At 42.4% G+C, this 72,089-nt stretch overlaps 1 protein-coding gene across 2 annotated transcripts; it reads left to right on the top strand.

Moving 5' to 3' along the window:
• The first annotated feature begins 32,936 nt into the window (after positions 1-32,936).
• E2F7 (E2F transcription factor 7) lies at positions 32,937-66,961 on the top strand. 2 transcript variants are annotated; one of them, XM_045588276.1, is made up of 13 exons: positions 32,937-33,077; positions 33,815-33,907; positions 41,315-41,590; positions 45,378-45,546; positions 49,586-49,876; positions 51,448-51,603; positions 53,006-53,140; positions 57,341-57,526; positions 58,019-58,088; positions 60,948-61,461; positions 62,536-62,791; positions 64,630-65,057; positions 66,370-66,961. In XM_045588276.1, the coding sequence occupies exons 2-13, from the start codon at positions 33,815-33,817 to the stop codon at positions 66,538-66,540; spliced, it is 2,745 nt and encodes a 914-aa protein (XP_045444232.1). In that variant the 5' UTR covers positions 32,937-33,077; the 3' UTR covers positions 66,541-66,961. The 2 variants fall into 2 exon arrangements, with proteins under 2 accessions (XP_045444232.1, XP_036314127.1); XM_036458234.2 differs by having other exon boundaries at positions 32,937-33,118.
• The last annotated feature ends 5,128 nt before the right edge of the window (positions 66,962-72,089 follow it).

The raw sequence follows: 72,089 nt of genomic DNA, 5'->3' as shown, positions 1-72,089 counted from the left end.
CTTTCATGTTGTGCAGCTAACAAAAATACCTATTCATAGCTATAGTCACTTTGATGTTATACTAATTCTGAGATGACATTTTTAAGTGAGACAGAAATCCATTAATGTTTCACATGGGATTCAAACTCTTGGGCAATTGGGGCAAGAGGAGAAATCCAAGTGATAAAATATTTCTGTAAAAGTCATTTTGTATTGCATGTTATCACACTTACACCTTATGGAGTTTTAATTTGGCACTTTGAATATTGCACAATCTGGATAGCAGCCAGATTGACACAATAGATCTTAATGCCTCTAAATTACCAAATCAGTAGTTATTTGACAACTAAATTTTCTATTGATTATGTCAATTTTTGCCAAAAAACAAACAAACTAGAATTCTACATTTTTGCAGCTCTTTTCCTCATAATGAATAGTGGGTGTTCAAAATAATAGCAAGCTCTGCCCTTTTTGCTTTAATTTTTTACATTTTTATAATTTTCTAAGTGTGTAATTTTCTGAAAAGCTCATAAATGGACTGTTGCAATGGTTACTTCCATCAGATTCAATGTGCATTATAAAAACAATTAAGGTACTTAAAACTCTGCTGTCTTCCCACCGAAACCGGTTTGGCTCAGTGGATAGAGCGTCAGCCTGCGGACTGAAAGGTCCCAGGTTCAATTCCGGTCAAGGGCATGTACCTTGGTTGCGGGCACATCCCCAGTGGGGGGGTGTGTGCAAGAGGCAGCTGATCAATGATTCTCTCTCATCGATGTTTCTAACTCTCTATCCCTCTCTCTTCCTCTCTGTAAAAAATCAATAAAATATATTAAAAAAAAAAAAAACTCTGCTGTCTTCCCTTCATCAAGACAACCCACTTCCAATTTAGACTCTGGAATAAGCAAACTGCTCTAAGATTGCTTTATTATACATTTTATTTATAATTGTGATGTTTTCCCACAATCATCTAATTTTTAAAACTGTAAGTATCTATTAAATACATAGCTCAAAGTAGAAACAATCATTTAAAATGGATTTGCTTAAAGTAAAAACTCCTGAAAATTAAAAAGTAAAATCTATTATGTTCATTGACATTTTTTGCTACCAAAGTGCAGCACTTCAAAACTAAAATCTGAACCATGTATGTATCATCCTATATAATAAAATCCTAGGTGGTGTGGCGCAAGGTCATCACAAGATGGCTGCCCCCTTGTTGTCACAAGATGGCTGCCACAGATGGCCACCACAAGATGGTCTACAGGGGAGGGTAGTTGAGGGCGATTAGGCCAGGTAGTTGTGGATGATCAAGCCTGTAGGGGAGGGCAGTTTGGTGCAACCAGCCAGCAGGGGAGGGCAGTTGGGTGCAACCAGGCCTACAGGGAAGGGCAGTTGGGGGCCATCAGGCCAGCAGAGGAGGACAGTTGGGGCCGGCAGACAAGTGAGTGGTTAGGAGCCAGCAGTCCTGGATTGTGAGAGGGATGTCTGACTGCTGGATGTATGACTGCAGTTGGACATCCCCCAAAGGGTCCCAGATTGGAGAGGATGCAGGCCTGGCTGAGGGCTATCCCTCCATAGACGAATTTCGTGCACTGGGCCCTTAGTCTATAATAATAATAAAAGGGTAGTATGCTAATTAGACTGGACGTCATTCCAGATGTCCTTCCTGACAAAGCTGGGGCTGCAGGTGCCTGCCAGCAGCCAGAGGAGGGAAGCAGCCCAGGTCCTGGGTTCCAGAGGGAAGCCAGAGCTGGCAGCCAGCTCTTGTATGAATTTTCATGCATCGGGCCTCTAGTGGTTTATAAAGAAATTAGACATAAAAGTTTTTATTGTATTTAAATAAACATTTTCTGATCCACCATCTCTTGCCTGCCCAACCACTCTCTGATACCACAACCACCCCACCCATCACCTTATCTCAACTTCTTTTTTTATTAGCAGTAAAATCTGACAATGTTTTATTTTATGTCTTATTGCATTGGTATCATGCTATAGATAAGAGTAAACATTAGAAGACCATATACATTCCAAAAATACTTTTAAAATTCTTTTTCATTTTTCTAATACTTTTATGGGAATTTTACATTAAATTTTTTGAATCTATACCATTTAATTTATAATAAATGTGAGCTAGAGTTCTAGTTTCCTTCCTTCCTTCTTTTTCCCCCCAAATGTCAATTACTCCAACATCATGTATTAAATTACACATTCTTTCCCCATTAACTTTTTAAATATATTTCCACTGATTAAAGAGAGAAAGGGAGAGGGAGAGAGAGTGGGTTATGGCCTAGTATCTGTATTTTTTTAAATATGTTTTCATTGATTTTAGAAAAAGAGGAAGAGAGAAGAATAAAGAGATAGAAACATCAATGAGAGAAGAATATCAGTTGGTTGCCCCCTGCATGCCCCCCACTGGGGATCTAGTCCGCATCCCGGGCATGTACTCTGATGGGTAATCAAACCTTGACTTCCTGGCTCATAGGTCAGCTCAACCATTGAGCCACGCTGGCCAGGTTCCTCATTTATTTTAATGGCACCTTTATTATATATTTAATTCTGTCACTAATAATAGTTTACACTTCCATAGCACTTACAATAGGCAAGACATTGTTCTAAGTACTTTACACATGCTGACCTTATAACAACTCTATGCAGTGTAGACCACTTTATCACCATTTTATACTAGTAGATGAGAAATCTAAAATGAATAAGAATTTTCCCAAGGTGACTGCTCCCATCTGCCACATATATCTTGTCCTGAACTCTGTTCTGTCCCATTAGCAGTCCCTCAGCTGATATCACACTTTCAATCACTGTAGTATACAGTACATTTGTCATCTAGGTAACATGCCCTCATTGTTCTTTTTCTGTTTCTTGCTGTTCTATAAACCATAACATAAATTTCACCATTAACCTAACATGTTAAAATACATTTTAAAATATATTTTAATGGAATTGTATAAAATTTACAAATCTGGGGGAATTTACAACACTGAGTTTCTCATCCAGCAACATGCCAAGATTATTCATTTTATTGGATCTTATTTTTGTGTCCTTCAATGAAATGTTATGGTTTTCTTCATATAAACTTAACATATTTCTTGCTAAATTTATCTGTAGGCATTATCTAGTTTTTTTTTTTTCATTATAATTCCCATTTCTCACAGATTAAAACATCAATCAGAAAGTTCATGATTTTTATATATTTCTCTCACATCTCACTGAATTCTCTAATTTGTTTCTAATACATTTTCAGTTGATTCATTGTATTTTGAAGCATCTAATTATATCTTCTGGAAAGGAAAATAATTGTGTTTATTTCTTTCCAATATTTTTAGTTCCTTGTTTTGCTTTTTATTAAAACCTGGAGACAATATTAAATAAGGTGGTAAGGCAGGAAGTATTGGTTGTCCTTCAGTATATTTTCTTCATCCATAGGAAACCCTAGGTTTTAGATGAGCAACACAGCTACTCAGAATAAAGGCTAGTTTCTAACACTCAATGCAATACAGTGTGGCCACATGACCAATTACTGGCCAATCCCTTTAAAAACAGAAGATACCACACTGGCCTTTTTTTTCTTTACTCATTGTCCTCTGCTCTATCTATCTGCCTTAAATGCAGATATGGTATCTCAAACTTGAGTTGTCATCTTAAAATCTGAGAATGAAGACCACACCCTAAGTGATAGAATGAATCTAGGTACCTACAGAAGAGCCCCTAGATTCAACTCACTTTACCATTCTTAACTGCCTTTGTATAGTTTTCTTGAACAAGAGAAGAGAGAGAACTAAAATCAAACCAAATCCTAAAATATACAATTGTGATAGTGAGTGTCAACCTTTTTCCTGGACATAATGGAAATACTACTTGTGTCTCACTGCTTAATGTGATATTTGCCATTAGCTTCTTATTATACTACTTCTGAACTTAATAAGGTTTCCTCCTAACTCTAATTTAAAAAAAAAAAAAAAAAAAAAATACCACTTTAAAAAAATGACTATTAAGCATTTATTTGTCCAATAGAACTTTCTACAATGATGGAAATTTTTATTTATATTGGTGATAATACCATAGCCACCAGCCATACATGGCTATTGAGTACTTGAAATGTGGCTAGTGGGAATAAAGAAGAAATATTTTAATAATTTAATTTCAATTGGAAGAGCTCGTGTGGCTAGTGTTTGCCATGTTGGACAGAGCAGATCCGGATGATCATACGGGAATTCTCTTTTAATCTAGTAATATAAGATATTGAAATAATAGATATAGTAACACTAAACCATCTTTCATTTCTGGAGCAAAATCTATTTGATAATGCTGTATTTAAATTGCTAATATTATTAATGTAATAAGATGAAGAAAATTGCATTCACTGGGATTCTTAGATAAAGCATTATATTTGTTCAGAAGAAATGCTTCATAAGTTTCTTAGGATGGTACATAAGACCTTGAGGAAATGTGCAAACAACAAGATAATGAAATTTGCTCTCCATAATAAAGAAGCACGGAATTTTAAGTTCCAAACAGAAAAACTGAGAGTGACAGAGGGGAGCCAGTGAGCCTGAGGACTGCAGAAGGAAAGAAGGAGAGAAAAATATAAAACAGTGACACCACTGAAAAGGAACTAGGAAAGAATTTCAGGTGAGGGTTTTTCTGTAAGATTCTATATACCATGTACTATAATTCCTTTTTTAGTCCCCACAAATTTCCAGTAAAGTTCATAAAAATCATTAAAATATTACAGTGTGTGGAGGAAGAAGGGGCATTTATTGATATGTTCTCAGATAGTCTATTTCTCTGTCTTTCCATACAGATGGCAGGATTTAATATCCTCAGTCTCTTAAAATTATGACTTGCAATGACAACTAAATATAAGTGAAAGTAACATGGATTATTTCTAGACAGAAGCTTTCAGTGGCCATGCATAGTTTTCTACTTTTCCTTTTCCCTGTCACAACCACTGGCCATGTTCCAGTGATATCTCTGAAAGCCTATGTCCCTGAATGAGGACTACATCCAGCAGACCCACAGTCAACCTGTGATGAACATAATGTGAGCAGAAAATAAATCTTTGTTGTCATAGACCATTAATATGTTTAGATTGTTACTGAAGCATAACCTGGTCTATCCTAACTGATATAGAAATTGATAGTTTGTAGTATGATGCTGCTATATTAAACTTTTTGGCATTGGATTAAGGAATGGGAAGTAGGTGGTAAAGAAAACATTGCTGAAGCTTGAAAAGATTAAAACTTGCTATAGAGTGAGAAATCATGTGGTATAAGGCAAACAAAGAGCAAATATGAGAATTATGTCCAGAAAAGAATTGTGGTTATATCTACATATTGGCACACTGAGCTGACTGAAATCAAATAAGGAAGAAACCATTGATGTTTTTGAGAGATTTGAATGGCAAAAGTTCCACCTACCTGGGTCAACGTGATTATGACTGTTCTATACTTAAGACAGAGATGGGCCCCAATCTTCTATTGAACAGGATATGAACCAATAAAGCTGCTTGCTCCAATGAAGGGCATGGTTCCAGATGCTCCCTTCAGATATGAACAAAGAGAATAATAGAAAAGAAAGAATCTCCTTAGGGGTAGAAACTAGGAACAATGAAGAATAATGAATGATCAAGAAAGCCAAATCAGGGCTTAATCAGGAATAATCTCAGAAACAGGATATTTTCCTATTACCCAATCCCTGTGTGTATTGATTATGTGAGGGACAGGTGACATTTTAGTTCAAAAGTTTCCAGATCTAAAGAAGCCACAATCAGGCCTAACAGAAACTACTAGTCATTACTTTCTTCTTAATGAAGCACCCATATACACCACCCAGAGATCCTGGACCTTGTGTCTGGTGTTATTACACCATGGGAATTTTGAGTAGCTTCCCTTGGAAAGAGACACCATCATATTTTTAATGTAGAAAACAGTGAACCAAATAATTAGGGTGTAGAAAGGAGTTTTCTGGTAATCATTAGGATTGTTTACAAATATTCCAGTCCTTCCTATTTCCAGGATTAAGATAGAATGACTTTTACTCAATCTTTAAAAGTTTGATGCAGACATGTGACTTGCCTTAGACAAAGAAACCTAAAGAAATTATGTATATCATCTCTGTGAAAATGCATGAGAAGCCAGAATATGATCCCCCATGTTTCTTCCTATAGTAGCCGTCGCTACATAATCTTCCAAATGCTTGACACTCGGAAAGCCTGTATCCCTGATTGAACAAATCTCCAGCTGGCCCTTAGTAGTGAGAAAGAAATAAGCTTTCATTGTTTTAAACTACTAAAAATTTGGGTTATTTGTTACCGTACAAAAACTTGTCTATTCTGACATATATAATGTGATTGAGTTTTCTGAGTAAGCAGAGAAAGGGGTGAGTTCTGCAATGAATGGTTCAGGGACAAAGGGAGTCATTCTGTGAGGACAAGGACAAAGATATATTCTGGGCTACATTCAAGATATATGCATCCATACTCAAATATATTGTTTTCTTTTTGTGCTATGCTTTTTCAGTTTTTAGGTCAGAGTTATGCTAGCCTTATAAAATAGATAGACAAAATGGTTATTTTTTCTGTGCCTTGGAATAGTAAAAGGAACAAAAGAATTATCTGTCTTTTAATTATTTTTTAAGTTCACCTATAAAATCATTTTGGTCAGAAATATTTCACTTGCAAGTGAAAGATAATTAAATGAAACTACCTTTAGCAAAGTTTCAAAATTAATAGTTTATTCCTGTGGCCAGGAATCAGTGTATTATGATTTCTTGCTACCATCTACTTAATAAGAGTAACATGCTAATTGACTATACCTTCGTGATGCCCACCAACCAATCAGGAGTAAGTATGCAAATTAACCCTATAAAGGCATTGGGTTAATTTGCATATGCTGGCACTGAGTACCTAGAGGCGGAGTGGGACACAGGCATTCGCACCACCCCAGCTGTTCCAGGCCTCTGGGCAGCGTGGGAAGGAAGAAAGGCGGCTATGGCCAGAGCGAAGGCGGTGCTGGCAGCCAGGGGGAGGAAGGCCCATTCTCGTATGAATCTTTGTGCATGGGGCCTCTAGTACTATATAATAAAAGGCTAATATGCAAATTGACTGAATGGTGAAATGACCAGTCGCTATGATGCACACTGATCACCAGGGGGCAGACACTCAATGCAGGAGTTGTCCCCTGGTGGTCAGTGTGCTCCCACAGAGGGAGCACCACTCAGCCAGAAGCTGGGCTCATGGCTGGCAAGCACAGTGGCGGTGGCAGGAGCCTTTCCCACCTCTACCGCAGTCGGACATCCCGCAAGGGCTCCCAAACTGCGAGACCCTTCTCCCCCCAAGTGCATAAATTTCATGCACCAGGCCTCTAGTAGTATCATATAATTGGGGTAGAGGGAACATCCATCCAAAGGAAAGAGTGATATAACGAGTATAAGAAAAAATGGAGAAAGATATAGCAAGAAACATAATTGCTAGGCCAATAAACAGTAGATATCTACCAAAAAAAAGGGGGGGAGGGGACCTTAGCTGTGGAGACCTTAGCTCTTTGGCAACCTTTTCAATTGCCTCCACAGTCATTGGTCTAGTCTGGTTTCCCACTCAAGTCAGTTTTGATAATTTATGTTTTTAGAAAATGACCTGACATATATTCATCTAGATTTTCAAATTTATGGGCAAAATGTTGAACAAGCTATTCCTCATAATGTCCATCAAAATGAAAGCCAATGGCATAATGCCAAGGGCAACTCTTTAAAAGCAATTCTCTGGGGAACTAAAACAAAAGTATTTCAGGCTGCAGTTCTTTCTTATTTTAGCTTAATCCAAGAATAAAATTAAGTGTGTCTAGAGAATGGATGGGCTGCATATCTTTCAGGCAATTCTCCAAATATATTACTTGTTACAATTGAGTTTTTGATAGGTACTAGGCAGCAGAGACTTCTAGGTTATAACCCCTGACAAGAACTTGGAGTACAAATTATTTTACAATGCTCAATTTCATATAACTCCTTAATCGATCAAAATATAGAAAGTTGACATTTTCATATGGAAGTTGAGACATCTAAATGAGACATTTGTCTTAAAAGAAGAGACCTCAGGGCCACACAAAAGTAGATTCACAGAACAAGTACTCACAGACATGGCCACGCTGTTCTCAGGACCATTGAACAGCTGAACAAATCATAAGACAGATGATAAACAGGATTTTGTGAAAGCTAGAAGGAGCTGACATACCACCATCAGAGGGTATGGATTTGGCAGGTGAAAAGAAAAATGTCATAAACATTTTTTTTGAGAAATTGGTAGTAGATAAAGGCTTTGTAAGAGGAAAGGGAATTCAATAGGCAGAAGGTAAGCAGGGGCAAGAAAATGCCATGAACATGTCTTGTATAACGTATTTCTTTAGTGTAGGGAATGCAGAGAGGAATAAAACAAAGGTTGGATGAAAAGATGAACCCGACTATTGTCCAGTTACTGTGATGTATGAAAGTCCAAACTGAACACGAATAAGTGCCCTGAGAGACAAAAGCCCCCCCCACCACGTGTCCCAACTCCAGCTGAACTCCCAGTTGAATTCAGCCACATTAATGATCCCAGATATCGTCACTGAGGGGAAGTGCATCTGACCCCTGCCTGAATTGAAATTAACATAGAGAAATAATAAACTGTTGTGATTTTAAGCTACTAGATTTGATATGGCTAGTTCTCTTAGGTCAGGGGTAGGAAATGTCTGACCTGCAGGCCATATAAGGCCTGCAAAATCATTTGGTCTGGCCCTGCCAAGGTGTTAGGAGTGAGTTCATTAAATGTTTGACTAAATATAGCACACTCATTTTTGAAATAATAATTTGTATGGCCCTCAGATGATGTTATAAAAATCTGAATAGCCTTGGCAGAAAAAAAGGTTTTCTACTCCTGTTTTAGATATATGTTCAGGTCTGCAACTGCTTGCCCAGGCTTGGGCCACCCTTATAACTAACTAGAGGCCCGATGCACAAAATTTGTGCAAGAGTAGGCCTTCCTGCCCCCAACTGCTGGCACCCACTTCCCTCTGCCACCTGGGACCCAGGCTTCCCTTGCAGCCCCAGCTTCATCTGGAAGGATGTCCAGTCTAGTTAGCATATTATTCTTTTATTATTATAGATGTGAAGAATGTTATGCCAACAGATTGGACAATCTGGAAGAAAAGGATACATTCCTAGAAACATACAACCTTCAGAACTAAAGCAAGAAGAATCAGATAATCTGAATAGACCGCTTACAACTAGAGAAACTGAAGCAGTAATAATCTAAAAATAATAATAACACCTCCAAAAATAAAACAAAAGTCCTGGACCAGATGATTTCACAAGGGAATTTTATCAACATTCAAAGAACTAACATTTATGTTTCTCAAACAATCCCAAAAATTTCAAAAAGAGGAAAAACTCCCAAGTTCATTTTACCAGATCAGCATTACCTAATTCCAAAACCAGATAATGACACTATAAAGAAAGAAATTATAGGCCAGTATCACTGATGAACATAGATGGCAAAATTCTCAACAAAATATTAGCAAGTCAAATCCAGTACTGCATTAAAAAAAAAATCATGCATTTCTCTGGCCAGTACGGCTCAGTTGTTTGGTGATGATATGGGGAAAAGGCATTGCAAATTGGTGCAGCCACTGTGAAAGGCAGTATGCGGTTACCTCAAAAATTTCAAAATGAAAGTGCCTTATGACCCAGCAATTCCACTTCTTAGAATTTATCCAAAGAAACCTGAAACACTAATTTTAAGGAATATATGCACCCCTATGTTCATTTCTGTGTTATTTATATTAGCCAAGATTTGAAAGCAGCCCAAGTGCCCATCCGTAGATAAGTGAATAAGAAAAGCTTTGGTATACACAATAGAATACTACTTCGCTGTTAAAAGCAAGAAAGTTTTACCTTTTGCGACAGCATGGATGGATCTTGAAAGAATTATTAAATGAAATAAACCAGTCAGAGAAAGACAAGTACCTTATGATTTTATGCATATGTAGAATCTAATGAACAAAATGAACTAACAAGCAAAATAGAGAGACTCATAGATAGAGAGCAGGCTTGATAGCTATTGGGGGCGGGGTGAGGAGGATAGAGGGACTGAGCAAAAAAAAAAAAAAAAAGAGAGAGAGATAAAGAACTCACAGTGTGGTGGATAAAGAACTAGAGGTGGATAGGGAGAAGGTGGAGGAGGATATAGGGAGGATAAATGGTGAGGGAAGGAGACTTGACTTGGAATGATGAACGCACAATACAGTGTACAGATGACGTGTTGTAGAATTATGCACCAATGGCACTCTTGATTATACTATCCTATTTATAGTCACTTTGTGTGTACTTTCTTTTGTTTTCCCACATTTAAAATGTTTCCCTTTACTGTGATTTCAATAATGCTTTCAATTACTGTCTAAATGTTCAAAACCTAACAATCTACATTTTTCCCCACTATGATACACAAGATGACTGACATTTACAGGAGTGACACTCTCACATGGGCTCATCTCTGGGGCTCTGGCAGCACACTCCACTAGCTAGCATACTCCACTAGCTATATATAATCCTCTCACTCTCATTCTTTGGTGCAGCCCACTTTGGAGGTACTGATTCATGAATATTTGTGAAAATCTAGAATACAACTTGAAATTATCATGGAAAGTTTGTTGGAATAACCTGTTCCTTGATTCAACACTCCCAGGCAATGGGAGCAAAAGTAGCCTGATTCGGCCATTCCCTTATGTAAACTGCCTTCCCTTCCCTTTCACCTGGAGGTACCTCCACCTTTGATTCCCACTTTGTCTTCCTAATGCTCTCTCCAAAAGCAGAACCAAGTGTTCTTTCATCTGGTTCTCACTGTCTTTTAAATGTACTTCCATGATGTGGGACTGCATTTTCTTAAGTTACTTCTCTGCATATCTCTCTTGCCATGAGAACATATCTAGTTATCACCCTGGCACTTCCAACTCCAGTATCAATACAGAGCACATAGCAGGCACTTGGTAATTCTCAGTAGAATTAAAATTAAAGATGAAAACTAAAAATGTCACCTGTTTTAACAATAATGAAAGAAAATATTCTCACGATTAATTTTAGCAAAGCCTTTTTTACAAAGAAATCATTTGTGAACATTATACTAATTGTAAATGCATTATAAAAGCAATGGTGAAGAATAAAAGAAAGTACAAACAAAAATGTAATACTTGGTTAATTCTAGATACTCATTAATAATGCAGTGATAAATATATTGCTTTTTTTTTTCTAGTTTTCTAATATCCAGTATTCTTCCCAGAACGTGAAATCTGGTTTATAATTTGACACTAGAAAAAATGACTATATTCAAAATCAATATATTATTTAAGATTATATGTAATCCTTCTTTATCATTAATCTCAAGTCAACATCTTGAATAGCAGGAGAAAAGGGCAAAGAACCCTGACCAGTTAGGGCCTAACTGTTAGGGCTTTACTCCTTTTACTTATCCTTACAGCCACAGAGGAAATCTTCAGATAATTTAGGAACTATTACATTCACTGAAACAATAACAGGTGGCCATAAAAAGAGCAATCAGAGAAATTTCTGGAAGGGAGTAGCTTTACCAATCATTTCAAAGCCTCCCTGGTCGCAGCACCCAAATTAGCAGCCTTCGTCCCAGGAATGCAGGCTCCATTGAGTAGAGCAGAACAGCAGTGCTCAACTAAGCTGAGGAGATCCGACGTTGATCTTTTTGCCATCCATCTTTTTAAGCAACTTTATATACAAGAAACTACACTTGTTTTAAGATAACCAGAGAAAGTTTTGACAAAGAATAGCTACCACAATTTACAACCACCACCACCACAACCCAGATATAGAACATTGCCTCACCAAAAACGTTCACTGTGGTTCTTTCACTCCTGGCCCTAGGAAATCATTTTTCTGCTTTCTGTCCCAGTAGGTTGGTTTTCACTTTTTAGAATTCCAAATAAATGGATTCACAGAGTATGTACTCTTTCTTGATTGGCTTCCTTGACACAAATAATTTTTTGGAGATTCTTCCATGTTGTGTGTTCCTTCTTCTATGAGCAAAATTCCAATGTATGGCTTTCACTCACTTGTTGATGGACCTTTGAGTTGTTTCCAATTTGGTGCTTTTATGAATAAAGTTGCTATAAATTTCATGAACAAGACTGTGTTGAAGTATATTTTTATTTATCTTAGGGCAATACCTATGCATGTAATTGCTAGGTAATGATAACTGCTTGTTAAACTTAAACTGCAAAACTGTTTTCAGTGGGTGTACCATTTTACACTCCCTCCAGCAATATATGAGTTACAAATGCTCCTTATTTTTACCAGCACTTGATATCGTTAATCTTTTTTATAATTTTAGATCTTCTGCATTTCCATATAAACTTTATCATAATTGTGCCAATATCTGCCAAAAAGAAGGGTAATAGAATTTTTTATTGAGATGTTAAATCAATAGAATGTGGAGAATTTTGAAACTTTAATAGTTCTGATTCCTGCAGATGAACATGATATATAATCTCATTTGTTTAGATCTTCTTTAATTTTCTTAAGCAATATATGTTAATATTCTAAGTGAAGATATTAAATATATTTTGTTAAATTTAGTGTTTGATATTTTAAATAATACTTGTTTATTTTCATTTGATTTTCCAAATGTTCATTGCTAGTATTAAAAATACAGTAGTTTTGCATATTGAACTGGTATCATGCTATCTGGATAAATTCACTTATTAGTCTTAGTAGCTTTTTTGCATATTTATTAGGAATTTTTACATATACTATTGTATCTTTTGAAAATACTAGAAAGTTTTACTTTTTTCTTTGTAATATATATATTCCAGTTATTCTTTTATCTTGCCTGCCAGCCTGCCACAACTGCTAGGATCACCAGAAAATGTTGAGAAGAGTAGTGAAAGTATATATCCTTACCTGTTCCCAGTCTTAGAGGAAAGACAGCCAGTTCTTCATTATTAAATATGACATTATTTGAAGGTTCTTGAGATGCCCTTTATCAGGTTGAAGAAGTTTTCTGCTATATCTAGTTTCTCAAGGTTTATTTTATTTTTAATAATTAATGAGTCTTGAATTTTTTAAAGTACTTTTACTATACCTATAATCTGTTTTTCCCCTTTATTATTCCTTTAATATGATGAATTGCATTGATTGTTGAATGCTAAGTCATTCTTGCATGTCTGGAATTAGTCTAATATGGTCATAATATTGCTGGATTTGATTTAATAATATTTTGTTAATAATTTTTCTGTCTGTGTTCCTGAAAGATATTGGACTTTAATTTTATTATCTTTTAATATATTTGTTACCAGGGAAATTCTGGCCTCAGAATATGGCTTGGAAAGCATTATTTTCTCTTATACTAGTATTTTCTAGAAGCTCTTATATATGACAGGTATTATTTCTTAAATTTTTGCTTAAATTCACTAGTAATTCTGAGAGTATAATTTTCTTTATGGGAAGGCTTTTTCTTATAAATTCAAGTTATTTAAAAGATATAGTTATTCAGATTTTATTTTTTGTGTAAATTTTGACTATTTGTGATTCAATTATGTCCCCTTTGTTTATCTCAAATTTTTGTAATGTATTATCATCACTTAAGTCTATTTTATCTGATGTACATTTGTATGAATCTAGGATATACACTTTGTTTATCCTCTCCTTTGAATGTTTTCTTTTACATTCATTTTTGTTCTTATTTTATCGATACTTTCTTTGAGTTTATTCCTTTTTTCTAAATGTATATCTAACTTCTTACATTTCAACCTACATTCTTTTTCTTTGAAAAGCATTTATATGTTTTTCTCTAAATACTCTTACCCATCCCTAAAATTTTTATATTTAGTATATTCATTATCATTGAGTTCTAAGTCTATTTTCATCTTCATTATTGTTCTTTTTTACTTAGAGTTACTTAGAAATAGGTATTTTTAAATGTTCAAATGTGTGGGGTTCTGCATTTAAAAAAATATTTTTGTTATTGATTTTATACTAGATTGCATTATTGACAGAAAATGAGTTGTATGACGCCCACTCTTTGAAATTTGTTGAGGCTTGTTTTATGATCTAGCACATAATCAGATTTGTTTGTGTGTTTTAATGTTCTTTATGTTTGTGAGAAGAACATGTATTTTTTAATCATTGGTTCTGTAAACATGATACTATATATATTATTAACTTCCAGTTGCTAAATGTGTGATTCAAGTCTTCCATATATTCATTAAACATTTTTTTAAAATATATTTATAATTGATTTAAGAGATGAAGGGAGAGAGTTAGAATCATCAACGATGAGAGAGAATCATTGATCAGCTGCCTCCTGCACACTCCACACTGGGGTCAAACCTGCAGCCCAGGCATGTGCCCTGACCTGAATGGTGATCTCCTGGGTCATAGGTCAACACTCAGTCACTAAGTCACATAGCCCCAGCTATTCACTAAACTGTTAATCTACACAACTATCACAATTGAGACCTACTGACTTGTCCCTTTCTCGTGATTATATTAATTTTGCTCTATATATTTTTGAGGGTTCATAAACTTCATAGTATATTTTATCTTTTTTATTGAGTTCTGAAATTTTTGAATTATTAAAACTTCCTGCTGAAATAAACCTTTTATCAGTACATTGTGTCTCTCTTTATCTTTAATTATATTTGTCTTTTAAAATCTAATTTAATGTTAATATTGAAACCTCAACTTTCTTTTGGCTAGCATTTTCTTGGGATATCTTTTTCATCCTTTTATTTTTAAGCTTTCTTAGTCCTCATGTTTCAGATGTTTCTCTTATAAACATGCAAATGAATTTTTCATTTTTAAATCCTCACTTGAGGATACATTTATATGTTTATTAATTTTTTGAGCGAGCAGAAGAGAGAGAGAGCCAGTATTGCCTCCCATACACTCCTGACAGAGGATCAAATCCACAACCTAGGAATGTGCTCTGACTGGGAATGAACCCACAACTTTTTGGTGTACAGGAGGACACTCCAACCAACTGAGCCACCCTGCCAGGGTGGATTTTGCATTTTTTTAAAAATATATTTTATTGATATTTTTCCAGAGAGGAAGAGAGAGGGACAGAGAATTAGAAACATCGATGAGAGAGAAACATCGACCAGCTGCCTCCTGCACACCCCCCACCAGGGATGCGCTCACAACCAAGGTACATGCCCTTTGACCGGAATCGAACCTGGGACCTTTCAGTCCACAGGCTGACGCTCTAGCCACTGAGCCAAACCGGTTTCGGCGGATTTTGCATTTTTATATCTAATAATCTCTTTTAGCTGTTGAGTTCAGTTGATTTATATTGTTGCCTAGACTTGTTTTTTATCTTCTTGCTTGTGCTTTTTCTCTTCGTTGTTCCTTTTTTTTTTTTTTTTTTTTTATTCTTTCTTCAGGCAAATTGTTGGGTTTTTTTTTATATATATATATTTTTAAGGTAAAATATGTGTAACATACTATCTGCCATTTTGACCATTTTTAAGTGTATGAATGAGTGGCACAATATTGTGCAACCATCACCACTATTTCCAAAACTTTTCGTCACCTCAAAGAGAAACTCTACAACCATTAAGCAATAACTCCCTCAGTCTTCCCACCCTCCAGCCTCTGGTAAAATATATGAATTTGTCTAATCTTGATATGTTACATAAGTGAAATCAGACAATCTTTGTCTTTTGTGTCTGACTTTTCACCTAGCATAATATCCTCAAGGTTCACCTATGTTGTAGCATATTTCAGAACGTCAATTTTTTTTATAGCTGAATAACATTCCATTGTACATATACATGTACATATTTTATTTATCCATTCATCTATTAATGGATATTGGGGTTGTTCCTACTCTCCAGCTATTTTAAATAATGCTGCAGTGAACAAGGGTGTACAAATACCTGTCCAAGCCCCCGCTTTCAATTATTGTGGGTGTATTACTAAGAGTAGAATTATGGTTTGTTCTTTTTTTCCTTCTACTGACTGAAGATTACAAACTCTATGTCTTCTCTTTATTATCTTTTAAATTATACCTAGCATTCATAACAACTAATTCTACAGTTAATACTTTAACTGCTCCAGACACTAAAAAAGCTTAGAAATTTAACTCTGATATCCTCCCTCCTCACTTACCTACTACATTTATTGTAAAGAATTAAGTTCTGGCCCAGCCGGTGTTCCTTAATGGTTAGAGCGTCAGCCTGTGCATCAAACGGCTGCAGGGGCGCATGTGGGAGGCAACCAATCTCTCTCTCTGTCTCTCTCCTTCCCTCCCTTCCACTCTCTCTGAAAATCAATGGAAAAATAACTTCAGTTGAGGATTAACAACAACAACAACAACAAAAAATTAGGTTCTGTCTTCTTTTTCACCCCCAAAAGTATTCATTATCACTCTGATAATTATTATTAATGGATGCTGATATGATACAAATTAAATACAACCACTAAGAGACTAAAAAATGTATAACTTAAAAAACAGGAGAATAGCCAAAACCGGTTTGGCTCAGTGGTAGAGAGACGGTCTGCGGACTGAAAGGTCCCAGGTTCGATTCCGGTCAAGGGCATGTACCTTGGTTGCGGGAACATCTCCGGTAGGGGGTGTGCAAGAGGCAGCTGGTCGATGTTTCTCTCTCATCGATGTTTCTAGTTCTCTATCTCTCTCTCCCTTCATCTCTGTAAAAAATCAATAAAATATATTTTTTAAAAACCCAGGAGAATAAATAAGTAAAATATTGATTTTTTTTAAATATAAAAGTATGCAATTTTTTTAAAGTTAGATACTAAAAAAAATACATAAATGAGAACTAAAAGTTCTCCAAAAAATTATTTCATACTGTTCAGAACAACAACAACAACAACAACAAAATAAAAAACACAACACTGGGGTGGTAAATTTCAGCTCAAGCTTAAAAATCTGTGTTATCTATTATGTCTAACTCTGGGTTGCTCATAACTACATATTTATAGAATATGATATATTATTTACCTCAACTATAGTAATGAGTTTCTGATCTATGTCATCTCAAGGACCCTAAATTCCTTCCTCAGTGCTTTATTTGTGGGTTAACAGGCCAATAAGACTCAATCACTGATTTGTTCAGCATACAGTCCTGAGCATGTGGGAACACGGCAGCACAGTTCCAGGCACTGGGGACACCACACTGAATGTACAGACAAAACTGAGTGCCTTCAGCCTTAAATAGACATTTCTCCAAAGAAGACATACAGGTGGCCAATAAACACATGAAAAATTGCTCAACATCACTAATCGTCAGGGAAATGGAAATCAAAACCATAATGAGATACTACCTCACACTCACTAGAATGGTTACTATTTAAAACACACACAGTCGCCGAAGCCGGTTTGACTCAGTGGATAGAGCATCAACCTGCAGACAGAAAGGTCCCAGGTTCGAGTCTAATCAAGGGCATGTACCTTGGTTGTGGGCACATCCCTGGTGGGGGGTGTGCAGGAGGCAGCTGATCAATGTACCTCTCTCTCATTGATGTTTCTGAGTCTCTCTCTCCCTTCCTCTCTGTAAAAAATCAATAATAAAATACATTTTAAAACACACACCCACACACACACACACAAAACAAACAAACAAACAAAAAACACACAAGTAACAAACACTGACAAGAATGTGGGGAAATTGGAACCCTGTGGGTTGTTGCTAAAATTGTAAAATGGTGTAGCTGCTATGGAGAACTATTTTAACTTAAAAAATTAAAAATATAATCACCATATGCTCTACCAATGCCACTTTGGGTACACACTCACAAGAATTGAAATCAGGGTCTCAAAGAGAGATTTGTATACCCGTGTTCATAGCAGCACTGTTCACAATAACTAAACTATAGAAGCAATGGAAATGTCCATAGACAGAGGAACATGTAAGCAAAATGTTATTCAGCCTTCAAAAGGAAAGAAATTCTGACCCATGCTACACCATGGATGAATCTTGAGGACATTATGCCAAGTAAAATAAGCCAGTCACAAAAAGACAAGATCATATGATCCCACTGATATGAGGTAATTAGTGAAGTCAAAATCATACAGGCAGAACGCAGAATGGTGGCTGCCAGGCACTAAGATGGGGTGGGGAGAACAGGGAGCTATTGTTTAAGGGTGTGGACTTTCCATTTGGGAAGATGAGAGTTCAGGAGGTGGATGGTGGTGCTGGTGGCACAACAGTGTGAGTGTACTTAATGCCAATGCACTGTACATGTAAAAATGGTTAAAATGATAACTTATGTTATACATACTGGACTGCAGTAAAAAAAAAAAAAAAAAAAAAATTCCTTCAAGGAATTTATAATACAGTGAAAAAGAAAGCAAGTGAACAAATAAACAAAACACACTATCTGCCAAATGGCGGAAGTGTTCTGAAGAAAAACAACAGGGAAGAAAAAGGGAATGCTGGGTGGTTGCAGTGGTCAGGGAAGACTCCACTAAGGAGGTGGTGATGTTTGAGCAAAGACCTGGTGTCGCAGAGAGCTAGCTGTCCACAAACATTCATGGATCCCCTTCTTAGAGAACTGTTGCTTAGAAGAGACCTCTGAGCCAGGACTACATCTCCCAGCTCCTCTTGTGTGAAGACATAGCCACATAACTACTTGTCACCAGTGGAAGTGGAGATGTGCGTTATCTTACTTCTGAGCCAGGGTTTCATGAATCTGATATGGCTTCTCCACTGTCTCCTTCCATTTCTGCCAACTGAAGCAGTGCTGTCCAAAAGAAGTGTAATAGAAACCATGTGTGTTATTTTAATAAACAAAATAAAACGATGAACAAAACAGGCCCAGAGGCATAGAAGCATGACACAGTCTGAGGGATCTCAGAGGGAAGGGGGGTTGGGGACAAGGCAGAGAATAACCAAAGAACTTATATGCAATATATGCATAATAATCCATGGACAGACACTAGTGCAGTGAAGACCTGGGGGGGGAGGGGGGGGGAACCAGGCGAAGCAGACCAATAGGGGGAAATAAGGGTCATCTGTAATACCCTCAGCAAATAAAGACAAATAAATGTAAAAATAAATTTTCTTGTAGCCACAAGATTATAATAAGATTAAGTATAATATTATTAATAGAAGTATAGTATTATTCTATATAAAAGCCTAATATGCTAAGTGTCCTGTTGTCCATTCAACCAATCAAAGGGTAATATGCTAATGATATGCTAAAACTGCTCAACTGCTCACCATGACATGCACTGACCACCAGGGGTCAGACACTCTGACCAGTAGGTTAGCTTGCTGCTGGGGTCCAGCCAATTGGGACTGAGCAAGATGGGCCAGTCATGCCCTGGAGCCCTCCCACAGTCCCTCTCAGGCTGGCCAACCTCCCATGTCCGTCTCTGGTCCCAATCGTGCACCTGTGGGGTCCCTCAGCCTGGTCTGTATCCTCTAGCAATCCAGGACCCTCAGGGGATGTTGGAGAGCCGGTTTCAGCCTGATCCTACAGGCCAGGCCGAGGAACTCTACTGGTGCATGAATTCATTCACTGGGCCTCTAGTTATTAATATAATTGTGAATTATTAATATAAGTAAAAGATAATTAGTAAACTTCATTTTAATAAATGCAATTTTGAACCCAATATTTACAAAAATTATTTCAACATGTATTCAATAGAAAAAATAATAGATATTTTATACTTTTTTTTTTTTCTTCAAAATCCAGCATACATTTTACACTTACAGCACAGTTTCAAGTTCTTTTACCCACCTTTCCATTATTCAGAAGCCACATGAGGCACCACTGGACAGCACAGGTCTAGAATATGTTAGAGCCACAAGATAAAAAAAAGGGTGGGACATGAATCTCTATACTGAAGGCAGCCACCCATTAAACAGGCACACCCATATGTTATTATTATATGAGAGAAAAATAAAAATTTTTGTGTCAATCTTCAAAAATGAAGGTCCATTTGTTACGGAAACTGATTCCTTGAAGTGCTGTATTAAAAACAAAGAACTGCAATGTACAGCATTGTCTTAGCATTCAAAAGAGACATTAAAAGCTGCAAATCAGAGACCTGTGATAGGTAATGGTAAAGCTGTGCATGCCTGTAAGACAGAGCGATAACCTAGTAATCCTGTAGCATCAGAGCAAGTAGTTCAAAAGATTCAGAACATCTACAGATGCTATGTTAGTTTACTAGGGCTGTCATAACAAAAATGCCACAGACTGGGTGGCTTAAACAACAGCAATTTATTTTCTCAGTTCTAGAGGCTGGAAGTCCAAGATCAAGGAGACAACAGGATTGGTTTTTGCTGAGACCTCTCTCCTTGCCTTTCAGAGAGCTTCTTGCTCTGTCCTCACATGGCCTGTTCTCTGTGCGTATGTACTGTGAGTATCTCTTCCTCTCTTTATAAAAACACCAGTCCTACTGCATCCGGGTCCCACCATTAATACCTCATTTGACCTTAATTACCTCCTTAGAGGGCCTATTTCCAAATATAGCCACATTGAGGGTTAGGGTTTCCACATATGAATTTTGGGTGACACAATCCAGTTCATAAAATATACAGTAAGCTCCTCTCTGCACTGAACAAAGATTATAAAGAAATGTGTTCAGGGAAGAACCAGCTGGTTTGCAAGCAGAAATAAAAGATGATAAAGAGAATCTAGAAATCAAGGTTCGCAAGTTTGGAAGCTGATTGCTTCTAGGCAGCTAGCAGTAGGAGATCAGACTTGAAATGCTCTGAGCAAATGCACCCATTAAGTGGTTTTGGTTAAGAGCAGAGATGAGCAAGGCTGAAACACAGATCGTGGTAACTTAGTCTCTCCCCACCAACCCTACTGCTTGAAGGACCCTCGAGTTAGCCCCATCCAAGTAAGACAGGGAGGTATAAGGGCAAGAAGGGAAAGAAATAGTCAAATTAAGGATCATTTCTAGGAAAGAACTTTTGATATGGTGGCTGGCAGGTGGAACTAACTAGAAATCAAGGGAATAATGTTCCCAAAGAATAGTGATCTAGGCCTTAAAAAGCCGGTTACTATAAAATATCTTCCCAGGGACTTCAAATATCCACCTACAGGAAGCAGGCTGTGAAAGCTGTGCAACCTCTAAGGAAGTCATATTCTTCACTGCTGGTATCAGGTATTGCCAGGAAGGATTAATGGACAAAGTACATCCCAGAGAGCAGAGCCAAGGACCACGGAAACTGAATAAGCACCTCCTGTCCACTGAGCAGGACCACAGTCTAAGGAAGGAATCTGCCCCACATCCAGAGACCGGCTTTCTCCTGATGCCTGCCCTGTTGGATCCCTCATTGCTGTGGACAAGTCACTGCATGGATCTTCCAATCTATGCTTTTCCAAATATGAGTTTCTACTGTGGTTATCCTGTTTTGGGTCCATACTTTTATGAGTATTTTTGGAGGGAAGTGGGCCAACAGATTGTGTTTGAATTCCTACATCTCTGAAACAAAGGAACCCGTTACCAAGAGTACATAGACTTCATCCTGGAGGTGGCACCTGGGTGGAACTCTGGTGGCCAGCGGGCAGTCTGTGTCAGAAATAGTTAACTGTCCCATGAAATCTTACTCCCTGTCCAAAGTTAGATTCTTGCTGCGATGTATGTGCTCCAGAGCCAGAGATTATGACCATAGGCCCATTGAATCCAGTGTGGCCATGTGACTAGCTGTTTTCTCAAGAGAATGTGAGTAGAAGTGACGTACACCATGCATACACAGTCTGTTTCTCCTTCCTTTAGCTAGAAGCAGAGGACTCAGAGGCCTGTCTAAAGAGACTGCAGAGCCATAAATGGAAGGAGCCTGGGCCCAACAGCTGCCACACACAGGAAAGCCACCTGCCAGCCAGGAGCACTATTATCAGAGTGTTCCATGAGCAGAGATAAATTTCTGTTTGGTTAAGATGCTGCAAATTTAAGGTTTCTTTGCTGTGGAAGCTAACATTACCCTAATTAATATGCTCCTGGAAGAAATGAAGGAGAGAGCTATACATCTCTCTGGACAAAAAGCATTCTAGGCAGAGGGAAGAGTAAATGAATGACTCTCTGGCAGGAGAATAAGTGTGTCCAAAGATAAGCAGGGAGCCTAGCATGGCTAAAGCAAATGAGTGGGAAAGTTGAAGGTGACAAAAAGAGGCTGGATCTGAACACCTTGTAGAACACTGTAAGGACCGTGGCTTTTCCTTTCAATTAATTGGGAAGACACTGGAATATTGGGAGAAGAATGAGCACATGATCTGACATAATTTGGCTCACTGTAGCTGGTACTTAGGAACAAACTACAGAGGGTCAACAAAAAAGAGACCAATTTAGACATTATTAAAACAACCCACAGAAGAGGTGAAAGTGGCTTGGAATTGGGAGGTTGTGGTAGAGGTGGTGAGCAGTGTTTGGAGTCTGGACATACCTTCAAGGTAGTGCCAAAGCTCATGGTCTGAAATGCAGGCATATATAATATTCATGCTCTGGCTGGCTAGAGTCAGGGATCTATACGTGCATCAAGAGCAGAAATTGGCTCCTAAAGTGCTTGGTGTCTGAGAGGGCAGGGCGGGGCGAGAATGAGCTCCCGACTCCGCCCTGCAGGGCGGAGTTATCCCTAGCCCTCACCCAACCAATCAGGGTTAGCCGAGGCAGTGACATCACCACCGACTGGAGTAAAACCCCTGGACTGGGCAAAATTCGCTCTCTCTTCTGCCATGCTGCCAGCGAGTCCAATGTAATAAACAAAAGAGCCTAGCATGGAAAAGGCTCTTTTGTTTATTACATTGGACTCGGCTCCCTGGTGGTCCTTGGGGATCACAAAGTCTGGGCGTAACAGTATCACTTCCTTTTGAAGTATTTGATAGATTTTACCAGTGAAGTCTTTGGTGCCATGACTTTACTTTGTAGTAAGAGTTTGAAAGACTCACTGAATTCTGGCTGATGCTAGATGTGTATTTGTATTTTTATTTTATCTCGAGTTAGTTTGGGGATCACGAAGTCTGGGCATAACAGTGTCCTCTGTAGTGAAAAGGACTCTGCCAATGCATAATGGTATTATTCTTTCATTACAGGTATTAATAATTAATGTGTAAAAAGTGAATGAAACTAACCTAGTCTTATGAACACTTTCTGAATTACTCAGCCCATAAAAACTTTACATTGAGGTTTAATGCTATTAAAATATATTCATACTCAGTGCCATCTTTATTATCCACCATGACATTGCTGTTGGCCTAAGAGACAAGATTGCATTGAGTTCTTTCAAACTTTGATTGCTCAAAACAAATAAACAATAATTAGCATACCATTTTTAATAGGAAAACTATCAAGATGCCAGTTTTACAACTGTGAAATTTGGTGAAGCTGGCCTCACAGACTATACAGAGAGGTTTCTTTCTCTTAATTTCTAGTTGCATGTTTAACAAGAGAATCATTAGAAAATAATGAAAGTGAAATTATTGTCTTACAATTGGGAAAATTAGCCCTATAGTTGAAATATGGGCTATCCCCCCTGGCAATACTGTCTGCTTTCCTCCCTTTATCATATGTTTCCAGTTATATTTCAGCTGAGTTTGTAATATTTTACTCCTTTAGCTGTCACTGTAAAAAATATAAATCATTTACACAACTGTACTGTTCTTCAACTAACAACTTTGCTTGGTTTATGTTGATACTAACTAAAGTGGATTCTTTTTGAAAATTTTAATTATTAAATAAAAATCACAAGATTACAAAAAGTTTAAAAAAAAGAAAATAAAAATTATCCTAAGCAGATACTCTAGCATTATGCCACTGTAATTGCAAACATCAATAAAATACTTAACAACCATGAGACAAGTAAAGAAATCAGCAAAACTAAATTTATTTTCCAGAGTAAATTTTAGCAGGCTTAAGAAAATAGCTGAAGTGGCTGCAAGGGAACATAATCAAGTAATTAGAAATCCAGTAAAACTGGGTATCAAACACTGGAAGAAGGAGTCAAAAGGATACGTCAGAATTTAACTTCATCAGCTAAAAATAAGAAAGGAATTCAACACATATATGATATTAGACCAGTTTGCCAAATAGTTGTAGGCTGAGAGAAGAGAAATAAATGCAACAAAATATTAGATATTTTGAAGAAAAAAGAAAGAAAGAAAGAAAGAAAACCACATAAAAAATAGGGAGATATTCATACTTTACTTCCTTAAACTACATAAAGTATAAGATAAAATAAAGGAAGCTACGTTCTCATTGATAAGAGCCTACAATTTTTTTTTAAATTTTAGGCACTCCTTAAACATAATTTTGGGCACTCCTTTGGCCAAAACGTTTTTGATGGAACTTTTACAACAGACATCTGAAGATGAGAAAATGAAAACTTAAAGTATGCCAACAAAATGTAGACCAAAAGAATATGTGAAAAAGAAAACACATGTCAATAAAATATTGACCAAAAGAATACATTCTACCTGGCCAGGGTGGCTCAGTGGTTGAGCATCAAACCTATGAACCAGGAGGGCACGGTTTGATTCCCGGTCAGGGCACATGCCCAGGGTTGCAGGCTCAATCTACAGTAAGGGGTGTGCAGGAGGCAGCCAATCAATGATTCTCTCTCATCATTGATGTCTTTATCCCCCCCCCTTCTCCCTTCCTCTCTGAAAATAATAAAATATTTATATTTTAAAAAGAATACATTCTAATTTGTAGGGCCTTGTGGGTCTCTGTGCTAGATGGTATCATTCTTTAAATATGTGTATGGCTGAATATAAGAACAAAACAAGTCTATGTTCTACCATCTTGGAAGAGATAGGTATGCTCTATCTAGATATTTTATTCACTGTAGATTTTATTCATATCCTTTCAATCTTTGACAATAATAATAATCCAGGAATACTCCAAGCCTCCATTTTTTCCACACTCCTTTCTGAATCTTTCTCCTTTTATCAGGAGACACTAACCATTCCTATTCCATTAGAAATGTAGTGTGATCCCCATTCAAGCCTTCCTCCTGGAGGAACAACCGTCTCCAATCTTACCTAATGTGCTCACATCTGCCCCACTCAACTAAGCCTGCCCTGAGTTCTCTCTTCCCAGGTCTTGAGGCTTTGATGTCCCATTCTCTATAGCCACACTGATAAACTCATCTGAGTGCAGTGAGGCCAATACTGAATGTTCAAAAAGTGACCATCTTAAGGAGTAGAGTAGCATCATGATAAATTCTTCCTAAGACATTAAAATTTGGTCTGATTACAATGTCTCAGCCCCAGGGGGAGGGAAGGAATTATGAGTATAACATAGTGTCTGCTCCCAAGACTTGGCCCCCAGTTTAGACCCCATGACCGAATGCTCAGGAAAAGGGATAAGAAGTGAAAAATAACCACCAACAGAATGAGAATGTTCTCTGGCTCCCTATTTCAGCACAGAGAGGCACTGGCCTGATATGACTTTGTTGGGGGGTGGGAGGACACAAGAGGGGGCCCAGGCCATCTCCCACACTCTGTGGCAGCAGCACCTTGCAGAACTATTAGCAGCAGAAACACCAGTCCTTGAGGCAGCCAAGATCCAGTCTGGCTTTGCTTGATGGCAGCAGCAGTAGATGGCACTTTTGAGGGAGGGCACAGTGGCATCTCAGAGCACCCCTGACCTCCTGAGTGCCAACAGCTTTGTTGACAGGATGTAGCCATACTACATGGAGAAACATCATGCATCACTGGTAAGAACAAAAAGAAACCAGCATATGGCAATGGAGGCCTTGATTGTTCAGGAAAATTGGAAGGACTTGACAGTATTTGTGGCTGGGGTCACCTGGAATTTACTGGAGAGGCAGAGATGTCTTTGAACAGGACTAGAAAGCCCAGTATGCTACACAATGCTTTATACTTAAAGGTTAAGTCCATTTTCACCCCCAGGTATGGTCTAAGGAAAGATGTCTTAATGTTACATGGGTGATATTGGTTAAATGATAACTCTTTCCAGGAATAATGTGCATTTTAACAGGGACTTCTTGTAGACAATACCTTAATCTTTGTACATGAACATTTTCCTGATTGTTTAGTCAATATCTGGGCTAATATATCTCTGTCTGGGCTCAATACTCCATTTCTCTAGCTTTCCCAAGGTGGGAGGCTCTGCAAAGGTAAGGTAACTTGTTAGTCCCTGAGGCCCTAGCCCCAAACTCCTCTTTCCACTGCACAATGAAAATATTTTCATTTCATAATAATACAAAGTATCCTGTAAAATAAAAGGCTAATATGCAAATCAACCGAATGGTGGAACTACCAGTTGCTATGATGCGCACTGACCACCAGGGGTCAGATGTTCAACACAGGAGCTGCTCCCTGGTGGTCAGTGTGCTCCCACAGGGGGAGTGCTGCTCAGCCAGAAGCTGGGTTCATGGCTAGCGAGTGCTGTGACTGTGGGGGGAGCCTCTCCCACCTCTGTGGCAACATTAAGGGTGTCCCACTGCCGGCTTAGGCCTGCTTCCCATGAGGAGCAGGCCTAAGTCATCCGTTGGATATTCCCTAACGGCTCCCAGGCTATGAGAGGGCACAGGTAAGGGAAAGGAACCTCCCTCCAAGTATGCAAATTTTGTGCACCAGGCCTCTAGTTATCATGAATAAATGCTATTAAAATAATACTATTAGGTAGATATAAAAAGTTACATTCAAACATTTAGAAAGCTTAGAGAAATGAACGTGACAGAGGTTAATCTTTGGCCTGATATTTTTTTAACCATTCTCATTATTTATGTATGTATGTTTGCCTACATGCATGTACATATGTACTATAAAGCAGTGTTTTTCAACCTTTTTTGGGCAAAGGCACACTTGTTTCATGAAAAAAAATCACGAGGCACACCACCATTAGAAAATGTTAAAAAATTTAACTCTGTGCCTATATTGACTATATATAAAGTAATTCTCTTGAATAGAAATCAAATAAACACAAAGAAAGTATTTTATAATTACTTTATTATGAAATATTAAGTAAACAAAATAGTGAAAAATTATAAAATTCTTGTCTTGTCTGCACCTACGGCACACCAGGCAACATCTTGCGGCACACTAGTATGCCGCGGAACAGCGGTTGAAAAACGCTGCTATAAAGAATACACATGTATTTAGTTTCATAAAATATGGAATTTAAAAAGTGATTTCATTTTCAAGGAAAAAAGTCAGCAATATTCTTACATATCCACACTGAGTAGTTAGGAGTCAGAAGCGAACAGTCTTAAGAGGGTATCTTCAGTATCCAATGAGCATTCAGAATGACAGAATTGACAGGTTCTTCAGAGGTCTTCCAATCAGCCTACTACCAGCCGTAAGAGAAAGCTGAAGCCTAGGTGAGCCAAACCTTTTGTCCCCGCAAGTTCATGGCCAAGCTCAGTCTAGAACCATGTCTTCCTACTCCTCAAGTTAATTCCTTCCCAGCTGGGTTAGAAGATTAAGGAGAAGCTTATCCCCATTTTCTCTAGAATCTGTTTCAGGACAGTGGTCAAACCTCATTTTTATTGTCCCAACCACCGTGGTCCCTCCAAAAAACCAGGCCCAAACCTGCAGCATAAAAATGGCACCATGTTGCTGAAACCGATTTGGCTCAGTGGATAGAGCATCAGCCTACAGATTGAAAGGTCCCAGGTTCGATTCCGGTCAAGGGCATGTACCTGGGTTGCAGGCATATCCCCAGTAGGGAGTGTGCAAGAGCAGCTGATCGATGATTCTCTCTCATCGATGTTTCTAAATCTCTATCCCTCTCCTTTCCTCTCTGTAAAAAATCAATAAAATATATATTTTTTAAATGGCACCATGTAAAGGTATACCCCATGACACATTATCCTCTTGTTCCAAGAAACTGCCAACACAGCTCAAAATCTGTCCTATCTGTTGTGGTCTGGAATGTTTATTACAATCCAACGGCATGCTCCCTAAAGAAAATGACCTTGCGCCATAGTGCTAAAAAATGAAAATGTGTCTGTAAAGATCAAGAATGAATTCCTTCTGTTCCCTGTGGGACATGGAATCACAGCTTAAGCACCTCCTTTGAACTGCTGGACATCTGGATGTGATTTGCAATGGGAGCCATGGCTGCCCTTTGGAATTAATCTGTCGTTGTTGTTGCTAAGGCCATGAGCAGGAAATATTCATGGGCTTATGCTCCATTTGACATTACTTGGTATCAGTCAAGAATAAATTTCCTGCTTTCTAAAAAAATACAAAAAACAAAAACAAAACAAACAAAAAATCCTCATAGACGCAGACAACAGTATGGTGATTGCCAGAGGAATGGAGGATGGGGACAGGCAGAAGAAGGTAAAGGGGGGGATAGATGGTAATGGAAGGAAACTAGACTTTGGATAGTGAATACATAATATAACTTACAGATGATATATCATAGAATTGTACACCTGAAACTTATTTATTAGCCAATGTCACCCCAATAATTTCAACAAAAAAATAATATAGGAGCAAATTTTTTTTAAAGTTCTTAAAAAGAAAAAAATTAATTTCTGCCTTCTCTGAACTTAGCAGTTAAGAGATGCAAATATGTCACATTCCCAGACTCATGACTGGCTGAAACCAAAGTCCATTGTAAGTGGCAGCCCTCAGGTTAGGAACTGCTAAACTGATCCACTCACAGAGACTTGAGAATTGTCAGGATGTGACGCCAAAGACCCTCTGTCATCCACGTGGTGAAAACTCAGCTTCTAATTCCCTGCTGTGGTTGCACTTTTGTGAACAGATGATACATCAAGATGGCTGTGCCTGCAGGAGTGGGAGAAAACATCGAAGAAAGCTTATCCATTTACTGGACATCTCAGACTGTCTGACGTGAATTACATTTCACAACAGTGCAATTCTTTCAATAAAGTGAGATAAATCTTGGGATTTGGAACCCCAGAAGGGTAAAAGGCTATTTGCAAGTTTGAGAAGCTGTGGAGGAAGCCTTTTACACAGAGGAATGCAGACATCATTGACACATATTCTCCTGAGCACAGCCTTTGTAGCTCATTCTTCTGATATACCTCCACCACTATGCCCTGCTCATATTTCTCACTGACAATCTCACATCCTTCCAAAAACCAGTGACTCGGCCACACACCAGCAAGACTCAGCTCTCTGAAACCTCTACACCTGCCCAATTCTTCCCGTTCTCATGGATGGGACCTGAGAACCCCATTTTAAACCACTGAGTCAGAAGCATACAAAAGAATTGAGGAATAGGCATACAGCTGGCATGATGCTAATGAACAAGACTCTAAGCATTGAAAAATGCTTCAAACCCAAATCCAAGTCCAGATCAAGTAAACTCAAAATCTATGGGTGTAGGGTGCAGATATTATTTTTTTAAAAATCTTCCCAGGTGATTCTAAAGTCTAGACAGGACTCAAACCCAGGGCGCTAGCACAATACAGGGCCCTGGGGACTGCTGCCATACAGATACCACCATACTGTGCCCCAGTGAATGACCTTTCAAGCAGACTGTCGCGGTAGAACTGAAATGTACTTAAATTAGCGTGAAACCTGGTATGGCTATTTTAAAATTAGCCCCAAACTCTTTAACACTTCTCCCATTGAGAGGCAGGATGTATGTCCCCTCCTTGTTCTTCCTAAATATGGGCGGATCCTTGACTGCTTCATCCATAAAAATACAGAACTGGTTTGTAGTCTTTGTTTTAAAGCTAAGAAAAGAAAAAAAAATTAATTTCTGCCTTCTCTGAACTTATTAGCAGTTGGAGAGGCAAATATGTCATATTCCCAGACTGGTGACTGGCTGAAAACAAAGCCCATTTTAAATGGCAGCCCTCAGGTTAAGAACTGCTACACTGATCCACTCAAGGAGACTTGAGACTTACCAGGTTGTCACCCACATGGTGAAAACTCAGTTTCTAATTCCCTTCTGTGGTTGCACTTCTGTGAACAGATGATAAATCAAGATTTTTTTACAAGGCAAAAAGCAATGTCATTTCCCCTCAGGGGCTGGACACTTTGGGAGCCCTGAACCCCAATGCTGTAAGGAAGAGAAGGAGAAACAAGGAGAAATACACGCAGGAACTGATGCCCCACCGGAGTTCCCTGCCACCACATGTCAACTGAATAACTGAGACATTGACGGATTATTCACAAATTCTGGGACTTGAAAGCATCAATATGAATAAGAGTGCTGGAGTAATGTCTCTGAATTTGCCCATAAAACATTCATTTTCCAATTTTCCTCCTAATCTAAGATCAATCTTACTTTAAATGATCAATCGCATTACAAGTGCCTGAGGCTACATATTGAATTTTTCTTGTTTGGAACAATGGCTATGTTGGAATTGAAATAGGAAAAAAAAAATACCCTGAAAATTCTAGGAAAAGGTCTGTAACAAAACTGACCTCAAAGAAACAACCACTATTATTTTGAAATATCAGAAAAATGAATACATTTTTAATAATTCTAATATGTGTCTAGAAGGTGACATGGTGATCCAAAAAAAAAGGTATATCCACATCCTAATCCCTGAGTGTCACCTTATTTGGAAAAAAGGATCTTTGCAAATGTGATTAAGAAATATGAGATAAAATTATGCTGGATTATATAAGTAGAACCTAAATTCATTAATAAGTGTCCTTATAAGAGACATAGGAGAGATTTAACAGATAGAAGGGGAGGAGGTAATGTGACCACTGATGTAGAGAGCTCAGAGACCTGAATGAGGCAGCCATAAGTCAGGAATTCCTTATAGCCCTTGCTGCTGTGCTCAATGGTTAGAGCAACAGCTGTGGACCAAAGGGTAACTAGTTCAATGGGTTTGATTTGTGCACATACCTGAGTTGCAGGTTTCCTAGTCAGGGCACAGGTGGGAGGCAATCCATCAATGTGATGCATGTCTCTCTCATATCAATGTTTTCCTCTCTCTCACTCCCTCTTCTCCTCCCTTTCACTCTCTCTGTAAGTTAATGGGGAAAATAACCTTGCTGTGAGGATTACAAAAAGAAGAAAAGAAAGAATTGCTTACTTACAGACCCTGGCCAGATAGCTCAGTTGGTTAGTGAATCATTGTCCCCTTATTCCAAGGTTGAGGATTTGGTCCCTGGTCAGGGCACATACAAGAATCAACCAATGAATGCATAAATAAACAGAACAACAAAATCAATGTTTCTCTCCCCCTCCCTCCCTCCCTCTCTCTCTCTCTCTCTCTCTCTCTCTCTCTCTCTCAAGTCAATCAATAAACATTTTTAAAAAAACAACAAAAAATTGCTTACAGGTGCCAGAAGCTGAAAGAGGTAAAGAACAGATTCTCCTCTAACACCCAGAGTGTGGGGCTTTATTTTGGACTTCTGGCCTTCAGAACTGTGAGAGAATAAATCTCTGTTGTTCTAAACCAACCAGTTTTGTGGTGATTTGTTATAGCAGCCACAGTAAATTAATACAGTTTGGAAAACAACACATTTCCTCATCTAAATTTTATTTCCATGTCAGGGCAAAATTTAATAAATTGCATTTTCATTCTTTACACATCTCTCCTTATGCTTCTATCTACAAGACAGATACCCTATTGAATGACTTACCAGCACTCTTCAAGATTCTCAAGGTCATCAAAAATGAGGAAAAGTGCCTTATGAGTAATTGTCATAGCCAAGAGGAGCCTACAGAGACATGAAGGCTAAATGTAATGTGGTATATCTGGTGGGGAGGGGAAGGAGGAAGGACGTTAGGTAACAATTAAATCTCAATAAGGTAATGACTTTAGTTAAGAATAATATATCAGCCGAAACCGGTTTGGCTCAGTGGATAGAGCATTGGTCTGTGGACTCAAGGGTCCCGGGTTTGATTCCTGTCAAGGGCATGTACCTTGGTTGCGGGCACATCCTGTGGGGGTGTGCAGGAGGCAGCTGATCGATGTTTCTAACTCTCCCTTTCCCTTCCTCTCTGTAAAAAAATCAATAAAAATATATTTTTAAAAAAAGAATAACATATCAATACTGGTTCGTTGTTTTTACCTAAAGTACTACACAAATATAGAATGTTAACAAACTGGAGAAACTCTATCCCATCTTCTCAATTTTTCTGTACACTTCATAACGTCTATTAAAAAGGCACATGTGCACACACACAAGACTGTCTCTATCAATATTCGTATTTTAAATAAGAAACTGAAGTTGGAGGAAGAGAGATATTTAATACAATGTTGAGAACGTGTTCTCGAATATTTCCCAGAACGCCGGTCCTTAGTGCAAGGAATTATTCAATAAAGCCTTTTCCCCTCTAATGATTGGCGACGTTCTGAATGAAGTAAAACACCACCAAGAAACTTTCCCGGACTTGCAAAAAAAGAAGAAAAAAAAAAGAAAAGAAAAAAAAAGGGGGGGGGGGGAAACAGCTGGCTGGGCTTGCCGTCTGGTTTCCAAGGCTAACTGGCGTGCCATCTGCTCGCGGAGGAGCAGTAACCATGGCTGGGGTCCCACCAGCTTGGGGTGTGAGCAATGTGCCCCGACAGGCCCGGCAGCTCGGCTCCTGCAGGTCGCTGGGGAGGGGGTGGCCTCCAGGGCGTGGACCCGGCTTCTCCCACCTCCATCTGCTCCCCTCCGCCCGCCGCGCCCGCGCTCTCCCCGCGCAGCCGGCCTGGGGGGCTGGAGCCACCCCCGTGAACCCAACAAAAGAGCCCGCCTCCCGCCGCCCCGTCCGCCCGCCCGCCCGCCCCACCTCGGCTGCCCGCGGCCGCCCGGCCCGCGTCCTCAGCGGGAAGCGGCTCGGAAAGCCGGGTCTCCAGGTGCCGGGAGGAGGGGGAAGGGGGCGAGGCCGCGACCGCGGGACGGGTGCGCGCGGAACGCGGGGCCCGGAGCGCCAAGGCTCCGAGACGGGGCGGGGCGAGCCCGGCCGTGCGGCCGCGTGATTGGCCGGGGCCGCCCCGCCGGCCGCCGCTGATTGGCGGGTTCTCAAATTCGGCCTCAAGGCGCCAGAGGAGGTGTTTTAGCGGGGACCGGGCTGCAGTCGCGGTGCGCGAGTCCGGACGCCGCGGAGTCCCCGCCTGCGAGGGGCGTTCGGAGCCGGAGCTGCGCGACTCGCTCTCCCCGCCCGATGCTGCCACCCGGCTGCTGATCGCATCGCCCCCGGATCCCACGTAGAGGTAGGTCCCCGGCTGGGAACCTCCGCCGCCAAGCGGGAGCAGTAAGTGGGGCCGGCGGGAATTGGGGGGAGAGGGAGTCCTCCCGCCACGGCTGCCAGCCTGCCCCCCGCTCCTCCTGGGGGGCCAGGCCCGCGGGGGGTGGCCTGTCTGGCTCTGCCGCCAGCCCGGGCAGTCCTGGGCATTTGCCTTCCCTCACTGTGTGTGTGGGGGGGAGAGGGGTGTCGTGCGTTGGAAGAGTGTATCCTTTGGGTTCGACCGGTGGGAGCTTGGGAAGAGGTTGCACTAAGCGCAGAATGGATTTGGTCTAGCGATCAGATTTCCTCTTCCCCCCACCCCATTCCCCCTTCAAACCCTCTTTACAGCCGAATTCCTCTCCGTTCTTTGCGCCAAAATTAACTGACTTTAGGAGACCCTGTAACTTTCTGACAGATTGGCCCTACACCTTCCTGACTTGTAACTTCACTTTGTTCTGTTGCTTTTCATAAAATTTTTTTTAAAAAAAATTACTACTTTTGTGGACTTTTTCTTCCCAAGTGTTCAGTAATTGATGCGTGTTTGTATCCATTCCTGTGCGTTTCAGAGAGTTGGGGATTGGCCCTACGCTCCTGGAAATTCCCAGGATGGGTTTAGGGAGGGGAAGTTCACGTCCACGTCGAGCGAATAGCAAATAGGTGTTTTGGTTGGGGGAGAAAGCATCTAGTTGTAAAATCGTTTCTTAATGTAATTGTGCATTACAGATGGAAGTAAATTGTTTAACACTGAAAGACCTGATCAACCCCAGGCAGCCCAGACTAGATTTTGCCATTGAAGATGGGGAAAATGCACAAAAGGTAAGGTCTAACGTATTTAGGGTAGTGATATCTAATTCACCTATGTGTTTCAATATGGCACTTGTATTTGTCTTATAAACCTAATGAATATGATGAACATTGTAGAAATATATATTTTTTTTAATGCAGACACACAAACCATGAATAATTGAGTCTCTCAGTCACTGTGCAGCGGAAAGAGGCTAGGTTAGATGTAGTGTTGGAACCAATCTGTATTAATCAAAGATATGCTGAACCCGTCAATCAAAAGTTTGTAATACTTGTGGTTGTCAACGTTGGAATTAGCTAATGCTGTGCAGGAATGTTAAGCCTGAGTGCCCAGGAAGAAAGACTCTGCTGTAAATGCCGGGTTATTAAAGTACTGTGAAATGTTCTTCATACCCATTCATTAATCTGCTCTGGAGGCAGTTCCATTCACCCATATTGGGAGATAAGTGACTGAGCCCAACAATGCATGCTGTGTATTCTGGTCTGGTTTTGCACTGAGTCGTTACCCCTTTTTTCCTTCCCTGTGATTTGTAAGACTATGGTGGTGACTTTAAGAAACATTACCAAGTAAACTGGCCACCCAACAGTGCCCTACCAAAAAGCTGTAAGAGCTTGTTAGTGGCAAACATCTAAGTGTGTTTAGGCAAAGGCAAATACTTATATTAAACCTGAATGTGCAAACTTTGAATATAAATCTGAGCATAGCAACTTCCTTGGATGTTGAACTTTTCTAGGGTCCTGGTCTAAATTTTAGATTTAGTGCCAACAATGACACTGCCTGGTTGCAAAGAACCTGTATGGCCCTTTGAAGAGTATTTGACAACTGTTAATTTTAGATAGGTATCAAATTGTATGCTTTTATGTTTTTCCCATGTAGGTTTTTTCCCCTCTTTGCATTCACTTTTTTTTGTTGTTGTTGTTTTTTTGTTATGAAAAGAAGTACACCAAAGCATTATTGTTTTAAAGAGAACTTTTTAAAAAATTATTGAAGTTATATGAGGGTGAAAATTCCCAGACTTTATATTTTCAGAATTTTAGCTTTGGGAGTTTCAGAGCAAAACTGTTATCTTTTATAATTTGGATGGGACAGCCTTGAAAAAAATATGTATACATATAGTATATAAAGCCCAAGTCAGTGTACACTTTTTTTTTTTTTTTCTGGACCCCCCTTTTTTTATTTTATCTTCACCCAAGGATATATTTTCCCAATTTTTTATTTTTTTTGAGAGAGTGGAGATGGGGAGAGAGAAACATTGATAGGTTGCCTCCCACATGTACCCAACTGGGCCACGGATGGAGTCTGCAACCCCAGTACAGTGTCCTTGGATGTGAATCGAACCCGAGACCCTTTGGTCCGACGCTCTAACTACTGAGCAAAACGGGCTAGGGCTGGGTCAATGACTTCTTATCAAGTGCCTCAACTTCTGCTCTAGTTAGCATCAGTAAGTGCTATATCCAGTCGAGCTTTCTCATTCTAATGGATATGGAGGAAAACCTCAAGTGACTCAGGAGTGATTGGAAAAGTGGTTACAATGTTTGAAATGGAATGTCTGAGCAGGAATTATTTCCCCTCTTTAAGAGAAAGCAAGGGGTAAGAACAGAGTGCTTCTGCTAGTTGCTTGGAGGGGCTTTTTCTCTTTTCCTGTTGCTGTGAAGGATTTCTGGGGATAGTGAGAATGTGGGATTTGGCATCAGATCTGGGTTTGAGTTTCTGCTCTGCTATTTATTCACTTATGTCACCTCAAACAGATATATTTATTCAGTTTTTAAACAAATATTTATGTCAAAGGTGCTGAGGGGACAGTCATTTATTAGGAGTCAATACATCTTCTAACCTCATTAAGTCTGTTTTCTTTCTTCCTTAAATTGCAACTAATAAGTAGCACCTCCCTCTTTGGGTTTTTGTAGAGCACTCGGCAACACATACTGTTCACACTGCACTCAAACTAACAGCCCAGAGATGAATATGGTGCAGACCCTGCCCTCGTTTATTTGAGAGACTTTCAGGAACTCAGATGTAAAACTAACCAACTGTACTATGATTTGATAAGTGCTGTAATTAGTGAGAACAAAGTGGTCCCCAGGGAACAGAGGGGGGAGAAATGAATTCATGGGTCGTCTAGAGAGTTGGAAGGCTTCCGAGGAGCTAACATTAAGGTTGAGGATGTTCAACACACAAGGAAACAAGAGTGAGTGAGAGAAACATTTTAAGCAGGAGAAACAACATGATGTGTGAGTGTTTAAGAAATGTTCAAGAGATTCAGTAAGGCCGAGAACTCATGGTGCTGAATTGTTCCTTCTTAAAACCCTCTGAGGGATGCTTGCTACAGTGTCCTGGGCGTCATTTGGCATAGAGAGCAATGGTCCATGAGGTCTGAAAGGTTGGCGACTGCTGATATAGAGCAATTTATCTTTCTTGATTGGTCAAGAATTCTTAAAGTACTGTAACATACATGCATCTTCTTATTTCTCATGGAGAAACAAAACATAAAGTTTTCAACTTGGTTACCCAAATCTGTTCCCAGTTGTGGGATTATAAACAACTCTCCTAATTTGATTACAGTGCATTTAAGCATGACAGAAATAGAAAATGGATGATTTGGGCCAAAGAGATGAGCAGTGAGGAGTGAGTGAGCTTTTTTGTGCAAGAAGTAACACTTGAGCTAGGGCTTGAAGGAATGAAGGGTAAGACTTAGGCAAGTAGAAAGGAACTAGTAAAGAAGTAGAAATGAGACCCTGGCTGGTTAGCTCAGTGGGTGAGAGTGCCATCTCAATATGCCAAATTGTGGGTTGGATCTCTACGTAGGGCACATACAAGCAATCAATTAATGCATAAGTAAGTGGAATAACAAATCAATGTCTCTCTCAAATCAATTTGAAAAAATGGAAGTGAGTGGTATATTTGGAGACAGTGCCTAGATTGAGTGAGCACAGGTGTGTATGTGTGTGTATATGTGGACCTCCAAATATATATATACACATATATACACACACACATTGTGTATATACACACATACACACACATATATATACACACACATATACACACACACATTGTCTCCAAATATATATATACACACATATACACACACACACACACACAAAAATACAGATATATATGATTACAGGTAAATAAATATGTGCAGAAGGCAGCTGGTTGCCCGACTTTGGAATTCATTGAAGGTGCTAGCCAAACACAAACTTGAGAATTATCAACATACAAGTTGGTTTTAAAATCATGTACATGAGAGTCATGAACTAAGCAAGAGAGAGCAAGTAGAGACAAGTATCAGGCTGAGGTTTGTAAGGGTGGGGAAAGAGGAACCAATGAAGGAGACTGAGAGGAAACAGAAATAGGAAGAGAACCAACAGAAAAGGACTGTTATCTCAGGACCAACAGTTTTTATAGAGTGAAGAACAGTCAACAGTCTTAACTATAACAGTGAGGTCAAGTGAGGTATTCTGCCATTGATCTGGCTCCTGGAAGGTGACCTCAGTCAGAAGCAGTGGATCAGAACACACTGATAATTTGAGGAACCCCTGGGATATGATCAGGGGCAAATCCTCAGTGTGGATTACTCATTCTAGAAGTGCTCGGAAGGGAAAGAGAGCTGTATGAAGTGCAGGGCAGGTTTAAGAAAAGCAAGTGGACTGTTGGGGCAAAATGTGGAATTTGCGTAAGCTGGAACTGGAAAAGAGGTTGACATAATGCCAAAAGACTGTATTATCTGAGGTCACATGATCAAAGCTGTATCTGAAACAAAAGCAAGACTGAACCCAAGATCTTTTGACTACCAACCCTTATCGGTGGCAGCGTACAGCATAGTCTTGACGCTGGTATAATCAATAATGATGAGCATTTGTATATCCTTTCACCATTACAAACTGTTTTCCCCTTCATTATCCGATCTGATCCTCACAGTATCTCTGTAGCAGGCTCTCCAGTGTGTGTTACTACTTTTTACATAAGAAAACCTGTGTCCTGGATTCCTTTCTCCGGGCTCTTCTGAGGGAGGAAGTGATTTCTAGGGTGTTGCAGCTTAGATTTCCTAACAAGCAGGTGTGTCAGAGAGCTTAGTGTGCAGGAGGCTTCTAGGGAGAGTTCTTGGACGAGTTGCCTGGGAAGGGAAGAGAAGGAAAGGCAGCAGAAATGGACAGAGGAAGAGGCAGATCTGCAACAGAGTTTCAGGGGAAGTCTGAGTTTACCCTAGGGGAGGTCTGGAATGACCCCTGGGAGTAGACCCGGCTTTACCTATCAGGTCTTACCTATCAGGCCTCCCCGGGAGGGGGCGATCGCAGATGAGTCAGCCCTCTGGCTGACCGAGGCATTCCAGTGAAGGGCTTCCTGTTGGCGTCACTCCCAGCAACTGGGGGAACGATTCATTCCTGAAGAGGTCTGGTTGCATCCAAGCATCTACCACACCGCTGGGCAGCCTTGCTGGAAAGCCTTGGAGACAGAGACTTCAGTCTGAACTCCTTGTTTTATGGACCAGGAAACTTGGTCCCAGACAGAATGAACAGCTTGTTCAGTATCAAAAAGATACGGAACTGAGACAAAAACCAGGTTTCCAAATTCTTGTTTCAGTCCCCTTCCCACTGCCTTATGCAGTGTCAGGATTGCAGGATAAACAGGCAGATGGAGCAGGGTCGACTAGATAGCAGTCGACTTTCTACCCAACTGCTGAGACCTTGGAAAACAATTTGCTAGACTTTTTCTTTTTCCTTTTGCTATAGAGGTGTGATACCATCACATCATATCAGGTAACCTGATTCTCCTCCTACTTCGAAGTACAGATGGTCCTGTATTAAGATGGTTAAACTTACAATTATTCAACTTCATGATCTATCAGAATTGTTCCTTGATATGAAAAGAGGAAGAGCACATGGTTTCTGTGTCTGCAGGTGCCATGGAAGGTAGAGAAGGTGGGTGAATCTCTGCCTGGCTCAGTAAGCCTGGGCCACACCCTCTGCTGTAGGGATACCTCTTTGAATAACTGTGTTCTCTGCACACTTGTCCGGGGCAAGGCATTGTGCCAACAACTGTGAGGCATGAGACATGTACTTACTCCCTGGCCTCCAGAAGTGCACAGTCTCATGAGTGAGACAGACATTCACCCCGCAAGTTAAATATATTAGCTCTGAGTGTCAGAATGAATGGTAATAAAGACTAGGAAAGAGCCGAAACCGGTTTGGCTCAGTGGATAGAGCATCAGCCTGTGGACTGAAAGGTCCCGGGTTCGATTCCGGTCAAGGGCATGTACCTTGGTTGCAGGCACATCCCCAGTAGGGGGTGTGCAAGAGGCAGCTGATCGATGATTCTCACTCATCGATGTTTCTAACTCTGTCCCTTTCTCTGTAAAAAATCAATAAAATATATTTAAAAAAAAAAAAAAAAGACTAGGAAAGAGGAAAAGATGCGTAATTGCTAGGCTTTATTGCATGCTTACTATATGCCAGGAACTATTCTCATAACCCTGAGGTTGGTATTTTTTACGAACTTCATTTTCAGTTGCGAGACTGAATGCCTAGTGAGGAGAAGGGATGTGCCCTCCCTGGCACCAGAACCTGCATGCAGGACTGCTTTCCCACCACCACCCCCCCATCGATACTGTGGGGCCTGCTGGGTACGGGGTGTTGGAGCGGTGAGAAAGACAGCTTCCTCCAACAGGCACCCAGGACAAGCTTATTTCTATAATAGTTGCAGAATTTCAGAAACTCTGCTTTCAGTATGTCTTGCATACCAGCTACTTTTCTGCGGAATGAGGTTGTATGTAACCTCAAGCAAGTTACTTAACCTCTCTGTGCCTCGGTTTCTTCAGCTGTAGACTGGAAAAATAATAGTACCCAGGTCACAGGAGTAGAAGAGGTTAATATTCATAAGTACATGAAACACAGGTGTGGCACATAGTAAACCCTCAATACTTTCTCTGAGGGCCCCCTTGTAGAAGACTTCGTCAGAATTGCACACTTACAGGAACTTGTTAAGAGATATCGGTAGAAAGGGGAAGAAGAGAGGAAGCAAAGAATATATATGCATAGCTCGTGGACGTAGACAGTAATGTGGTGAAAGCCTGGGAGGAGCGGAGATGGGGTGGAGAGAGGTGGGGGGACATCTGTAATAGAGTCAACAATAAAAGTTTTTTAAAAAGAAAAGAGTTCAACGATAGAGAGAGAGAGAGAGAGAGAGAGATAAGTCGGTAGATGCAGCTTACTGCTGCTGTGGCAGGAGGAACGTAGGCTCCCATCCCCACCCGCTCCTTCCTCTCCCAGGAGGACAGGACCACCATGGCTAGTGGGCAGCTTCTGCCAATTCAAGAACAGGCGTTGGCGTGCTAACACAGGTTCCAGTTTCTCCCAATCTTTTCCCTCTGCACATGTTGCTTGTTTATAAGAAAGCACTTTTTGTAAACCACTGTTCAGCCGAAATCCAAGCATGCAGTAGCTATAGAGTGCTTACGTGTACAGGAGAGGGAGTGACAAATACTTAACCACCCACCTTCATAACTGTATAAGATGCTATTGCCTGCAGGTGAATTCTGCTATAAGAAGAGCCAAATCTTTCTGTTTTTGAATGCCAAAAGCTAGTTTTGGGGGAAAGAAATTTGTTTGCGTTACTCAGTAGTTCCAAATGTGGATTCTCTGTACTCAGTCCTGTTTTACAAGGGACATAATGCACCCATCATTAATCTCACCCATCATTAATCTCAACGTGTGATCTGAGGGTGGGTTCTACTCCACAAACTATTACAAAGCTGGAAAAAAAATTAATAACAGAACTTGAGAGATAAGCACTTGGAAGTCTCTATAGCAATTTAATATCGCCCCCATGACACCTAAGCCTGTGTGTGATCAGTGGTCTCTTCTTATTGAACAGGCTGAAGGTCAGTTTGATTGGTAATCTCACGTGCGGAGTCATATAGGGTCGGGGTTGCAATATGAGTCCTTTGGAGTGAGACTGCTCTCTAGTTTTGTTTTATATGTGGCATTTTGTTGGATGCACTTATATCCATTGGTCCTGCTGATTGTTATATTAGCACTGTTGAACACTGAACTACAAAGCATTGGTTTTCTTCACTGGTTAGGCAAACTTGCAGTGTTTAAGAAATATGGCACTTAGAGGTATACGGACTCAATTCACGATTGCCCTTTTCACCCCCAACTATTATAAGCACCCACCTGTGGTAGATACACTCATGACTTCTTTCACAGCGACTCCATGAAAAACATGCACAAAAGGAGCAGCAGATTATAATCCGTTTCTCGCCGGAGCTTCTCCGTGCGTCCCCTGGGTCCTGTCCTACCTATTTCTCAGCCCTGAGCATCTGGGCTGGTTGTATTTTCATGGTGGGAATAAAACAGTTCTCTTAGCGGATAGCTGACCTGTCTCATTCTTGCTAAAAGATCTCTTTTTCAAAATAGGAAAATATATTTGTTGATCGATCAAGGATGACCCCGAAAACTCCAATAAAAAATGAACCAATTGATTTATCGAAGCAAAGAATCTTCACTCCAGAAAGAAACCCCATTACTCCCGTTAAGCTTCTGGACAGACAGCAGACAGAACCATGGACGCCCACAGCTAACCTGAAAATGCTCATCAGTGCTGCCAGCCCTGACATCAGAGACTGGGAGAAGAAGAAGGGGCTGTTCAGGCCCATTGAGAACAAGGATGAAGTGTTCACAGACTCTCTGCAGGTAAACAGGCTGTGATAGAACTAAAATTTTTTACTTGATTATTTTTTTTTAATTATAGAATTCTCAATTTTTCAGCTACTATTGAGCCAAAGGAAGTATTAAGCTTAATATCTTTTCTTTATATAGCTGAAAAAGAATTCTCATTCTGTATCTTATTTTTCACAATGAACACTTTTTTTTAAAACAAAAAATGTAATACTTATTGTTAAAAGTATTACATATGTTATATGCATGCAAATAAGCCTAACCAATGGACACAGACAACAGGGGCATGAGGGCATGGGGGTAGGAGGAGCAAGGGGGGAATAAGGACACATATGTAACACAGTAATCAATAAAGAAATTTTTTTTAAAGAGAGTATTACATATGTACCCTTTTTCCCCTATTGACTCCCTCTATTCCAACCCTGGCCCCAGGCCTTCAGCACCCTATTGTTTGGACACAAATAATAGGGAACACTTTCTTTTTATAATATTCCCTTAACCAATATTTTTAAAAATCCATTTTTAAGCAATGATATTTAATAACTTTGATTTAATGGGGGAAATTGTGTTTTTATTAAAAATGCTGCTGTAGATTTAATTTTGCTCCAATTTTAAGGATTTTTTTTAATTTTAATATATTTTTATTGATTTAGAGAGGGAAGGAGGGAGAAAGGGAGGGATGAGGGATGAGAAAGATCTGACCAGAATCAAAACATGACCTCATGGTTCATAGGTCAACACTCAACCACTGAGCCACGCAGGCCAGGCAAGGATAATTTTAATCTAAATGTTTTTGACCTGGGAAATTTTATTATTCTCATGTATGTTCAGTTTGTTGGTTTGGGCTTTAAAGTTATCTTTAAATTACATGTCTAACCAGAGCTATTAAGTAAGCTGCATATCTATACTTTAAAAAAAAAAAATCAGTGGTCAATAATTTTCACTCTCCCATCAAACTTTCCCAGACTTGCTAAGAAAAGTTGCTCACAGATTGGAATGTTATTTCTCTTCCAGTCATTTTGGTGGATTTTTTAAATCTATAAATATGTAAATTAATAGTATTGTTCTGGTTTGGGGATTGGTTATGCGATAGTGTCATGGGTATTAAAGACATTACCTACACGATAAGTGTATTTTATATGACCAACTATTCTACCAAAAAGTAAAAGAAAAAGAAAACCAATTTTTTTAAAAGATATTTCTCAGTATTTTTTAAGAATATAAAGGGATCCTGTGACCACAAAGTTTGAGAACTATTCTAGGGTATATACCTAACAGTGCAATTATTAGGTTATTGGGTGTTCAAATACTCACAAGATAATGCCAGATTGTTTTACCAAGAGCTGTTTGTTTCCCTCAGTAATGTATAAACATATAGTGAACCATATCCTCTCTGACACTTGAAATTCTCAAATTTATTAATTTCTGCCAATCCAGTGGGTGTACAATTGTATATTATTGTGGTATCTGTTTGCTTTTTCCTTGGTTACCAATGAGGTTAAACTTCTTTCCATATCTTTACTGGCTACTATGTTTTCTCCTCTTCTGTGAAATACCTGTTGGTGTTCTTCATTCATTTTTATTAATTTGTAGGGTTTATTATATATGCATGAAACTAAACCTTACCAGTTATACGTGTTACATTTCAATTTGGTGCCTGTCTTTTTTCCCTTTATGTTGCTTCTTATAATCACTTATCCTTGTATCATGTATTCAGTTCTTCCTCTTCCCTGGAGTTGGCAGTGCTACACCTGTCACATATAGATCCACTTGTGTGTGCATCTGTTTCTGGGCTCTTTTCTGTTCCTTTGGGCAATTTGTCCATCCCTCCACCAATACCATACTATATAATAAAAGTCTAATATACTAAGTGTCTGGTTATCTGGTTGGCTATCCAATCAATCAAAGTATAATATGCTAATGAGATGCTAAGGACACTCAACCGCTCTCTATGATGTGCACTGACCACCAGGTGGCAGATGTTCCAACCAGTAGGTTAGCTTGCTGCTGGGGTTTGGCCAATTGGGCCTGAGTGAGACAGGCTGGACACGCCCTGGAGCTCTCCCATGTCCCTCCCCAGCCCCCATCATGCACCAGTGGGGGGGTCCCTCAGCCTCGCTTACACCCTCTCACAATCCAGGACCCCTTGGGGGATGTTGGAGAGCCAGTTTCTACCTGACAGCAGAATGACCAGTTGCTATGACATGCACTGACCACCAGGGAGCAGATGCTCAATGCAGGAACTACCCTCTGGTGGTCAGTGCGCTCCCATAGGGGGAGCACCTCTCAGCCAGAAGCCAGGCTCATAGCTGGGGAGCTCGGCAGTTGTGGGTGCCTCTCCTTCCACAGCAGCGCTAAGGATGTCTGACTGCTGGCGTAGGCCCGCTCCCCATGAGCAGTGGGCCCAAACTATCAAGTCAGATGTCCTCCAGGGGCTCCCAAACTACAAGAGGGTGGAGGCTGGGCTAAGAGACCCCCCCACCCCCCTGAATGCATGAATTTTATGCATCGGGCCTCTAGTATTATAATAAGCCTTTATATCAGGCAAAACAGGAACCTCAATTTTTCCTTCAGAATATGTGGACTATGCTTTGCCCTTTTTTCTTCCATAAGTACTTTAGATTGGATTTTAATTGTAATTGCATTGCATATAGATTAATTTGAGAATGAACCTATTTATGGTACTGAGCCCTCCTATCCATGAGTATATGTGTTTCTCTAAGTTTTAAGTCTGTTTCTGTAAAGATCCAAATTTAATATTTTATACAAATAGATATTTACTAGATTTTTTTCCCTTAAAGAGTTTTGTCTTTTCAGCAGCTTTCTACATTCTCTTATTATTGTTAATAATTTGTCAGTTTTATATTTTTCATGTAAACAATCACTGCAGAATGAAAGTTTTGCTTATTTATTCCTTCCCAATTCCTGTGCCTCGGTTTCTTTTTCTTGTCCTCATCCACTGGCTATCTCCAGTATGGTGCAGAAGAGGAGCATCCTTATCATTTCCCTGATTTTTAAAGGGGTAGTTTCAAGGTTTTTTTCTTTAACACTTGTTTTCAGTTGGGTTTTTATAGATACACTTTATTCAAGTTCTACATTCCTAGTTGTCTAAGGACATTTCTGAAAATCATGAATGGTTGTTAAATGCATTAAATGTTTTTTTTTCTGAAACTATTGAGATCATCCTATTGATGTGTTCACTGAAAAACCTTTTATTTTCTTAGGTTGAATTCAGCCCTTTTGAAATGTGGGTTGAAAAGACAAGGACACTAGTTTTGTGTACTTGCAATAAGAAAGAATAAGATTTAGCTGCTCTTGTTCCGTTCCATCAACCCTTGGACATTTGTAAACTTAGAAAAGAGTTTAATGACACAGTGAGACCACTGCATCTTCAATTTCATATTAATAGAAATCACTCATGATCTTATGAAAAGAGATTCTGATGGACCAGTTCTGGGGTGAGGCCCGAGACTCTGCATCTCTAACAAGCTCTTAGTGATGCTTGTCTACAGTCCAACAAACACCCTGTCAGCAGGACTCTAGCAACCTGTAAATGTCCGTACTATTCATTGTTCACGCTTTTAACTAGTAGGCTCGGCCTCAAATTGCAAAGGACAAGAAATTTAGTCTAGAGAAGGTAATAGGCAGAATGCTAAGAAAATTAGTTTAGGAAATGTATTTTAACTAGACTCCAGGATGGTATGGAATGGGATGTCCCCCCCATGTGCCAGTACTGCCCATTGCAATTTATTAGGATGTTAACCACGATGTCTCCTCCCCTCCTTCTGTCTGCCCGCTGTAGCTTCGTGTTGTGGGGGACGTTGCTGTGGAGAAATTTGAGAAGTGCAGGCCGAGCAGAAAACAAAAGAGTTTAGGACTCCTGTGCCAGAAGTTTCTAGCTCGCTATCCAAGTTATCCCTTGTCAGCTGAGAAAACCACCATTTCCCTAGATGAAGTGGCTGTCAGTCTTGGTATGTATCGTCCGGTTACCCAGTTATAGTGGGACACTGGTTTCCTGGGGCAGGCCCCCCAAAAGAGTGAGGAGAGAAGCAGGGGGAGCTTCCTTCCGCCATGACCATCCAGTGTAGGCTTGCAGGGGCCTTCTAGGCCTGAGGGGCAACAAGAATTTGGTTTTCCTAAGCTTAAAAAATACTTGGTCGAGACTCACATTACAGAGCCCTGTCTCCTATTTAAATTTCATCTTATTTCAGACAGACTAAAAAATGTCTTGAAATATCCTGCTGTTTATTTTTACAATAATGCTTCTAAAGGTTCAGAATTGGTGTTAATTCTGTTACAAAGCGAGACTGGAGAGCGAGAGCATGATGTTAGAAGCCCTATTCTGTGCCATTCACAACAAGCCTGCCAAACTCGGAAAAGCACATCTGGTCATAACGCAAACAGCTAACCCTTATAACAAAGAGGAACGCATGTGTTCACATGGGAGGGTGTGTACAATGTGCAAAGCTGTATGTTCTATAAATAAGTCCAGCAGCTTCCGAATAGAGACCCCTGGTGGACATGGATGGCAGCTGGTTTCAGGATGCCCATATTGCCGACAGTCATTAAATAAGTAGGAATCACAAAGATTTGAAGGTGGAAGTGTCTCCTTAGGAGGTTTTACAACACATAATTTTGATAGATTATATTTTTAATTTGTTTATTAGTTCTAGTTCTTCCCATAGCCCAGAGAAATATGCACCAGCAGATGATTGTCGGTCTGAATTATTCAAACTGATGGTTAAAAAGATTGTGCTTGCTGGAAACTGAAATAATGAGGAGGCCATGGGTTGTGATGGGAAGACCACGGAGGGGCTAGGCTTTGGTCAGAGAAGGCTGGATTTGAAGCCCAGTTCTCCAATTTACAGGCCATGAGAGCTTCAGGAAGTTAATCAACCTGTTTCCATTGGGATCATAGCGCCTACCTGGCAGAAACTTAGCCAGGTTGGGATAATGTCAGTAACAGGCCTACCTCGGGCCCTGGCAGGGGTGGTTCTTACTGTTATGTGGACGTTTTCCCTCGCTCTTACTAGATGTATCCCCTCTCCCCTAAGCTGTTCCTTCAGCCTCTGCAGTTAGGAAGGGGGAGTGCTTTGCTTGGGGAGCCATTTTGAAACCCAGAAATGGGAACACAGTATTGGGCACTGGTGGCCATGAGACAAGAAGGGCAAAAGGACCCAGCTGGGGAGAGGCTTGACCCATCGGAGGCACAGCGTCCTGGAAACGAGTCTTACAGAGGACGAGGGTAAAGCAGCAAACCAGTGTCCTTCTCGCTGGGATTCACGAAGCCAGGACCCTGCACTGATGTCAGTGCCGAAGACCAAGGGTTGGAGGTAGGAAGGCTGTGTTACAGGATACACTCCTACTCGGGGGCTGCAGGTCACTCTGTAGGCCCCCGAGTTGTGACTGCCTGGGGCAGACCCAAGGATTTTTTTTTTTAAATAATATATGTTATTGATTTTTTACAAAGAGAAAGGGGGAGGGATAGAGAGTTAGAAACATCAATGAAAGAGAGACATCGATCAGCTGCCTCCTGCACATCCCCTATTGGGAATGTGCCCGCAACCAAGGTACATGCCCTTGACGGGAATTGAACTCGGGACTTTTTAGTCCGCAGGCTGAACCAAACCGGTTTCGGCCAGACCCAAGGATTTTTGCAACAGCTGGCTAAATGCCTCACATCACCCAGACCTGCCAGATGAACTTAACATCTCTCTTCATGTGAGGTCAAAAATTAGGTCCCTCCAGGAAATTATTTCAGGGGTGATTGACTCTTCAGGTTGAATGTAAACGCCTTGCTGCATCCGAGGTCACAAGCTGTAAGACCATATTTTAGCCAAGGATGTGCAGAGCAGTCAAACTGCAAAGTTTCCCAGATTCTGGTCCCATGTAGGCTGGACATGGATATTACAGATAAGTTGAAGGGCTAGGAGGACCTTAGTAAGTGGGAAATAGCACGTCCTAAGAAAATAGTTTATGGGGCTGAGATGTTCTTGGTAAGCTCCATCGGGGACTAAGGGAAGCCTGGTAAGAACTGATAAATCCTTGGTGTAGTGCCGCGAATAGGATGAATAGGATTGCCTGGATACAAAAGGAAAGGAAGGCTGGTGCCCGGGAAAACCTTCCCAGCGGGACAAGGCCCAGAGCAACTGGTGCATCCTGTATCCTGTGAAATGGGACTTTTCAGTGCATCAGCCAGAGGCCAGGGGCAGGCAGTCCTGAGGGAAAAGGCGGTGCTGGTGCCGGCAGCGGCTGCACGTGCCTCACTGGCGTCACCAACAAACGCCTGTCGTGCAGTGCACCATGAATGTCTTCCTCTCCGGGTGGTCAGATCTCCCTTTCTTTTCCCTTCTTGGGATGTCTAGCCACTCGATGGAGACTCAGCAGATTACATCTAATATGAAACAACCAAACAGCCGGGCATATGGCTGGCCCTGGGGTGTTTCAGTTGCATTCACATGACATTTCTAATGGGAAGGTTTATAGAATGTTGCACTCTACACACGACGTGTTAATATCGGAAAGCAGACTGGAGCAAGGAACCCCGGGGGTCTGGACAGGGGGCTGCTGACCGCCCTGCCACCGCCTTCCAGCAGACATCTGGCACCAACACGGGGCGAGGAGCCGAAATGCTCTGATGGGCTGTGAAATGCCTCCTCATGCATGTGATGAACTTCCTCTCAGCTCCGGGCTTCTTGTAATCCGGTCTGTTTCTCCTGTGAAGTTTCTGAAGGGCCACATGCTGCATTTACTGTGTCTGCCCGGATTATGCAACAGCTCCTGGCGAGTGCGCAGAAAGAGGGCCTGGTTGCAGCTGCGCTGGTTTTCTCCATGGGGCCTGGCTGCCTCTGTCATGGATACGTATATGAGAGCAGAGGGGGAGGTGGTGCCAGAAGCCCAAGTGCCTGTTGCACTGGAGGTTTTTAAATCTGTTTCCACTGATCCTCTTGTGCCAGCGGCGACCTGAGGTAGCCCCAGGGCCACGCAGGAAGCGCCACACAGCGAACATGTGTTGGAGACGCTCCATGTTTGTGGTCGCATTGAACCCTCCTCATCTTATGAGATAAAGACTAAGTCACAGACAGGTTAGGTCACTGCTCAGGGTCACCTGATTGGGACAGACAACATGGGGATTCATATCTAGGCCGTCTAACCCCAAAGTCCCCACCCTCACCACCATAAATAGTTTTGGTAAATTTCGTAGACGGCTCATAATCCTAGCTATTTGGGCAAAGCATTGGGCAAGGAGTAGGGAACTGATGAACTTGATGGTCCGACTGTACTGTACATGAAGTCTCTGTTTCGCTGGGCTGCTTGGTGGGATACGGTGATTGAGAGCACGGGAAGAGTTGTCTGTAACCATGGTGAAGCGGAGGGTACTCGGATGTTGTTCCAGCCCTAACCGTGGCTTCATCCATCATTTGAGAAGGTGACTCCTCAAACTCTTGACTCCTCAGTTTCCAGTGTGAAATAGGACGCAAGATACTTACCATCTGTTCCCTTTATTGGGCCATTAAGAGAGTTAATAAGATAATCATTTTGCATCATTCAAACTCCAGGAAAGGAAAGTATTGTCCAAACAAAGTGTCTGCTCTTGGACACAATTTATCTTATAGTCTGCATAATTAGGGCTATAAGTCAAAGTCAGCCAGCCAGCATTCACCAAGTGTCCATCAGGCATGCTAGCACCTACCTGGGTCTCTCAGTCCTCCCATTGTAGCATGCCAACAGGGCTAAAGAACAGACATCTGCTGCATGCAATCCAGGTAGGACATCAGCCATCTCTGGGTGGATGTTTTATCCTACTGGGGGTTAGATCACAAGAAAAGGAAAGAAAAAAAAAATATCTGTTACTTGCCACCCTTTTGGGATGAATTTGTGGCGCAGTCACACTTCACGGACATGCCACGGGGCATCACGCAAAGTAGTTCACACATATGGTCCAGGTTCTCAAGGAATTTATCCTAAAAATGTCTGCATGATGATGGTTGGCTTGTGTCTTCCAAACAGGCGTTGAAAGGAGACGCATCTATGACATTGTGAATGTGCTGGAGTCCCTGCACCTGGTCAGCCGGGTGGCCAAGAATCAGTATGGCTGGCATGGACGGCACAGCCTGCCCAGAACCCTGAGGAACCTCCAGAGGCTGGGAGAGGAGCAGAAGTACGAGGAGCAGATGGCACACCTCCAACAGAGGGAGCTGGACCTGACGGATTATAAACTTGGAGAACGTAAAAAAGATGGCTGTGCAGATCCCCACGATCAACAGTTGCTGGATTTCTCTGAGCCCGACTGTCCCTCCTGTGAGTTCCTTGTAACCACATGAGTCATAGCAGGGAGACAGAGACTCACTGCTGAGATGGAAAGTGCCAGATTGGCAGCCCTGGAGGGAGGTGTCCTCTTACTCTCTCCGCTGCAGAAAGGCAGACAGATGGCTCCCCCACTGGGCTGCCCACTCATCCTCACTGAAAACCTGTCTGCTGGCAGGTCGCTTGGTGTTGGGTGTGCGGACTGCAGATCACTAGCAGAGCTCCCATTCCAGATTGACAGCCCCATGCTGGTTCCTATTTGTGAGCCTTTAAGGAAAAATTGCTTTGGAAGAAGTTTTTGTTACAATGGTATTAATTTTTCAAGTTGCATATTGGAGTAGATTCTGTAGAAAAGAGCCCCGTTAGCAGCAAACGTTGATTAGAAAGATAGACATTGGATGCAGAATTTTTTTCACTTACATCTACATTGGCCTTCCCCTCCTGACTCACTTATCCTCCTCCTGTCTTAACCATGGATCCTCGGATCCTCATCGTTCTCTTCCTACTTGCTAAGACGATAAAGTACAATTATCACACTCGTTTCACTTGCAAATTTAAGAAATAGGAATGGAAAGGTGGGCCTGGTTTTCATTCAGTTTACTGCCTCGTGCCTTTTAGTTCCAGCCCATGAGCCAGTTGTATCTTAATAACCAGGGGAGACGGCCATCTGTCGGGATGGTTTGCCTGCCATCCTCCGCAACACACATCTCATCAGTTCTCCTGTTTAGTTACAGTTTATTTGTGAAGAGAAATGGAAGAGGTGGGCACCTGCTGTGACTACAGCACATTCTGGAAACAGACATACCTCAGAGCCATTGTAGGCTTGGTTCCAGACCTCCACAATAAGGCACGTTGTAGTGGAGGGTTCTTGCCTTCGATTTGTAAAAATTACAGTATCTGTGAAGTGCACTAAACGAGGTTAGTATTGTGGGCACAGAGAAATTAAAGTGGAAGCCTTGCCTTTAAGGTCAGAGTGGATGTTTGAAAGCAGTTTCTCAGCCCTACCCTACTCTCCCCCCACGCTTTTTTTTTTTTTCTTTTTTTTTTTAAATCCTCACAAAAGGATATTTTTCCATTGATTTTTAAAGAGGGTATGGAAAAGAGAGGGAAAGACAGAGAAATATTGACGTGAGAGAAACACATCTATTGGTTGCCTCCTGCACGTGCCCCAACCAAGGTACGTGCCCTTGACCAGAATCAAACCGGGGACCCTTTGGTCCAAAGGCAGATGCTCTGTCCACTGAGCCAAACCGGCTAGGGCTCTACCTATCCTTTTCTCCTCCCACATCCATCCTGGCGGAGAATCGCTTCAGGAAAACCACCTCCTGCTTTCTGTTCCACACAGTGTGAGTGTAAGGCCTTAAGAGTAGATTAACATTCTGCCTTTCAGAGTCTATTCCTTGTCTTTATAAGCCACCGTCTGTGACTGTCCAGAAGGCCTCTCTCTGTAACAAAAGTGATCTTTCCATGCACTAGCAGACTTAGATCGTTCTGGCAAACTGTAAATACAGTCTTTCTTGTGGTAAGTTATCTTTTTTGATGCCTTTGTTTCGTTCCCCTTGTAGCGTCTGCAAACAGAAAAGACAAGTCTCTGAGAATCATGAGCCAGAAGTTTGTCATGCTGTTCCTCGTCTCTAAAACCAAGATTGTTACTCTCGATGTGGCTGCCAAGATACTGATAGAAGGAAGCCAGAATGCGCTGGACCATAGTAAATTTAAAAGTAAGCATCCTCACCTAAACCCACCTCGCCAGCACAGGAGGGTGGGATTCATACGGGGATGTTTTCTGCCTCTGAAAGTAAAAGAATAATCATTTTTGGGGAAGCGTACTCCTTTCTGCATCTCAAAGTCCTTGGTGCTGTGAGAGGTGAGTTAGTCACATGCTGGATTCCCATTGAAGTCCCCTTGGCAGCTAGAGCGGACGGTGGAAGCAGAATGCCATACGCAAATGCAGGTCAGGGTGGGTGTAAGATACTTCGCACTTCTCTTTAGTATCACAGCATCCAAGACAGAATGTCTGAGTTTTGTTTCCCCTTTATTCCCCACCCCCTGCTTACTCTTCTGATGGGTGGAGATGAAAGGTGTATACAGGTAAGAACCAGCAGAATGACCAGAGTAGGGAAAGGGTGGTGGGACATGGCTGCGGACAAGGAGAGCGTTTCCAAGTTTCATACTTTTTGTCCAGCGTGGATTCCAAGCCAGAGGCCCTTGGCTGCTGGTAGTCCATTCAGAACTACCAACAGCCATGAGCTCAACATTACCTAGCTGTTTGTTTGTTTCCAGCTGGAATTAGAGCCACCCTGTGGGAGAAATTACTAAATAAAATCTAGCTCTCCCACGATTGGAAAGAAAATGAATGCTTGCTGTTTCTAGACAATAATCAACACTTCTTTGCTTGATCTTAGCCCTGAAGTCAAGTGGGTTTCCTACCTGTAAATTGATTTCTTAAATAGAAATTACTTTCTGGGCATCAACCTGTCTATTCACTGTGCTATCCCCACTTCTGAATATCTCTTCCAGTCCCTGCATTTTCAGATGTGTCTCCCCAAAGCTCTTAAGACTCAAGGATTGTGCATCCCACCCCCCACCCCCTCTAGGTGGCCAGAGGCCAGGACTTCGGGTGAGGAACTGCCTGTCTTCGGCACAGCAGTACCTCCGAATCCTGAGCCGAAACACCTGCACCCGGGAGTGCGGCTGCTTTGCAGGAAGCTCTGGGGATTCCCTGTCACGTTCACAGCCCAGCTGCCTGGTGGAGCTGGTGCCACAACCTCCTGCTGGGAGAAACTCGGGCAGGCTTCCGACATGCCACACATCAGAGTCACACTCACCGAGCCTCTAATTACAGCCCGCTTCCCTCCCGCGGGTGCTGTTGCAGTCCTGGCACTCCCTGCTTGTCTTGTAAAGGTGTGAAGCTGTGGAAACAGAAGGACACCCCGACCTTGGTCTGTGGCTGCAGATACATTAATCCTGGGTGATTTCATGACCTAGCCATTGGTCGTTTCATCCCACCCACTGCTCTCCCCTGAGGTTTATAGGATGGCCAAGAAAAAAGTACCTGTCACGAAACTACCATGTAATGGTGTCGCAGGCAGCATGGCCGTAATGGTGTTTTGTGTCTCCCAGCAAAGGTGCGGCGTCTCTACGACATCGCCAACGTCCTGACCAGCCTGGCTCTGATCAAGAAAGTGCATGTGACGGAGGAGCGAGGCCGGAAGCCAGCCTTCAAGTGGATCGGGCCTGTGGACTTCACTTCCGGTGGTGAGGCGTGGTTTTGTTAGGGGCCTGTTTTATTTAAAACCCTACATTTCTAAATCCTTTTCTAAATCCCACGTCTACTACAGAGTGAGGCCGATCTTCTCCCTCATTTTCCGTTACCCAAGTCACGTTCAAATTAGTCTGTGGTGTCACTTTTGGTAAAAATGGCTCCTAAATATAAGTATGTATGTAATGAACACCTTTGTTTGTTTTTTTTATCATTTATTTCAAAGGTTACCAATGTCAATTTTACTAAAACTAGAGCAGAAGAGGGTATTATCTTCTACCTATTTCACAGGTAATAGCTGAGCAATTGGGGGCTGGATCCTGCTACTTTACATATAACTAGGCAGTTTGAGTAAAAGCCATTAACCTTTTTAAATTACCCTTGCAATTTTGGAGTTAGTGGTATGAATTCCTGCCACTTAACCCAGGCCTATAGAAGTTACAGCTCTCTACCTCACTGTAGCACATTATTCACTTAGGGTCTAGATGAAACCACTTGAAACCTAGTATAACTAATTCCACCCAGCAAGTACTTACTGAGTGTGGACTGTGCACCTGCCATGAGAGACTTAAAGCTGTATATAGCACGCCATCCGTGCCTGCATGGAATATACAACTTCACCATTTTCTGTTGCTCTGCCTTTGGCTTCTCTTCATCCTTTCCCCTCTGAAGCCCTCTCCTCTGACATGAAAATATTTCATTCTCTTTTCCAGATCTGTCCCAAATGTCAACCCCTTCATAAAGCTTCCCTCCTCACCCAGAGCAGAGAGTCTCTCATCTGACCTACTGCACTTCAGTATTATATATACTGTTGTACTTGGTGATGCTGGTGTGTGCTGTGGTCCCTGCTCCATGGGTGTGTGAGCAGAAGAGGTCTTTTGTTCCTCTTTGATCACCTGAGTACCCAGATCTGTGCCTTGCTCACTTCCGTTGGTTAATGAGCCTCTACTGGAGTTCTATCATTAGCACTCATTTGAAACTTAAAAAACAATCCAGCCGAAACCGGTTTGGCTCAGTGGATAGAGCGTCGGCCTGCGGACTGAAAGGTCTGAAGTTGGATCCTGGTCAAGGGCATGTACCTTGCTTGCGGGCACATCCCCAGTAGGGGGTGTGCAAGAGGCAGATGATCGATAATTCTCTCTCATCGATGTTTCTAACTCTCTATCCCTCTCTCTTCCTCTCTGTAAAAAAATTAATAAAATATATATATTTTTTAAAGTCCAGCACTGTACACAGTGGTAGTGGTGCTGTAGGAAATCAAAGGATTTGGGGTAAGTTCTGATGGACTTTTTGGTTTTGGAGGGATGGAGAGCTTTGTAGTTGGAGGAACCGATACCTAAGCACAAGTCTGGTGCGGGTGGGAGAGATCAGCCCTCCTGGTCTGAGTGGAGGGCACAAGGCAGAGGGTGACGAGGCACGGAGTGTGATCCGCTGGGACAGAATTTTGGTGGCCTTCAAAGGTCAGGCCAAGACATTTGTACTGATACACAGACTGCCGTGACAAGGGGTCTTTGGTCTTTAGGTGGGTTGAAAGAGAGGAGGGGTTCAAGGGTGGTGGTATCATTGCAGAAAATGAGGTAGTTGGGGAAATGAGTTGGAGTTGAGAAAATGAGTTCATGTATTTGCATAACCAGTGGGACAGCAACTGGGGGAGCTCTGATCTTAGAGGAGGGAAAGAGGGCTCAGAACCAGGTCAGGAACCTTAAAAGTAGCGTACCTACCCTCAGAAATGTGATCCTCCTTCTGCATTCCCTAGTTTCTTACTGATATCCTCCTCATCAGCGCTGCTGTCAACTTATCAGTGCACATCATAGTGACCAGTCATTCTGGTGGTTTCAGTCACTTAGGTTTTTATTATATAGATTAATCACGTATTAGCATTTATCAGTAGTTTTTTCTATTTATTGCTAAGAAGTATTCCATTGTATGGATATATAATTCTTCAATCATTTACATGTTGATGGACATTTAGATTATTTCCATATTTTGGCTATTACAAATAAAGCTACAATGAATATGCATGTAGCCCTAGCCAGTTTGGCACAATAGTTAGAGCATTGGCCTGCAGACTGAAGGGTTCCAGGTAGTACTATTCCCGTCAAGGGAATACCTCAGTTGTAGGCTCCTCCCCAGTTGAGGCCCTAGTTGGGGGGTTGGGCAGGAAGCAACCAATTGATGTGTTTCTCTGACATCAATATTTATCTGTCTTTCCTTCTCTCTTCCACTCTCTCTAAAAAGCAATGACAAAATATCCTCGGATGAAGATTTATATATATTCACACACACACACACACACACACATGCATATACACTGAGTAGCCATATTATTATGATCTCTGAATGCATAATAATCTGGCAACTCAGTGTATAACTTATATAATAAAAGGCTAATATGCAAATTGTCCTCTCGACCAGGAGTTCGACCAGCAGGCTTGCCAACTACCATGTCCCCTTTCCCTGGCCAGGCTGGTCTGACCCCACCCATGCACGAATTCATGCACCAGGCCTCTAATACACACACACACACACACACACACACACACACACACACACACTGAGTGGCGAGATTATTTTGCATTCAGAGATCATAATAATCTGGCCACTCAGTGTATGTGCATGTACATTGTCCCCACTATTGAAACAGCTGTTCCTTCTGCTCCTTTTGAGCGGTTCTCTCCCCATTGGCCCTGGGTAGTTTTCTCACCTGTGCGAGTACTCCACTGCATTCTCGAGGGGCTCCTTCCGCCCGTCCCCAGCATCTCTTTCTGTATGGCTCTCCGCTCTCATGTTCCACCATACAAACTCCAGCTGCCTTGCTTTCCTGGCCTCCAGCTCCATCCTCAGCCTGGAGAGATGTCTGGCTCTCTCTAGGCCCCCCTCTCTGCACCCCAACCTGGAAACCTTCTCCAGGCAGTGACCAGGGCAGTCACGGAGCTCACCTCACTTGATTCCTGGTTCTAAAGGATCATTGTCTTTCATGCTCTGATGTTCAGTGTCTTGAGAGCCGCTGGTTGATTTATCTATATTGTCCAATGTTGTTTTAAGAAGGAGGGGAACTCTGACCCCCGTTACTGTCTTGACCCATTTTTTTTTCTATTTGATTCTGTAATTTCTGAATTTCTAAAAAGCACATTTACTTTGTTTTTGTTATAAGAAATAGAAATCCATAAAGGTGATTTTCTTTTTCAATATTTGTGTGTTTTAGAGAACATAAGTATGGCTGGACCTTTCAGTCTATTTAATCAGTCTTATTAAAATGGACATGCTCGTCGGCCTGCGGACTGAAAGGTCCCAGGTTCGATTCCAGTCAAGGGCATGTAACTTGGTCGCAGGTAGGGGATGTGCCGGAGGCAGCTGGTCGATGTTTCTCTCTCTCGATGTTTCTAACTCTCTATCTCTCTCCCTTCCTCTCTGTAAAAAATCAATAAAATATACATATATATATATTTTTTAAATGGGCATGCTTTGAGCTTCTACATAAACAGCACAGAAGAACAGGGTAGGAATAACTGTCTGAGCAACAGCAATGGGGCCTATTTCTACCTAGAAATACAGGCCTGGTTTTATGTAGAAATTCTGTCCTGACTTCATATCGGCTCCTTGAAGCATAGAACGGGCTCCTCAGGCCCAGTCTTTTATTATCCTCACTTTTCTGCAGCATTTCAACTACGAGGTTTCTGTTGCCCTTATTCCTTTGGTCACTGGGTAACGGGGCCTCCTACTGCATAAGGAATAATAAAGCAATAGGATATAGAAATTTTTATATTCATTGCCTTAGAGCTATGGCATAAAAGACAGGTTTCAATTAACGTTAAAAATCTCAAAATATGCACATTGGGCTGAGCATAGCTGGGTTTTCCTTTGATACTCTGAAAGTATCTAAAATGTAAGCGCCCTTCCATTTGGGGGTGAAAAACATCTTGCTCTACTTTTATTGCGGGTTAGGTAATTTTAGAATATATATGGCTTTAGTCTCACTTTATAGTCCTCCACTAACTTTAAAAAAAAATTGTACATTGAGAGAAATTGGGGTTTGAGAAAGGCTCATATAATTCTTTGGAGTGTCTTAGATTCTCACTTATAGGGTAGCTCCATTACAATGATAGGCTTTCCAAGCCATATCTTAAAAGGGTAAGAGTCAAGTTGTCCAGAATTATAGTTGTGTAACAACACTGCCACGTCTCTTGTTTATGTAGGTGAAGAACTAGTGGATGTCTCTGCATCTGTCTTACCAGAACTGAAAAGAGAAACATACAGCAAAGTGCAAGCCTGTGCTGCACAGAAGCTGGCTCGCTGTGGCTCCTTCAACCAAGGTCCAGCTTCCGAGAGGATTCACAGGAAAGCGAACTCGGAACCCAGCAGCCCTTCCAGGCAAGAACAAGGTATCTACCTGCCTTTTCTGAACCCTGGGCTCCGTCAGTCCGCGCCATCGTAGCTTTACGCACACACTGGCAGTTCCAATCCAGTCCCCTCTCTGGGCCCTGCCTGCTTTTTCACTTACCTGAAGCAGGACAACTGCTGGGGGTAGAGAGTTGGTGACTTCCCAGGGTGTGACCATGGGCCCCTTCCTGGATAGTGATCCTTGTCAGCCCGGCAGATCAGCTAGCTTGCCACGGATGAACTGTTCGATGCACCTCAAAAATGCATCCGACTTACTAGACAAAGCAGCACTTGTTTTCTTGTTCTTACCAATTCTCGATGAGACCTGAATTTACCAGTAACAGCTAGCCTCTCAAAATTTCTCTCTTTGACTCAAAACCAGAATAGACTTGCGATAGTCTTAGTCCCTGAGCTGTGAAAGGCGTCCTTGCTGTAGAAAACTGGTATGTGCACGTCTCTGGCTGTATTTCTTAGGCCTTCCTTTGCCTTCATAGGACCAGGTGGCTTCCTAGAAATTGGAAGTCTGGCAGCTATTTACCAACAGCAAATAGAAGACAACTCACAGTAAGTTTTTTTGAAATTCCAGGTGTATTCTTCTCTGATTTCGAATGTTAACTTAGACTAAACTGAAATGCCACCCACCCAAAGGTAACTTGTAGCAATCTTGCTCCTAAGTCAGCCATTTATTTATTAAAACGTTCGTAAGTTTTCCCTTTATGCAAGACAATGTGCATGATAGAGCATCAGGGACACGAAAGTACAAAAAATTATCCCCTGAGCTATGAAAGCTCATAGGGAAAAAAAAACAAATGCTCTCCAAAAGATAAATCACTATTAGTGTGACACTGAAAAATGATGCAACATAGTCTAGAATCACTTTGTCATTATTGTAATATATGATTGCAAGGTGCTAATCCAGAAGTTATGTATATTAACTCATCTAATCATAACAATCTTTTTTAATCCTCACCTGAGGATTTTTTCCCATTGATTTTTAGGGAGAGAATAGAAGGAAGGGAGTGGGGGAGAGAGAGAGAAATATCGATGTGAGAGAGACACATCGATTGGTTGCCTCCTACACATGCCCCCACCAGGGCTGGGGACTGAACCCACAACCCAGGAATGTGCGCTTGACCAGTAATTGAATCTAGGACCCTTTGGTGCATGGGCCGACACTCTAACCCACATGTGTCAAACACAAGGCCCGCGGACCAAATCCGTCCCGCCAGGCCTTGCAATGTGGCCCGCACCACGCTGTCATCACTGCACTCCGCTGCGTTTCCATCACAATGACAGTTTATGACTGTTCAGTAAACCATTCGGCCCGCGATTTAGGCTGGATTTTAGATTTTGGCCCCTTCTCTGATTGAGTTTGACACCCTTACTCTAACCACTGGTCAGGGCTAATCATAACAATCTTTTGAGGTTGGTACTGTTATTCTCCTTTTACAGCAGTCACATATCAGAGGAAATGCTAAAGGAGGAACAAGAGACGTTTTTAATGACTGAAGTGGGAAGAAACAGATTCCGAGGCAGGGTCAGGGAGTGGAGGGACAGCAAGCTGATTAACGACAATGATTTATCCAAATAGAATAGTGAAAGGAAACACCATTCAGAAGAAGAGCTTAGGGTGTTGGAGGTAAGCAGGCCAAGTTGGCAAAAGGCTTTGAAAGCCAGGTCAAGGGGTTTGGATTTAGGAGACGGATGGTGCCGATGGGGAAGACCATTCTGGCTGCTCTCAGCAGGTGGGATGGGAAGTAGAGAACGTCCTCTCGGTGAGCAGATCACAGAGCAGAGCATTTGCAGCAGTTCTGTCTGTGGTGCAGGCCTGAGCTGGCGCAGCCAGAGACGGAAAGCAGTGTAAACGGCGAGTCAGAAGGACCTGCCAGGGCAGGGGGAGGCATTGCAGAAACCCCTGGGTCCCGGTGATGGGGACAGTGGTGGAGAGGGAGAGACTGACGGCTGACGGCTGGGGGTAGGAAGGTGGGTAATGTGCTCAGTGTGGACACACTGCGTTTCACAGAGCTGGGGAATAGCGATCGCTTACTCGGAGCGGGCTGTGGCTGAGAGTCACTCAGCGCTGCAGCCGGGAGCCCTCCGTTTCATTCCCAGCACACAGTGGACAGTGAGATGGGGGGCAGTCCAGATCTCAGTGATTCCATCAGAAAGGTAGCAGGAATCCCTGTTCTCTGTTTACCAGTTTCTAAAGGAGTTCCCTCATCTATTGCCAAAAATATACTGGACATATAAACATTTTGTTTTTTAGTATTTGGAAATTTTTTTTGAATAAAAGACCAGATAATGTTTATAATCTCACATATTGATGGATCTTGATTTTGAATGTGTTACCTATAAAGTCTATAGTAATACTGAACAGAATGGGACAAGAATGACAGAAAAGAATAATTTTGTAGATACGTGTATTTCCTCACTCACTGCCCACTTCATTTGTCTCTCAGAGGATTTGAGACGAATGGATATATCCTTGAAATCAAAGTTGGCCCAGTCTCTTAAGCAGCCCGAATGTCTCACAGTGACTGGGCAAGAGGCCCCTCGGATGACCTTCGGCAGATTGCTTACCCTCTGAACCTCAATTTTGTTCCGTAGTAAACTGGGGGGGGAGTGAGAGTGGTGACTAATCCTATCTAATAAAGAGGGAATATGCTAATTGCCTGTCACACCCTCAAAGATGGCGGTGCCCAGTCCCCTCACCCCCCCTGGGGCAGCAGGCGCAGCACAGCCAGGCCCGCCCCCAGGAGGGTCCAGCCACTCTGCGCACCTTCCTGCAGAGTCCCCCAGCCCCCTCAGCCCCAGCCGCCCAGGGCCAGCCCGAGGCACAGGTAACACAGCCGAGGCTTGTGCTTCCAGCAGAAGCAGCGGCAGAAGTGTGATGGGGGTGTCACATTCCCCTGATGGCCGGTTCACCTCCTGCCACTGAGGGCTCCCAGACTGAGAGGGGGCAGGCTGGGCTGAAGGACCCCCCCCACTCCAATGCATGAATTTCCATGCACCAGGCCTCTAGTATTATAAATAGGTAAAGTATTATAATGTTATGCAAATTATTGTAGTACACATGTACCTGGTAAGGAGTACCTGCTGGGTAACTGATAATTATTAGATGTGGAAGAGGCAATTGAGGGGCCAGTATTAGCTCTAAACTGAGATCCTCCCAGAGTGACTCCCCCATTAGCCATCACCCCCCAACCCCCCACCCCCACCCCCACCACCGCCAACTGTCCATCCTGGTTTTGCCTGGTCATCGCCTCTGTGGTTAGCTTAACTCACGTGTGTTCAGGGAATCCACTTTAACCACCGGGCAGTTTTCCCCACTCTCACTTTGGTGCATCTCTTCAGAAAAGCAGAGTCAGGAGCTGGCAGAACGCGGTAACTCAGCGGTTCCTGTTACGTTTCTTTTTATCACAGGGGGAAAGCCTCGGACGGTGCGGGGGTGATGCTTCCATCAAGCGGCCTAGACCCCGCCGCTCCCTTCCCTGTCCGCCCTGCGGACTCGGAACACTGTGCCAGTCCTTCCGCCCGCCAGGCGCTCTCCGCGCCTCACACGGACCCACAGGCCTTCCCCGCACAGGGTGGTCTGAGCGGACAAGCAGGTGTCTCCCTGGCTTCTGCAGCCTCGGACACGGAGAGCCTGAAGCCAGCCCTGCTGGCCGGCCAGCCCCTGCTGTACGTGCCCTCCGCCTCCCTGTTCATGCTGTGCGGGAGCCTGCGGGAGGGCCCGCCCCCGGAGCCCGGGTCCCAGCGGGACAGCAGAGGCTCCGGGGCCCCGGCGGCTGCAGCGCTGTGGTCCCCGCCCGCAGCCCAGAAGCCCGCAGCCCAGAAGCGCGGGGGTGAGGAGAGGCAGCCGCCAGGGGAGGAGCCGGCCGCCAAGAGACAAGGCCGGGGCTGCGAAGACGGCCCCCTGTCCCTGGTCATGCCCAAGGTAAGGGCGTCCGGGTGGGTGTGCTTAGGGACAATCCGTGACAGGAGCTCCTTCCTAACAAGGACACACGGAGGCTAATAAGCCACTGAGTCTGGCATAGGGGGTATTTCACGGGCCACTTGTACATTTACGCCCTGAACTAGCTTTCCCCAAAGACCTTGCCATAAAGTAGTACTGTAAGAAAAGTGATTTTTATAAAAGTCACACTTTGTATACAATGACAAAACGTTTAAAGAAAAAAATTCTACCCATAATGCCACCACACAGGCCACCACTGTTCACACGCCTGTACGTTTCCTCCGGTCTTTCTCCGTCCTTTTGTTTTTAAATGCATGGAGATCACTGAAACCGCCTTAATCCAAGGCTCCACTCAGTTCCAGAGTCAGGAGCGTGGGCGCTACTTCAGTTTCCGAGTCTGTGCTCGGTCGGTTTCCCTCTCTGCTCAGAGATCCCGTCTCCCTCCCCACGGAGTGAAAAGAGCAAAAACAGCAGCTGCCCACGTCTCCCTCCGGGCGGCCATGCAGAGGTTAACGAGACGCGAGCAGTGAGAGGCAGGCAGCAGGAGCGCTGGCACTGCTGTGGGTGTAGTGGGCAGCTGGGCACCCTTCGTGGGAATCAGTTCGTTACCTACGGCCCGCCCTCCTGCCCAGGCGAGCTTTCCTCAGTGTGCATGTAGCACGGGTTGCAGAACAGAAATGAAAGACTGACTGGGATGTATGTGCCTTGGATAGCCAACACAGCTTTGGGCCTCACCGCAGTTCTTAGCAGGCCCCTCAAAGACTGGTATCCTCACCCTTTCTGTGCTGGCAGCTGAGAAACTTATTTCACAGCCTGCACATCACGGCCAGTTTTCCATTGTGGAAAATCTCGGCCATTTCCGTGCTTCAGACGTGACACTGGTCTTCAGACCATTCCTGAAACGTGACTGAGCCGACAGACATGCACGTCACTGTTGTGCACGGCTGTGTCGGACCTTCCTGCTTCTCTGTTAGTTGTTTTGATAAAGCTGTCTCTTTAAGATTTGCTGCGGGGATTGTGACTTGCTTTTCTGGTTCCTGCTTTGGTTGTGCTTAGAAATCCTCCGATTCCTCAGACGTGGCCTCTCCCACGATGCCGGACACCAGGGCGTCTGTGTCCCTGGCTGACACGCACTCGGAGAGCCAGCTCCCTGCTGCGAGGGGAGCCTGGGGGAAGGCTCCAGCACGGGGCTTTGTGGCTTCTGAGTGGGGGAGTCTTCCAAGAAGCACGGAGGTCGGAAAGCCTTTGCGAGGACACGGAGGCACCGCCGAGCCCCCTTTGCTGCAGTGCCTTCACTTGCCGCCGCCAGCCGGTAAGGGATGCCGTCATGTCCCAGAGGCCCTCGGGGTAATCGACGATCAGTTGGACTTTTAAATCTTGTTCCGTGTCACCTGACTAAAGCAGTTCATTGATGAGCCTCCCAGTCATTTGACTCTTAGCCTCCTGTGTCCTCCACTGATGAAACGAAGGGGGAGGCTGCTTAGGCTTTCACCAACCTCAAGGTTAATGGGAAAATAATTATGCCAGGTGACTTTTTTTTTTTAACGAATTAAACTTTACTTGCTAAAAGAGCACAATAGCCCCAACCAGGTGGCTCAGTTGGTTGGAGCTTCATCCCATATACCAAACCAAACGGTTCTGGGCTCGATTTCTGGTCAGGGCACATACTTAGGTTGTGGGTTCGATCCCACAACCTAAGCATGTTTTTCTTTCACATCGATGTTTCTCTCTCCCTTCTTTCTAAAATCGATAAGAAAACATATCCTTGGGTGAGGATTTAAAATTTAAAAAGACACAACAAATTAAAAAAAAAAAAAAAGATTCTTTTTTATAATTCGGCTGAGTCTGGCTGTGGTGCAGTGTGACAGTAGGAGCCAGTCGGCCACTGTGTGCCCTCGTGTGCTGATCTCCTGAATGTCCAGGGGGACGGAGCCTGTGACTGGCCGGTGGCAGGGCTGCAGCAGAGGGCTGGGTGTGAAGACACTGTTGTCTGTGGGAGAGTCAGGCGCGTCTGCAGCCGCCCTCAGTGGTAAAACAGCAATCCTAACAGCACCTGCTTCATGGGGGCTGTGAAAATTCAGTTCATGAGACTATATCTGAAGCTTTTAGAATAGCAGTGCCTGATACTTAATGCATGCTGTTACCATTTTACCATTTTGAAGTAGAGCTGAGATATAATAGATGCCTAATTTAGATATGCAGGGGTACTTGAAGCCGCTCTGGACGGAAAGAGACTTAAATTGATTTTCCTCAAGTCCTTGTTCACAGGTAGGTAGGAACTGATTATTTACTCCTCTAGAAGACATGCTTTATTCTCTTAGCAAGTGTTTTGTGACAGTTCAATGCATTGAACAAAATCCAGGGCCATGGGCCCTTTGCCTCTGTGGGGCAGCCCAGGGATTCCTCCTCAACACACTGACAAGTGCACAGATCACAGGCATACAAAGGAAGCCAATTATGTGGAAACTGGAGGCCGATGCACAAAATTCATGCAAGGGACTCGGCCCTCACAGCCCTCCCTCCTCCCCCTCGGCTTCATCTGGAAGGTCGTCCAAAAGGATGTCCGAAAGGTCATTCAGCTGTCTGGTCTAATTAGCATATTACACTTTTATTATTATAGATACAGTTAGAAAAATATTTTTAATTATAGTAATAAAATTATGTGACAAAAAATCCAATACTCCCATAACTTAAAAGTTGTGATGAGCATAACAGTCTATTCAGAGATCTGCCAAAGCTGTAATGTTCTATGAATATGTCTGTGCTTTGTTCTAGTAACAAAGTCAAGGTACTAACACTGTTGTGTTACTCGTGATCTTAACTGAGGGGAATATAAATTTCAGCTAGAAGGACGTAGAAGTAAAGAGACAGTTTTTCCCATCCAAGTTCACATTACTCTTCCATTTTGATGCAGTGGTACTCACATTGAAATCCCCCTCAGGAGATGCAAGCATCCACCCAGTTTTCAGAAATATGTGGTGTATCAGCCAGAGCTGCTGCTGCAAAGTGGCAGTGTGAGCTGGGAGGGCACAGGGGAGGGGCTGGCTGCTCAAGTTGATTTACTGGGTGCTCCCATTTGCAAGTGCACAGAGGAATTTGAGCTTGAATGGGACCTTCATGCTGACTTTTGCCTTGTTCTGCTTATTTCAGGATTAAATGGTCTCAATGTGCTCTTACCTGGCAGTCAGACCCCTCATGCTACGGGCCCCCCTTCGGGTCAGCTGCCATCCCTCGGTCTTACCATGCCCTGCATGGTTTTACCACCTTCGACACTGGGCCCATTTCCCGTTCTCTACTCTCCCACGATGGCCGGGCCAGTGTCCCCTGCCCCTGGCACTGTCCCCAACACGGGACCTGGGAATTTCCACTTGCCAGGCCTTCGATCAACACCTCATCTCCTCATCGGCCCTGCAGCTCTGGTTAACCCAAACCCCTCGGCACTCCCGTCGGCAGACCCTCAGCTTCAGGGTCCTCACTCACTTAACCAGAGCCCAGCGATGTCCAGACCCCACAACACCATCCAGCCCGCATCCCAGGTGTACGAAGGCCATCCAGGCTCCGTGGTGACATTGCAGCAGGTGAGTCCTGAAGTTTCGTTTCAGTTGGCACAAGAAAGCTCATCGCTCTGGGACGGGTGTGCCTGCATCTCATCGGCTCTGTTTTTAGTCACCTGACTGCAGAGTGGAGGCTCTGGGTGAGGTTCTCCCGGCTTCCCCCATAGATCCGCCTACCTGCTTATAAAGTACAAAGGCCTAAGGCAGGAGGTTCGTGCTTTAAAGACAAAAATGTTTCTTCTTTTTTTTTTTAATCTGAGGAAACTATTTTAGGCTTAGTTCAGGTAAATTTTTGATGAATGCTGAATGTTCAGATTCTCCAAGTTTTCATTTCATTAGGTCCATAAAGGAGACCACCCTGAATTTTAATTGTACAGGAACAGGAGAAACTTTGGAAATGTTGATACTGACACAAGATTTTTAGCATCTGTCACTTCTTAAAATGCAGTGTTTAGGAGGCATCTCTATGCCTACACACTCAGAATATATGCAAGTGTACATAGATAAGTGAATATGATTAATATAAATTAATCAAACTGTATTTCTCCCCCAACTCCATTTATTCCTCAGTCAATAAGTATTTGTTGAATTCCTATCAATTCCTAAACATTGTTTAGAATGATTGCTTTCTCTCTGAAAGAAAGTTATGTTGCAGCAAAAAAATATTTTAAACATGTTATTCAGAGGTTCAGAAGTTTAGCAGACGTTGAAATAAACATGTTGGTTTTTAAACAAGGCTATTACAACATAACATGTACTTCCTGATCACCAATTATGTGCCAGGCACTAGCTTAGGCAGTGAGATGTAACAGTAAACAGTAAACAGTCTTGCTCTCTCAGAGCTTGTCAAGGGAATAAATGTTTAACATTTAATAGGAGAGGATAAATATCAGTAAATAAAAAGAGCCAAGAAACATCCACTTACTATTTGCCTAGTATGCTCTAAAATAACTTACCAGCATTATCTTTTTCAGTGTTTACAACCCTCTAAAGTTCGTACTTTTATCATCTCCATTATATGGATGAGTAAACTGAGGGACATGTTGGTTAAATCATTTGCCCAAGGTCTCATAGCTAATTATGGCCGAGCCCAGACCTGGCTCCAGGTGCCACGCTTATAAATTCTTTGTCAGGCTGCCTTTCTGCACACAAGGTAAGTTTACTTCCAGTTGTGGTCAGGGTTGAGGAGATAAAACGCATGAATGCGATAGAAAAGCAAAGACGAGGGAAACGCCTGCCCAGGGATCATGACGACACAGGACTGGGCTTCCAGTTCAGAGACCGCGAACAATTTGACTTCCCTTCTGAGTTTATTTACTCTCCTTTTCTTTTCTAGCCCCCGACTCCAGGGACCCCCAAGAGCACCCGACACACACATGGTGAGGCTTTCTTCAAGACGCCCGGCAGCCTTGGAGACCATGTCCCTAGGAGGAAAGAGAGCAAGCAGTCGCAAAACGCCAGCTCGGCGCAGCGGAGACTGGAAATACCCAGCGGCGGTGCCCACTGACCCGGTGCCGGCCCAATGGCTGCCTCCGCCCGCCCCCCTGAGCTTCCCGTCTGTGTCACAGGCCACATCCTGGTGCCGGGGCGGAAGCAGAAGGCACGCCATTGTACCTCTTTCACCCTCCGGTCCTCAGGTGAACTTCCCATCACCGTCTGCTCTCCTGAAAGTCATGGTCACTAGCGGCGCAGTTAGTACCAGTGAGCGCCCAGACCCTGTGCCTGGAGTCACAGGGAAAGCGCCCGCTGACTTGTGGTTTTGCTCCAAGAATCCTCTGTTTGCTCGAAATAGATCTGAACGGGCTGCTGGAGCCTGTGGTTTCCCTAAAGGAGGGGCCTGTCCAGCACTTAACCAGGGTGGATGTCCCTAACCGGTACCCCCTCGCCCCGCGTAGATCTGTGGCGAGAGAGCCTTCCTTCCTGCAGTTCGAACAGCTCCGGCTTCCGAGGCTTCGTCAGGAAGACAGCCTCCCGTGCGAGTCCTCCGTGTTATTTATTCTGTTCCCGGGATGGGGCGCCGTGCAGAACGTTTACAAGTACAGCAACACATGCTTTTCAGGGTATGACGACTTGAATGTTTGTACTTCTCCCCTATAATTTGCCCTGCACTTACTTTACAGATTACAGGTAACGTGGATAATGTTGGTACACGTGACAATGTCAAGACCCAAATAACTGTGAGTGGCACACCTGGCTACCATGGATGTGCCAACCCTGTCTGGGCACACGGTAATCGTGGACAAAAAAAAAACCTTACATGTTCACTGTCCTTCACTACATGCCCCTGTGGGGTGCTTTTTTTTTTTTTTTTTTAACTTAAATATTAAATGTCAGGTATGCATGCCTTCTAGCAATTAATGTTCATTGAATAAATCAGGAGGGTGGAATGTAATTGTATGGGAAATTGGAATCTGAATAGGACCTTTTGGTTGAGTTCTGAAGAATTAGTGTAGAAATGGATAACAGGACAATAGGTGATTATTTTTTCTTTTACTTTTTTGTCTTCAGTTTGGAAGGGTAGGAGGGAAGTGGACACAGGTTGTTTTGTACCCAAGAGCATTCAAACCAGAGTTGTTTTCAGGGGACAGAAAACGCAGGGCTGATAGTTCAGCATGACTGCAATTCGGGAAGCTGTTATATAGTATTCCTTTGTCAAACTGGATTTCTTCAGGGTTTCTGTACATAGCCGGACTAGATCTTTGTATGCTAAATTTATTTATCTTAACCTCACTCCTGTTGCTTCAGATTAAATAAGTCCCTCCCTCCCTTCCTCTTTCTTTATTCCTTTCTCTTCTTTTTAATTTCTATCTTAGATTTGGAATTTTGGTTTAGGGTTTTATTTTATTTTTATTTTTGGACCTAAAATGTTATATGAAAGAATAAAAATATTAATTTAAGAGACTCTGGGATTCTGGGTAAAGTAGCTTTATATTAATTACCAGATATTATTAGCCTTCTTACCCCCATAAGATTTTTTTGAAACTAAAAGTAGGTAGTTAGAACAAGTAAATTTGCTACCATATAAAATTTTACTAACACTAAACTTTTAAAATTTACAAGATGTTATTTTTCCCCCTTTTTTATAACCTTCTCTGGAGTTCAACAGATAAAAATGTTCAGTCATCCACCATTGCATGGTAATGACTACCTTGAGTGGATATAATGAGTTCCCTATAGGAACAAATAAAAACAGGCCTTTTCAGGACTCCGGTATATACACCTGTACAAGGGGTGCAGGTCAGAGCTGTCCTGCTGGGCACTGTCTCCAAATACTTTCACTCAAGAGGTCTATATTTAAATCAGAACACAGACTGATTATCTCCTCTGTCCAGTAAAGTTCCTCACTTTCACTTTATTATCTTCTTTATAAAAAAATTCTGTTCATGATAAACCACATAAACCTCAGAGACTTCAGTTCTTGAGGGGTGTTAGGAAGTAACCCCATAAATGGGAATATCATGGTTCTGTGACCATACTTAGCGATAGAAAGCTAAGAACAGGTGCCTTTTGTATTCAGTACCCACATCATAATGTGGCCGTGTGACATGTGAAAGCAGTGTGGTGGTTTCTGTCCGGATGATGCATCTGTTTCTTACAGAGCCACCAACTCTGTGACACTGCTGAGCTGGACATGGGTGTCTGGGGCCGTGACGTGGCAGTGGCAATCTTGAGTGTCATTGTATGATTTAGTAAAAGAAAAGAACAATCATTGGTGATCCTACTAAGGAAATGCAGCTCTGAGTTGGCACTGAGGAGGATGTGTGCCCTGCACTGTCCAGGGTTTGTGAAACCCTTTCATTCTGGTGCAAGAGTTGGGGGTGTAACTTTTATACTTGAATCTGCCTACCAAGTTTACATGTCTCAATTCCTTTGTGTAAGGTGCTATTTCTGTATTTAAATCACTTTTTCCTTCCGTGTAAAGCTGCTTTCTGCTTATCTTATTGCACTGCTAGTTTTATGTAGGTGTTAATTTTATTGCTGCTTACTGCTTTTGTTTTCATATTTACCGTATTTTTCGGACCATAAGACGCACTTTTTTCCCCCCAGAAGTGGTCCAAATATAGCCTACACATATACTTTATAAAAAAGTTTTTTTACTTGCCCGGCTCTGTGTGGTCTCTGTGTGCTTGCCCGGCTCTAAAATGGTTCTAAATGCTGCTGTTTACTTTACAGGGTTGATTACATGTGTTTATGACTGTGATGTTGGGTTTTAATGCACATAAAATATTTTAGGACACTATTTGTTTCAGAATCTTTTTTTCTTCATTTCCCTTCTCTAAAAACTGGTGCGTCTTATGGTCCAGAGCGTCTTATGGTCCGAAAAATACGGTAGTTCTTTTTTTTTTTTTCTAATGGCTATGTTATCTATAGCTGTTTACTTGTAACTTACTACATGTAAACTGATTTTCTTTTTTTAGAAAAATATTAGGCTTTATAAAATAGAAATAAAAATGAAGAGATGTTAGTATGTTTGTTGGTGGATTTTTTGAGTGCCATCTTCAGGAAAACCATGACAGGGACAGGATAGCCAACAGGCCTTCAGAAACCCAAATCCGATGTTTTTTCTGAGACCTTCTGGTGGATGCCAAAACCTACTGCATCAGGATTACCTGGGAGCTTGGAGAATGCTATCTGAGTTAGAATCTCTGGAGGTTTGGAGCTTCCAGGTGATACTCATGCTTATGCAATAGTAAGAATCACAGGCGAATACAGACCAAAGCCTAAATGTTTCTCAGTCTAGCAAACGCCCACCTTTAGTTTAAAGCCAAATTCCACTGTTAACCTTCACTTTTTATTTTATTTTTATTTTTTAATACATTTTTAGTGATTTCAGAGAGGAAGGGAGAGAGGTAGAAACATCAATGATGAGAGAGAGTCATTGATCGGCTGCTTCCTGCATGCCCAACACTAGGGATTGAGCCTGTAATCTGGGCATGTGCCCTGATGGGGAATCGACCTGTGGCCTCTTCATTCATAGGTCAGTGCTCAACCACTGAGCCATGCTGGCCAGGTGATGACCCTCACTTAAAAACAAACATGTTTTTATTGATTTGAGAGAGAAACTTGGATGAGGGAAAGATATCGATCCGCTGCCTCTGCACACCCCCGGTGGGACGGAGCCCTCGCAGCCCGGGCATGCGCCCTGACGGCCTGGAGCCTCTAACCCCTTGGTGCGCAGGACAGTGCACAACCTACTGAGCCGCACTGGCCAGGGCTGCTAACCTTCACTTTTATTTATTTTTTTATTTATATATTTTTTATTGATTTTATACAGAGAGGGAGGGAGAGAGATAGAGTTAGAAACATCGATGAGAGAGAGTCATTGATCAGCTGCCTCTTGCACACCCTCTACTGGGGATGTGCCCGCAACCAAGGTACATGCCCTTGACCGGAATCGAACCCGGGACCCTTCAGTCCCCAAGCTGACGCTCTATCCATTGAGCCAAACCGGTCCTGGCAACCCTCACTTTTAAATGATCCTCCAAGCAGGCTTAATCTGATTTACACTAACTCATACTCCAGAGTCAGTTATGTTACATTGTTGTCAGTCTCCCCTGCTGGATTGTGAGGTGCTGGAGAAAACAACAACTTTAATATCGCAATATCCAGCTCAATGCATGGTACCCCAGTAGAAGCCCCCAAAATGGTGGACAGAACCCCATAACAGGGCTTGCCCCTTTGCCAGAGTCAGCTTGTGCCTCCCTTGTTGTACTGTGACCTCATCTAACATGTCACTTCTTGCTCTTGTCCTTAGTCTCACAAGACACATAAAACAAATCACAGACAATTTGTTCTACACAGCACCAGGCTTAGGGTTTCACGGGCACATATGTAGTGACGTGTTACATTATAGCAGCATCCTGCTGTATTGCAGGCATTTGCCAATATCATGTGCCCGTCTTCGTTGACTTTTAACGGTGTGAACCGTGCATTGAGGCTCACGGAACAATCATGAAAGCAGCTCTGATCTGTCTCCAGGCATGTTTAAGCTTCTTTAAGTCAGTGGGGGTAGCCCACTCGCCATGGAATGAGTATTAGGTTAGGTGCTATGACTTATCTGGTTACTATTAATATAAGTAATAGAAGTTCTATAGTCATTTCAAGCCAAAAAGACCGTCTCAATTCATATGCGGGAGGAGCACTGAAAACTGCCCTGGGGCTCATGTACAAAAGAGGAGGCATGGTCCTGTGTCTCCACTGAGCCCTGTCCTTCCTCGCGTGCCTGTCTACATTTCCAGCCCCAGCAAGGGCACAGGTTCTTGGGCAGGATGAGAACCGTCCCAGGCTGCTCTACCATCAGCCCACATCCGTGTCCTGAACCTGATTCTTGGAGAAAAGGCCCAGCCAATCTCAGCAGCCTCTTCCTTCAGTGCTGCTGGCACCCCCACACCCGCAGGTCCCCCAGGCCAGGGTCCCACAGAATACACCTCCATTTGCAGGAAAGCGGTGAGAGGCAAGTGGCAACCGGCACCTCCCTTTCGTGGCTGGCTCTGAGGAGGCAGAGGTAAGAAACCACAGCATTGGCCTCCAAAGCAATCTCCACAAAATCCATTTGCTGAAAACCTTCAAGGCCTTGAGAGTGAAGGGATTCAACAGTGATGAAACGATTTTCAAAACCATTGATGTAGACATTCCTGGAACTGAGGCCCACGGGCTCTGTAAGGGAGGGGTGGGCACCTGAACACCATGTGGTTCTGTCAGGTTGGGAAAAGCAGGAAAGAGGCCGAAACCGGTTTGGCTCAATGGATAGAGCCTCGGCTTGGGGACTGAAGGGACCCGGGTTTGATTCTGGTCAAGGGCATGTACCTTGGTTGCGGGCATATCCCCAGTAGGGGGTGTGCAAGAGGCAGCTGATCGATGACTCTCTCTCATCGATGTTTCTAGCTCTCTAGGCTCACAGAGGAATCATGTGAGCCTAGAGAGCTAGGCTCTCTCTCCCTTCCTCTCTGTACAGAATCAATAAAATATATTAAAAAAAGAAAAAAGAAAGAAAAAGAAAAGCAGGAAACAGACCCCAGCTAGCAACAACTGCTCCACTACAGCCACACCTCTCTC

The sequence above is a fragment of the Pipistrellus kuhlii genome, unplaced genomic scaffold (genome assembly GCF_014108245.1).
Source record: "Pipistrellus kuhlii isolate mPipKuh1 unplaced genomic scaffold, mPipKuh1.p scaffold_m20_p_3, whole genome shotgun sequence".
NCBI lineage: Eukaryota > Metazoa > Chordata > Mammalia > Chiroptera > Vespertilionidae > Pipistrellus > Pipistrellus kuhlii.
Note: the sequence above shows the minus strand (reverse complement) of the source record. Positions and strands in the feature narration are given on the sequence as shown.

Excerpts from the sequence above, each read along its gene's own strand:
- E2F7 (XM_045588276.1), top strand. The coding sequence starts at position 33,815 with ATGGAAGTAAATTGTTTAACACTGAAAGACCTGATCAACCCCAGGCAG. Across the intron at positions 49,877-51,447 it reads TGAGCCCGACTGTCCCTCCT|CGTCTGCAAACAGAAAAGAC; the intron begins GTGAGTTCCTTG and ends TTCCCCTTGTAG. Across the intron at positions 51,604-53,005 it reads GGACCATAGTAAATTTAAAA|CAAAGGTGCGGCGTCTCTAC; the intron begins GTAAGCATCCTC and ends TGTGTCTCCCAG.